The 72,089-nt window shown below is 42.3% G+C and overlaps 1 protein-coding gene across 1 annotated transcript; it reads right to left on the bottom strand.

The window, feature by feature from the left end:
• Positions 1–2,617: 2,617 nt before the first annotated feature.
• Positions 2,618–50,739, bottom strand: LOC126343319 (uncharacterized). Its single transcript, XM_050001929.1, has 7 exons — positions 50,655–50,739; positions 39,490–39,599; positions 37,602–37,638; positions 29,810–29,854; positions 14,321–14,412; positions 5,431–5,581; positions 2,618–2,921 (listed from the first exon to the last, which is right to left on the bottom strand). The coding sequence occupies exons 2-7, from the start codon at positions 39,580–39,582 to the stop codon at positions 2,839–2,841; spliced, it is 501 nt and encodes a 166-aa protein (XP_049857886.1). The 5' UTR covers positions 39,583–39,599; positions 50,655–50,739; the 3' UTR covers positions 2,618–2,838.
• Positions 50,740–72,089: the final 21,350 nt, after the last annotated feature.

Consider the following 72,089-nt stretch of genomic DNA (forward strand, 5'->3'; position numbering starts at 1 on the left):
TTCTAGTCATCAAAAACTGTTGACTGTTTCTTCCAATTCAATACGTTTTCAGGCTTTTACTCAACGTGTTTGTGTTTTATACAGGTAGTTGGTTATTAGTGTGTTTTCTTGCCATGCAAATGTTTGCCATTTCATTACGGGTAGAAATTGTTGTCTTGAAAGGAGAATGTTGTAAAAGTTTGCAAGTCCTACCTTTCGAGGGTGTGTGTTTGCCGTAAGTTAACTGGCAGAAATTTATAAATTTATTTTGGAAATGTTTATGTTATTAACTGTGTGCCCCCCTCCCTCCCCCGTGTGCATGACTCATGCGGTTTGGTTTTTCTATTTTGAGAACTTTTGTAAACAGGACTGTCTTTATATGTTGTAGACAAGTTAGATTCTGCACAATTTAATGGGCATGAGTGAGGCTGTTGTGGGAGGCCGTAGCTTCAGCTGCTGTAACCAACTGGGAAACTTGTGTGCCCAAAAGTGAAGTCATAAATTCAAATTGTATTCATTTATTAATGGAGTGAAATTCACCTGTAATTTAGCTGAGCTTGAAATATTATACAGCGTCGCGTTGTATACGTTAAATGGCTTGTCTGTACTTGCCTTTACCGGCGTTAAATTTTTTTATAATAATTTAATAATTTAAAAGTTCTTTCCTATCGTATATTGTGACTTATTCGTTAAATGATTGTTAGGTTTTTTTCAAATATCGTAAAGTCTTGCACCAAATTTGCATGAAGAGTGTTACTGAAAATTGTGTGTAATTTCACCAGTTATTCCTTGGCACCTACTTCCACTTTACATTTTGTGTATTAATTGTGGTTAATAACCTTTGGTGAGCCAGTAGTAAGTTTACGGTTCACCCTTCGTCATAACAATTCACGTGAGTGGCCAAAACACAAAAGAAGTAGGTTTGAACAGAAATAACCCGTGTCTCATTAAAAGTAAGTGATCAATATATAATACTTAAGAAGAAGGTTAAGTGTCAGTAACAATAAGAGTGTTGAATTGTTAATACGTGCTTCATTATAACGTGAACTGTGTAGCATGTAAGTCTTACAGAGCTTATAATCCCTTCAAAGGTACCTAACGAGGGTAGTCTACAGCAGTCACTACTGTGGAGAGACTCTGGCAGTGGCAGATTTCGCCAGCCGTTAGAGGTTCGCAGAGGGTGTGGTCGAGCGAAAGTGTGGTCCAGGCACTGAAGACGTGTGGTGTGCGAAGAGGAAAATGCGGCGGTAACGATCTTCTAACATACCGAACAGGATTATGAGTGCATAAACAGTCCAACATCCCAAGTGGAACCCTTCATTCGAGCAACAGCAACAACTGATTCATGCTCACAGACACGAAATTGTATGGCCACGTTATTCCACTTTCAACGCACGTGGACGATAAGTCTCGCTAACATTTACAACGCGCTGTGTCAAGCTCGATCATATTCATGTCTTATATTTTGTCCCTAAATTTAAATTCTCAATATCTACAGTGGCGTAAAGACTTTTCGTGGTAGCATTATGTTAGTCACCTATTCAGCATAATGAATCACTCAGTGACTCTAGAACTTCTCAGATCAATACATATCGGACCCATCTGTCATAGAAAAGTTCATAAATCGTTTGCCCTCAAACACTATCAAATGTATAAATTTTTTAACTAAATTCAACACCAACTGTTACGAGAGACTATTCTGTGCTCTAAACGAGCGGCTTTATCGCCGATATTACTACTCTGACCCCAAGTGTCTCGTTATACTACTTTCTCTCTCCTCGTTTGAAGCGAATCCAAATCATTTCTGATGATAATGCATCCACCTCACTGCCTGTCAATACCTAAATGATAATTTAATAAAACGAATCTAGAAACATTAGTTAGTAATAGTCTCATTGGTTGATTACTGATACGTCTTTCGAAATGGTATTTCCATCATACGTTAACGATTAAAACTAGTGTCTAAAATCCTTCAATTTACAGAATTACACCATGGTACAGAAAATGGTAAAATACGGTATAATGAATAGGTGTATTACATAAAACTACCCTATATTTGCCTGCTGCTCTCACTGACACAGTCACATTTTTGCGTATTGTACGCCAATTTTTAATTACGTTAGTCACCTATAACTTTAAATTCAGCAGAATGAATCATTAAGTGATGCTAGAACTTCTCAAATGAACACATATCGGACCCATCTGTCATAGAAAAGTTCATAAATCGTTTGCCCTCAAACACTATCAAATGTATAAAATTATTCAATTAAATTCAACACCAACTGTTAACGACAGAACAGCCGCTCTTACTACGATATTCTCGTCACACGCCCTGACCCAAGTGCGACTCTGATTATTGTTCAACAGATAAATTTACTATCACGCAAAAGCAAAAAATCTTTGAGAAACGAGAATATCTCAATATGTTACTTTAAAATATTACTCTGTAATATAATTCACCACATTCAGATCGTGCATATTAACGTTAGGCCATGTGGAAAGTGGCCATAGGTAAAGTTCGCACAAGGAAAATATCTACCGACACGCGGTAAACTATAAAATTAAATTACGTGTTTCGCAACCATCACATTGTTATCAGATGAAGGAAAGAGAAGGAACAGATAAATATAACATAATATTTGTCTTGAGCGTTTTTTGTTTTCTTTAGGGAAGTTCTCTGTGACAATACAAGAAGATATACACATACACCATAGAATCTTTTGATTCTTGAGGCCCAGCTGTGGACAAGCTGTTAAGCACACACACACGCACAGGCACACTCACACACGAACTACAGAGCTGCCTTGCGCATCAAAAATTTCAGTTAGTCTGCAATTATAAGCCGCAAGATGTCGGTCGTCAGAAGTAGGCAAGCTCTGGGTCCTTGCCTGCTATTAGCCGATAGAAGCTGTACACCACCAGCAGAAAGTAGACGTCCAAACCTGTGTGCATAACATATCGTTGCATCAATGTATACATAATTAACAGCTACTACCATGTTAGTTTAAAAATTTATCCAATTATTAACAATTTTTACATATAAATTCCAAATAATATACGTAGTTTCTCAAAAAATATTTATCTTGTAGAAGTTATGCCTGGTGTCATATGCATCACTTCACCAAAGACATTGGTGAAATTGTTTTTCTTGTACTATGTCCAACTGCCTGGAAGTTGCCACTGCTGACGTTATGGAGTAGTAAGTGACAAGATACTCTGTATTGATTTTAATAGGCGGATTCTTCGCTGTTATTACGTTATTGCAACCTTCTCCTTTTAATATCTTGACGTGTAACCCATGTTCCAAGCCAGAGATTGACAGTCGGGTTCTTCAGAAACGTGTCATAAGATGATAAATAAAATAATTTGGCCACCAAGAAAAGCGCTTTACCATTTGAGGCTCAGTTTTTTAAAGTACACTACTACCCATTAAAATTGCTACACCACGAAAATGACGCGAAATTTAACCGACAGGAAGAAGATATGCAAATGATTAGGTTTTCAGAGCATTCACACAAGGTTAGCGTCGGTGGCGACACCTACAACGTGCTGACAGAGGAAACTTTCCAACCGATTTCTCCTACACAAACAGCAGTTGAGCGGCGTTCTAATGGCTCTGCAACAAGTTTCACCTGTCAGCAATTGTCCTGAATGAATGGAGCATGTCTTCGTTACATTCGCTCGCCATAGTATTGGCAATATTCACTGAATAGGAAGTTTTGATTAGGAGCGATAGGTATGCGTGTTACCTTGTATTTAAGACATTCCCGTATTAATGTTAATTTCCTCAAAATGTGATGACACCGTACTTTGCTCTTTACCATGTAGGTTGCAAACTGATGGTGTGGCTTCAGACAGCAAAACCGATTGTATTTAAATAACAATTGTACCAGCAGTTCGTGAAATTCTTCCTGACATAATATTTGTATGTTTTTTGAATAAAAAATTCAAATGAAAAAGCAATTTATAAATGTCCAGCATGTAGTCACATTTACAAATTAATTTGTGGACTGAATGTACAATGGCTCTTTCCACGTCATTACGATTTATCGTGGAAAATGATCCATGGTACGAGGGTCAGTCAAAAAGTAATGCCTCCTATTTTTGTTTCTACGTTTAATTGTCAGGAAATTTAAATGCAATTACATAGGTTGAAAACCACAACATTGAGGATCATTTTGTCATTTTTCAATGTAATCTCCGCCCATCTCTACAGTTTTGGTCCATCTTTGAACAAGGGCATGTATCCCAGCACGGTAAAAATCACAGCTCTGCTTCCTAAGCCATTGACGCACGGATGTTTTGACGGCCTCCTCCTCTTCAAAATGAATCCCACGATGAGCTTCTTTTAGTGGCCCGAACAGATGGAAGTCTGATGGTGCCAGGTCAGGGCTGTATGGGGGATGAGGCAAAACTTCCCATCCAATTTTAGACAATCTCGTCAGAGGTGTGACGACTGGTGTGTGGTCTTGCATTGTCATGCAAAAGAAGAACATCTGCCATTGATTTTGTTGGGCGAACTCGCTGAAGACGTGCTTTAAGTTTTTTGAGGGTTGTGACGTATTGAACAGAATTTATTGTGCATCCCTGCTCCAAAAAATCAACCAGAATCACACCCTCTGTATCCCAGAAAACTGTTGCCATAACTTTCCCTGCCGATCGCACAGTTTTGACTTTTTTCTTCCTCGGCGAGCTTGTGTGACGCCACTCCATTGACTGCCTCTTTGATTCGGGTTCAAAAAAATGCACCCATGTTTCGTCCCCGGTCACAATTTTTTTCAGAAACTCATCTCCCTCCAAACGGAAGCGCTGCAAGTGTTGGGAGGCTATTGTTTTCCTTGCCTCTTTATTCTGATCGGTTAACATTCTTGGAACCCACCGTGCACAAACTTTTGAGTACCCGAATTGTTTAATAATCGTGATCACACTGCCTTTACTAAGAGAAATATTGCGACACACTTCATCTACAGTCACCCGACGGTCACCACGAATGATGTCATCAACTTGCTGAATGTTGTGTGGAGTCACTGCACTCACCGGCCTGCCGCTCCGCTTTTCGTCAGTCAACGGTGTTTGCCCTTCAGCTTCCTTATAACGACGAACCCATCGTCTAACAGTGCTGACATCCACTGTCACAACACCATACACCTTCTTCAGTCTTTCATGAATGCGTATGGGCGTTTCACCTTCTGCATTCAAGAATTCAATCACACAACGCTGACTCAAACGAACATCGATGTCGGCCATCTTACAAACTTCTGCTGTGCTGCCACCTATTGACACAGAAAGTTACTACTGCAGTGGATTGCAGAAGAAGGTTTGAGGAATGGCGCCAAATTCAAATTTTTCACGTAACTTAATTTTTTTAAGTAGAAAAAAAATGGGAGGCATTACTTTTTGACCGACCCTCGTACATGAAACTAACGGAGTAACTAGCTAACTATGGATTACCTATTTCGACGACGCCGGCGGCGAGCAGGATGGGTGCGCTGCTGTCCTTGGCAGCGGCCCGGAACCCGACGCTGACGGGCACGAGGAAGAGGGTGAGCAGCGACAGGAGGGTCCGCGCCAGCAGCCACCCCCACACCACGTGCGACACCTCCTGCCGATCCACCGCAAATACGCCGCCTTACCGCCGTGCCCACTTGAAGCTCTACGTTACCTTCAGATTGCAGTTTCGCCGGCTGTCCAGTCGGCCCCTCTTTCAAATACGCGCGCCGCCACTTGCGACGGCGCTATCACGAACGATTACGCCACTGCCAATGCGATGCAAGCATGACCTCTTAGGGGCTCCAGAGGTGAGTGTATTTTACTTCAAACAATCATGCACTGATGCCATATTCCGTGTTTGCCATTTGAATGACATTTACAGACTTTCATAGTGCCCAGGTCTCGACATGTTCTGAATAGGTACTGTACTGAAGTGTGACAAATGTGTAAATATTTTGTGTAATGTTTCTACATTCAAATCTACTCTTAGCGACTGACGCTACAAAAATGTTGTTTGTCATCTGAGCTGTTTGATATTAGATGTAGAACAAATTATTATCTTAATTCTCTGTTTACGAACAGCGTCTGTCCCTCGCTACTGTATCCACTACAGAACCACACAGCGTGCAAGGAAGACATAGCACAGATTATGTCTCATTGTGATGTACACTCCAGGAAATTGAAATAAGAACACCGTGAATTCATTGTCCCAGGAAGGGGAAACTTTATTGACACATTCCTGGGGTCAGATACATCACATGATCACACTGACACAACCACAGGCACATAGACACAGGCAACAGAGCATGCACAATGTCGGCACTAGTACAGTGTATATCCACCTTTCGCAGCAATGCAGGCTGCTATTCTCCCATGGAGACTATCGTAGAGATGCTGGATGTAGTGCTGTGGAACGGCTTGCCATGCCATTTCCACCTGGCGCCTCAGTTGGACCAGCGTTCGTGCTGGACGTGCAGACCACGTGAGACGACGCCTCATCCAGTCCCAAACATGCTCAATGGGGGACAGATCGGGAGATCTTGCTGGCCAGGGTAGTTGACTTACACCTTCTAGAGCACGTTGGGTGGCACGGGATACATGCGGACGTGCATTGTCCTGTTGGAACAGCAAGTTCCCTTGCCGGTCTAGGAATGGTAGAACGATGGGTTCGATGACGGTTTGGATGTACCGTGCACTATTCAGTGTCCCCTCGACGATCACCAGAGGTGTACGGCCAGTGCAGGAGATCGCTCCCCACACCATGATGCCGGGTGTTGGCCCTGTGTGCCTCGGTCGTATGCAGTCCTGATTGTGGCGCTCACCTGCACGGCGCCAAACACGCATACGAACATCATTGGCACCAAGGCAGAAGCGACTCTCATCGCTGAAGACGACACATCTCCATTCGTCCCTCCATTCACGCCTGTCGCGACACCACTGGAGGCGGGCTGCACGATGTTGAGGCGTGAGCGGAAGACGGCCTAACGGTGTGCGGGACCGTAGCCCAGCTTCATGGAAACGGTTGCGAATGGTCCTAGCCGATACCCCAGGAGCAACAGTGTCCCTAATTTGCTGGGAAGTGGCGGTGCGGTCCCCTACGGCACTGCGTAGGATCCTACGGTCTTGGCGTGCATCCGTGCGTCGCTGCGGTCCGGTCCCAGGTCGACGGGCACGTGCACCTTCCGCCGACCTCTGGCGACAACATCGATGTACTATGTACACCTCACGCCCCACGTGTTGAGCAATTCGGCGGTACGTCCACCCGGCCTCCCGCATGCCCACTATACGCCCTCGCTCAAAGTCCGTCAACTGCACATACTGTTCACGTCCACGCTGACGCGGCATGCTACCAGTGTTAAAGACTGCGATGGAGCTCCGTATGCCACGGCAAACTGGCTGACACTGACGGCGGCGGTGCACAAATGCTGCGCAGCTAGCGCCATTCGACGGCTAACACCGCGGTTCCTGGTGTGTCCGCTGTGCCGTGCGTGTGATCATTGCTTGTACAGCCCTCTCGCAGTGTCCGGAGCAAGTATGGTGGGTCTGACACACCGGTGTCGATGTGTTCTTTTTTCCATTTCCAGGAGTGTAATTATGGGAGAATTCTTTGCTGACATTTGTCACTATCGAGGAAGCGTCTGCTTCGTCCAAGGCGATTTGCGTTTCTGTAAGTAGGTCAGCAATACTGTACTCATAAGAAATTATTTAAACATAGATTTCGGTACGTCATGAAAGATACATTCTTCTACGTCAACCACAATATGCAAAAAATAGCTCTGAGCACTATGGAACTAAACAGCTTAGGTCATCAGTCCCCTAGAACTTAGAACTACCTTCACCTAACTAACCTAAGGACATCACACACATCCACGCCCGAGGCAGGATTCGAACCTTTGACTGTAGCAGTCCCGCGGTTCAGGACTACAGCGGATAGAACCGCACGGCCACCGCGGTCGGCTCACAATATTCGAATCAGCACATTGTCACTAGATTTTAATTTTCATTTTACGAATTTCCTGTGGTCCGTTGTTATTTCTAATAAAACAGGGTTGACCGTAACATTATTTCTACCAGAAATGACCGAGTTCGTACAAAAATTTAGCACTAAAAATTATGCTTTAAATTAAAGCAGAATCTGAGAATGACTATTAAACGCGAGCGGAAATCTGAAATGAGCGTCTCTTGTGCGTCATCTTGGGATAAATAAAAATACGATGGTTATCATAAATCACTGAATATTACACCCAAAAAGGGCAGTAAATACGCATTTCGGCTTTCCGATGCTGCAGTGTGACTAGTTCTGACTAATCAATGCATATAGTTTGGACACATTCTAACGTAGCTGCTTTAGGTGGCTGTGTTTTGAATTATGGTGACGCAAGATACCGACAAACATCTGGCCTGTTCTGTCTCGGTTACAACACTGTCAACTTTAACAAGCGATTGCACAGTAGCCATTACCAAATTCTTTGTGTTGTAAGTTGCTAATCTTTCCTTATTTTGAAATGAGTAAAGATGCTAATAAGCACAAAGCGCAGGTGCAGACTGCCCGCCGTCCGAGAGGGAGGTGAAACTTCCTCCCTGCCCCTCTCATGTCCATGTGCCGTACTGTCATTTCGTTTCTTTATGCTTGTGGTCGACTGTCGCGTTAAAGAGTTCGTAGTATATCTGTCACATTTAAAGCTCTCTCGCGGTATCCGCATTTCACCAAAGGAAAATGTACTTATTCTTTCCCGACTAGATTAAGCCAACTTGCTTAGTGACGGATCTTATATGACACACGTGTTTTACATTCTATAAAATATCACATAGTTGTACATAAAATTTTCCTAAACACACATATAAATGAATATTACTCACAAAAACTGCATATATATGTTTATATTTATAAAAAGAGCATGATTAAACATTTCTTTTCAAATATGTTAACACATTTAAGAGCCATTGGAATCAAAGGTACGTCAGGACAAAAAATTGTTTGCACCTAGATTTTATATTAGTCTGGAAAAGGCGTTTGACGGCACAATCGCTTCAGTTTCAAATTTTACGCTTACTAAAGAAATGATTTTAAAGATCTGGGGATAAAGATGCGTGAGGTAGGTAACGACAGTACCATTTGTGTATGTAAATGCAGCAAAATAATTGTACCTGTGTTATTTAAATCTTTTTCAAACATATTTAACAGAGGAGAGCCTCCTAGCAAACAGAATGCTGGGCAGAAAAAAATTAAACGTCGGAAAACTCGTCTCTTTATCACATGTTAGCGGTCCTCAAACCGTACCGGCAATTACAGAATGGTCAAATAAAAGTAACCCGGAGAAAAGAGTTCGACGGTCCAAAGAAATACAGTAAAGGAAACGAAATACAGCACTAATACGACTATAGCAGCTGTTGAACGTGACCACCATTTATTTCTTGGCACTTCTGAGCCCGAGTCAGCAAGTTGCTGAAGTCAGATCGAAACTGTAATGCTCGAGTTGCTGCAATCTCATCCGAAAAGTTCTGCTGCAGTTCTGGAAGACTATGAGGGTTGTTGCGATACAACTTTGACTTGCTTTTTCCCCATACAAAGTAATCGCGTACTTGAGAGATCAGGTGACCTGTGTGGTCAGACTGAACTTTGCTAACAACTCTGCCAGGCGTGAAGATTGTGTAAATGTGCTCCAAGGTTCGGCCGGTTGTATGTGCAGTTGCTCCAATCTGTTGGACTAACTGTAGGACTTTTCCTCCTCTGTTAATGTTTCCACAAATGATTTCAAAATGTTAGCAATATAAAACGCCGAAGTTAGTCTGATGAAAGAAGATGGAACCAATAATGCAGCGTGCAGACACTGCACACCAAATTCCAACCTTCTGATCAAGCAATCATGTTTCGCGGAAGTCATGCTGATTTTCCGCTGCCGAGAAACTGTGATTCAGTGAGGTGACATAACCACTCAGGTGAAATAAGTCTTCATCACACATAAAGAACAGATCGATGTCCAAGCCAATCACTGTTAACTCAATGAATAGTCACAAACTGCAAGTGTTGAAGACCATCCGCTAGTTTTAATATAAGAACAACAAACACTCGGTAGGGATGCTTGTGCAGGTCCAGGTGAAGTATTCGTTTGCATGATCTACATATGTCCGGTCTCTTGCTACAGGCAACGAGTTCATTTGGTAGGACTCTCAAGCATTTTTTCGTGAACTGCAGCCACATTTTCTGGAATGCAGGCACGTTTCGGAAGTTTTTAGACTTGTTCAAAACCGATCCTATCTGGCACCATTTTCAAACTAAGCATTGCATGCCAGTCTTTGCTGGCACTTTGACACCATTAAACTTCTCAGCAGTCAAGTAACCACACCGTTTCTACGACTCTGTTGTCACGTAATTTTCCACAACAAATACTCGCTGTCCGCAGTTTAGTACCACCGTCCCCCTTGCGCTGCTCCACTCTCGTTGACACAGCCCGCGCTACGCTCTGAAACGGTGTGAATCACGTGACGCGCATAAACGTGGTGGGCGCGTCAAGGAGTGTTTGTATGTGTATACATTCACATCCAATCGCATCCACTCGTCTGGACCACTTTTATTTTCCCCGCCGTGTACAACTGTAATTAGCCTTTTGGAATTGCGTAAGTACAAAAGAACTTCCGAAATTAAGTTCCACGTGTAGTGCCACAGAGAAAAGTATGTGTTCCTGGTTTCCTACAAACTTAGGAATTAGTTCTTCAGCAGTATAGATAGCAATTTAAATACAGTGTATGAGTGAAATTGAATAGTAACTGGAAACTTAATCCAAAGTACGTGACTCTGTACGATTCCTCCGGACGAACGTTTAAATTACACTCGGATTCACCATGAGATACTGGTGCTATATGGACCAAATTTAGTGATGCTTTAAGATGTAATGAAATGGTGCGAACAATTTTCACGAGGTCACCCAGACTTGTGTGACGCTGATGAGGAAGGAGGGCCGCCGACATCGATTGCAGACGATAGGATCTGCTTCGCAGCAGGCTCGGACTGACTGCCGTGGCCACAGGCAGTGGTCATCCGCGACCGAGATCGTCTACAGCAACGATACTCAAAGTGTACTCCGTGGAGCCCTGGGCCTCCGCAAGGGCTCCGCCAAAATAGTATTACTCTAAAGAAGACAGCACATCAAGTCTTGTCATACACTCAGAAAAACTACTGTTACAAATACAAATAAAAATTATCTTTTCTTTCAGTATAACTGTCGAAAAAAGGCGACAAGCAGCATAATAAATCTACGACAATGCTACGATCACGAGTTAGGAAAAAAAAGAATGCAGCTCGTATGAGTGGTTTCGTGGCGACGCGATATTTGTCACCGCACGTGCACCAGTTGCTGTACGGTCTCTCTGTCATATATATATATATATATATATATATATATATATATATATATATATATATACTCCTGGAAATGGAAAAAAGAACACATTGACACCGGTGTGTCAGACCCACCATACTTGCTCCGGACACTGCGAGAGGGCTGTACAAGCAATGATTACACGCACGGCAAAGCGGACACACCAGGAACCGCGGTGTTGGCCGTCGAATGGCGCTAGCCGCGCAGCATTTGTGCACCGCCGCCGTCAGTGTCAGCCAGTTTGCCGTGGCATACGGAGCTCCATCGCAGTCTTTAACACTGATAGCATACCGCGACAGCGTGGACGTGAACCGTATGTGCGGTTGACGGACTTTGAGCGATGGCGTATAGTGGGCACGCGGGAGGCCGGGTGGACGTACCGCCGAATTGCTCAACACGTGGGGCGTGAGGTCTCCACAGTACATCGATGTTGTCGCCAGTGGTCGGCGGAAGGTGCACGTGCCCGTCGACCTGGGACCGGACCGCAGCGACGCACGGATGCACGCCAAGATCGTAGGATCCTACGCAGTGCCGTAGGGGACCGCTCCGCCACTTCCCAGCAAATTAGGGACACTGTTGCTCCTGGGGTATCGGCGAGGACCATTCGCAACCGTCTCCATGAAGCTGGGCTACGGTCCCGCACACCGTTAGGCCGTCTTCCGCTCACGCCCCAACATCGTGCAGCCCGCCTCCAGTGGCGTCGCGACAGGCGTGAATGGAGTGACGAATGGAGACGTGTCGTCTTCAGCGATGAGAGTCGCTTCTGCCTTGGTGCCAATGATGGTCGTATGCGTGTTTGGCGCCGTGCAGGTGAGCGCCACAATCAGGACTGCATACGACCGAGGCACACAGGGCCAACACCCGGCATCATGGTGTGGGGAGCGATCTCCTACACTGGCCGTACACCTCTGGTGATTGTCGAGGGGACACTGAATAGTGCACGGTACATCCAAACCGTCATCGAACCCATCGTTCTACCATTCCTAGACCGGCAAGGGAACTTGCTGTTCCAACAGGATAATGCACGTCCGCATGTATCCCGTGCCACCCAACGTGCTCTAGAAGGTGCAAGTCAACTACCCTGGCCAGCAAGATCTCCGGATCTGTCCCCCATTGAGCATGTTTGGGACTGGATGAAGCGTCGTCTCACGCGGTCTGTAAGTCCAGCACGAACGCTGGTCCAACTGAGGCGCCAGATGGAAATGGCATGGCAAGCCGTTCCACAGGACTACATCCAGCATCTCTGCGATCGTCTCCATGGGAGAATAGCAGCCTGCATTGCTGCGAAAGGTGGATATACACTGTACTAGTGCCGACATTGTGCATGCTCTGTTGCCTGTGTCTATGTGCCTGTGGTTGTGTCAGTGTGATCATGTGATGTATCTGAACCCAGGAATGTGTGAATAAAGTTTCCCCTTCCTGGGGCAATGAATTCACGGTGTTCTTATTTCAATTTCCAGGAGTATATATATATATATATATATATATATATATATATATATATATATATATATATATATATATATGTGTGTGTGTGTGTGTGTGTGTGTGTGTGTTTATTCCACTACGCTCTTCCCACCTCTTTCTCATCCACAAACATATCGAACTGCCTTGAAGAAGTTAGTCACTTCAATAGCTACGCTACAACGCCCGGGGTCACACAGGCGGTTTCCGCAAGAGCCTGCAAAATTGCAACAGGACATGGAGAACGCTCCACTGAACAGTTTGAAGTAGGGAATCTGGGGCCGCTAAAGCCCGCTTAACACGATATGGAAGTATACTTGTCAGCCGCTTTTTCTAGCATTACTGCTTTTCACCAGATTTAAAACTAACATGCGTACAATTTTGCACATACTGCGCTGTTTATTTACGTGTACATTCTTTATTTTCTGCAAGTGAACAAGGAGAAAGAGCCTGATTACCAGGAAGTCATGACGCTGGTTTCATTTACTTTACTTGTTCATTTGGGGGTTCTGTTGTATCCATGATAGAACGTGTTATGAGTCAACGACGTACCCATTCGTTACACAGTGCTATTCAGAGACGTACAGTAAAATACGATGGAGCAGTACCGTACAGCATTTCCTGGTCGCTGGATTGGAAGGGGAGGCCCTATTACATGGCTTGCGAGGTCACATAACCCGATTCCCCTTGATTATTTCCTATGGGAATATCTAAATTGATAAGGAGATGGAATTAGTTGCCAGAATTGGCACTGCCTGTGATATGATTAGAAACACACAAGCGATATTCATGAGCGTGCGCCAGAATGTTGTTCGACGATATCATGCTTGCATTGAGGTCGATGACTGTCAGTTTCAGCACATTTTGTGAGATACAGTACAAATGGTACGTTCGTTGTGTCAATGATGATATTTGCAGGTAACTAATGTAAATAAAAAAGAGTACAGTAATGTGATTTTATTCCTGTTATCTCCTTAAGATGGCTTCTCCGACCCCTAGTTCCCTGCCTCAAACTGTTCAGTGGAGCACCATCTGTGTCCTATTAAATTTTTGGACGCTCTTATGGAAACACCCTGAATACTCGTAAACCCGCACCGTGCACCTCAGAGTACAGTTCCTGCTCGAATTTCCGACTGCAATGTGCAGTGCAATTAGGCATGGCAAATCCGTTCACTGCTCTCGGACTACACTGCATTCGATCTGCGTGGATTGTTTACTACAGTTGTAAAATTCGATATCTTGCAACAATAGTGTTCTATATAAACGTAGGCTTCTGCGGCCATTGTCACAGTCAGTAAAAGTTTACTGGGTTTGTGACCGCATTGTCAATATGTAAAACTACCGACGTTTCGCTCACTATTGCTAGTGGGCAAATCGCACGCTATTCCTGACAAATTACTGTAACTAAGTGTGACAGACTTAACATAATGTAGGATCGATGAAAAATATGCAAAGTATCTTTCTGCAGTAGCGCATTTGAAAGACGTTTTTTAGCGATATGAACTCACCATAATGCTGCCGAGTACAAGCGCTGCACCGAACAAGACGAGAACGCAGCCGTGGATGACCTCCGCCACCGGTACCAGTTCCAACCCCGTACCTGGTAGTCGGGCACAGAAAGTAACATTGTACTCATACCACTGCCCGAAAAAGCAGTGAACATCATAAAGTGAACACTGCGGAAACAAATTCGCCATTATGTCAGTGTATATAAAGGATATCCAAAAAGAAACAAGCCAGATGCTGTAAAATGAAAACCACTGCAGCGAAAGAAGGTGTGGTCACTGTATGAGCGCTTAGGTCCAAAACTACCCTCTAAAGAGACGGAGGTGCACACCAACATGACGATAGAACGATCAAGCGCATGCGTCGGAGAGCCACTGCACTTTGTCACGCTGAATGCAGTGAAAATGTGAGTGAATTCCTAAGGGACCAAACTGTTGCGGTCATTGGTCCTTAAACTTACTCACAACTAACTTACATTAAGAACAACACACATATCCATGCCCGAGGGAGGACTCGATCCTCCTTCGGCAGTAACCACGCTGTCCGTGACAAGACGCCTCAAACCGAGCGGCCACTCAGCGCGGCAGAATGAAGTGAAATAGGGGCTTCAAAGGAAGAGCAAAGGGGTGTAGAGTAGTCCCTGACATCGAAAGGAGTGTTCGGAGCAAAAATTCATTGGATGTCGTTGGTCGATGACGCACGGTCTGGAACGCCACATCGCATTACCGGCGCCGTAGTTCATCAGGTGAATGGCCTTATTCGAAACTGGGGAGTTACGGTAGCAGCCATTGCCGCAAAGGTCGGACTGAGCGTCGGAAGTATTCACACCATCATTAAGGACAGATTGAAATTTCATAAAATGTTGCACCCAATGGATGCCACACATTCTCCAACCATCATCGGAAGCATTCAGAGAACGAGACTCTCTGGAACATCTGCAGCGTTATGCCAATGAAGGAAGTGTAATGAGTGTTCGGTTGAGACGAGACATGTGGTCATCACTGCTAACCCGAGTCAGGGGAAGCACGCAGCGTCGCTGACACCTTAAACGCACTCTTGCTCTTCTTTTGAAGCATACATTTCAGTGACTTCAGAAAATTACAGGGGCCGGTCGGAGCGTGCGCTTCCTAGCTCTCTCGTCACGTGAGTGTTTGCGCATGTCCCTCCAGCGGGTAACCTTGTGGCCTAAGCGCTCTTACAGGGACCGCACCTCTTACCGCCGATTTTCCTTTTACAGCCCCCGGCTTCTTTCTTTTTGTATGCACATTATTTAATATTTACATCCAAGTAATTCACAAAAACTTTAATCTGCTCCAGTACATGCGGAGTTATTGACAGGTCCCTTCGAAACCATACCCCATGGAAAATAACGTGAAAGATCTGGTTCTAGCCTGCCTGCCTTTGCGTTCAGGCGTATATCGCGTTTCAAGTTATCGTCTTCAATTTAATCTCACTACCACAATGCAATTCAATACCTGTGTGTGAATACTATTGCCTAAGAGCTATGGTGTTAGTGCGTATTACTCGTGGGTGAATGCATTTGCAATGGGGCACCTAACAAATTGTTGGCAAATTGTAGAGAGGAATAACCACACGTTTAACGGTAGGCTAAGATGCTCATAAAAATTTGTCGTTTCGTTTGAGTTCAGCGACATTTTATCTCCCCGCCAAATAGTGATTTTGAGATGATCTTGGTTGATACGCCACAGGATAGTAATATCGAGATGGTAGACACCACAATTACAAAAAATTACGGAAGAAAATCGAAGCGTTTGAGACGTGATCCTATAAAAGAATGATGAAAATTAGGTGGAGTGATATGGTAAGAAAAGAGGAGGTTCTCTATAGAAGTGGCGTGGAAAGGAACACGTGGAAAATATTGATCAGTAGGAGGAACGAGATAATCGGACATTTATTAAGACATCAGAGCTTCTTGAGGAAGCAGTAAAGGTTAAAAACTCCATAAGGAGAAAACAGAGATGGAAATATATGAGACAAATAACTGAAGACGTTGAGTTTGGTTGCTACTCACAGAAGGAAAAAAAATGTTGAAGCTGTGCATCAATAGTCGGGCAGAAAGCTTTTCCTCGACATCCGAAATAACTAGACACCCATACCAGCCACTTCTACAGAGTCGCCTGATTTTTTTTTACTGTATTCTAATGAATCAGTTTGAATAACCAGTCAATATAAGCACCCTGATTAGAAAGCTTAGTTTCAGATGTGCTGTTTACAACAGCGAACAGAGATCAGGGTTAAGAGCAATGCAGATTAGCCACGAACCGTTAACGGTTGGGCAAAGTTAATTGTTTAAGTACATCGAGAATATGTATAATCCAGAATGAAATTTGCACTCTGCTGCGTTGTGTGCGCTGATACGATACTGCCTGGCAGATTAAAACCTTATGCCGGACGGAGGCTCGAACTCGGGTACCGAGTTTGAGTCTCGGTATGACACGCAGTTTTGATCTGCCAATAAGTTTCGTTTTCAATATGAATAATGATCTCAAACAGTGAGCTACCGACATTAAGAAACAAGGTAATGATCTTAAACAACAAACTGTCGACAGGAGACTAAAAATAAAACTGATGGTCTTCAATAGGAACTAAAACGGTAATTTTATCGGCTGAAGGATCAGTTAAAAAAAATAAACAAGAATTTCTAGAAGCATCTGATAAGTCGCGAAAGGAACTCAACACGTCACTGAAGAACAGGAAGAATCACATAACGAAGTTATGATGGAGGGAAACAAGCTCAGATGAGGCACTGAAATCTAAGCAAGACGGAGATCGTATGCACAATAAAACCGTGACCTATCAGGTGGAAGATAAAATCAAAAAGCACAGCATGGAGATATCGGCAGTAAAGAGTAGTAGTTCGCATCATAAACAATCACTCTTTATCGTTGTAGCTGGCGTCCGGCATAATACCCGATCCTGGCCGCGAAACTAGAACATAATGCAACACCAAGCTTGTTAGAAAATACAGGAGATACCTTTGAGTACGGTGAGTGCAACGTCAAATTTCATTGTTGATGAATTAGTGAAGTTCGGTGGCAGGAGGAACAAGATTTCTGGTCAGGCGACTACAGGGTTATCAAATAGGGGTAATGCAGGAGTAGGTTTAGTAATGAATAGGAAAAGAGGAATGCGGGTAAGCTACTACAAACAGCATAGTGAACGCATTATTGTGGCCAAGATAGATACGAAGCCCACACCTACTACAGTACTACAAGTTTATATGCTAACTAGCTCTGCAGATGACGAAGAAATTGAAGAAATGTATGATCAAATAAAAGAAATTATTCAGGTAGTGAAGGGAGATGAAAATTTAATAGTCATGGGTGACTGTAATTCGATAGTAGGAAAAGGGAGTGAAGGAAACGTAGTAGGTGAATATGGACTGGGGCAAAGAAATGAAAGAGGAAGCCGCCTGTTAGAATTTTGCACAGAGCACAACTTAATCATAGGTAACACTTGATTCAAGAATCATAAAAGAAGGCTGTATACATGGAAGAAGCCTGGAGATACCAAAAGGTATCAGATATATTATATAATGGTAAGACAGAGATTTAGGAACCAGGTTTTAAATTGTAAGACATTTCCAGGGGCAAATGTGGACTCTGACTACAATCTATTCGTTATGATCTGTAGATTAAAACTGAAGAAACTGCAAAAATGTGGGACTTTAAGGAGATGCGACATGGATAAACTAAAAGAACCAGAGGTTGTACAGAGTTTCAGGGAGAGCATAAGGGAGCAATTGACAGGAATGGGGGAAAGAAATACACTAGAAGAAGAATGGGTAGCTTTGAGGGATGAAGTAGTGAAGGCAGCAGAGGATCAAGTAGGTAAAAAGACGAGGGCTAGTAGAAAACCTTGGGTAACAGAAGAAATATTGAATTTAATTGATGAAAGGAGAAAATATAAAAATGCAGTAAATGAAGCAGGCAAAAAGGAATACAGACGTCTCAAAAATAAGATAGACAGGGAGTGCAAAATGGCTAAGCAGGGATGGCCAGAGGACAAATGTAAGGATGTAGAGGCTTATCTCACCAGGGGTAAGATAGATACTGCCTACAGCAAAATTAAAGAGACCTTTAGAGATAAGAGAACAACTTATATGAACATCAAGAGCTCAGATGGAAACCCAGTTCTAAGCAAAGAAGGGAAAGCAGAAAGGTGGTAGGAGTATATAGAGGGTCTATACAAGGGCGATGTACTTGAGGACAATATTATGGAAATGGAAAAGGATGTAGATGAAGACGAAATGGGAGATACGATACTGCGTGAAGAGTTTGACAGAGCACTGAAAGATCTGAGTCGAAACAAGGCCCCTGGAGTAGACAACATTCCATTGGAGCTACTGACGGCCTTGGGAGAGCCAGTCCTGACAAAACTCGACCATCTGGTGAGCAAGATGTAAGAGACAGGCGAAATACCGTCAGACATCAAGAAGAATATAATAATTCCAATCCCAAAGAAAGCAGGTGTTGACAGATGTGAAAATTACCGAACTATCAGTTTAATAAGTCACAGCTGCAAAATACTAACGCGAATTCTTTACAGATGAATGGAAAAACTAGTAGAAGCTGACCTCAGGGAAGACCAGTTTGGATTCCGTAGAAATGTTGGATCACGTGAGGCAATACTGACCCTACGATTTATCTTAGAAGCTAGATTAAGGATGGGCAAACCTATGTTTCTAGCGTTATTAGACTTAGAGAAAGCTTTTGACAATGTTGACTGAAATACTCTCTTTCAAATTCTGAAGGTGACAGGGGTAAAATATAGGGAGCGAAAGGCTATTTACAGTTTGCACAGAAACCAGATGGCAGTTATAAGAGCCGAGGGACATGAAAGGGAAGCAGTGGTTGGGAAGGGAGTGAGACAGGGTTGTAGTCTCTCCCCGATGTTATTCAATCTGTATATTAAGCAAGTAGTAAAGGAAACAAAAGAAAAATTTGGAGAAGGTATTAAAATCCATGGAGAAGAAATAAATTTTTGAGGTTCGCCGATGACATCGTAATTCTGTCATACACAGCAAAGGACGTGGAAGAGCAGTTGAACGGAATGGATAGTGTCTTGAAAGGAGGATATAAGATGAACATCAACAAAAGCAAAACGAGGATAATGGAATGTAGTCGAATTAAGTCCGGTGATGCTGAGGGAATTAGATTAGGAAATGAGACACTTAAAGTAGTAAAGGAATTTTGCTATTTGGGGAGCAAAATAACTGATGATGGTCGAAGTAGAGAGGATATAAAATGTAGACTGGCAATGGCAAGGAAAACGTTTCTGAAGAAGAGAAATTTGTTAACATCGAGTATAGATTTAAGTGTCAGGAAGTCGTTTCTGAAAATATTTGTATGGAGTGTAGCCATGTATGGAAGTGAAACATGGACGATAAATAGTTTGGACATGAAGAGAATAGAAGATTTCGAAATGTGGTGCTACAGAAGAATGCTGAAGATTAAATGGGTAGATCACATAACTAATGATGAAGTATTGAATAGGATTGGGGAGAAGAGAAGTTTGTGGCACAACTTGACCAGAAGAAGGGATCGGTTGGTAGGACATGTTCTGAGGCATCAAGGGATCACCAATTTAGTATTGGAGGGCCGCGTAGAGGGTAAAAATCATAGAGGGAGACGAAGAGATGACTACACGAAGCAGATTCAGGAGGATGTGGGTTGCAGTAGGTACTGGGAGATGAAGAAGCTTGCACAGGATAGAGTAGCATGGAGAGCTGCATCAAACCAGTCTTAGGACTGAAGACCACAACAACAACAACTTGTGTTACGTACACACAAGTTTCACAGGTTCACTACACTCAAGGGTTGCATCTGTTGCCTTCGTGTGTCAAGTCAGACATGCGTTCTCAAACTGCTTTCTGAGAAATAAAAATCAAATCTGTCTATGATCAATTTGAAAGAAATCAATACACGTTGGTGATTAGACTAGCTGATAGCATAATTTGACTAAATTTCAGGCTGCCTTTTTGAATGTATTTTGGTCTGTTGAGCAACAGTGGGCAGTCAAGCCAAAATAATTGACGTCGTCACATTGTAGCCGCAGTAACAGTGTTTTTCATGAATTTTTCCATGCGTATCGGCTCCTTGAAGAATATTTTGGTGCGCCCATCACAGACATGGAACTCATAACATTATTTTAGAATGATTACACTGACTCTTCGTGATAGATTAGCCCTCGTAAAATGCAAAAAGATCGATACGTATGTCAATCGAAGTGAAGCACTTGACACCGAAAGAAGGTGGCATGAGAATGATCATAGTGATGTACTAAATCGAGTCAATGATGCATCGTGAAATGAATACAGTGATGAACCGGCTTTCGCTCCAAATCGGCTGACTGATCTCAGCGAAACAAGAAGACAGGACGACCGCAGGCAGCAGTGCGAAAAGCGACAGGGCTATCGTCGCGAATTCCAGAGGAACTACAACCGATTGCCACAGAGCAGAAGAAAAATGACTCGATTCCACTCCGGAATTCGCAGAAAAACTGATTTCACTTTCGGGCGTGATCCCCCTCTGAAACTGTACACACGGACGTGGCGTCACATATAGCAGTATAGACTACGCACAACGGACGTGACATTACGGAAGATTGATTAAGTGAAGATGAGCAATATGCTAAGATCGAATTTAAGCAGATGTTACGGTGAAAGAATTGGGTTGTAGCCTGGAGGCTAGTGCAGTAACAGAAAAATTATTTCAAGTGCTCAAAGCGCAGGGATGTCAGTTTTTCCGTTAAGCGGACTAAGAATTGTAAGCGGATTCTGGAATCGAAGCAAGCCATTCTGAGATCAAGTTCTAATGAAATATAAAATTTTGTGAGAAGATTTTGAACAGTCTATTATTGTTATTTCGTTTTGACCTTCAGAATCGTATTCGATACAGACTGCATGACGGAAAGATGTTGCCGATTAGATGTTGTAGAAGGATGTGCCTACATGAAGAACCAGGAAGAAGAGAGAAAGATTTACATTTAAGTCATTATAGATGAAGATTATGAAGGTGCTACGAGCTTGAGCCTTTGTTTTATTAGCATAAAAGAAGACACGGGAGTTGCGACTCCGCAGTTTCACCGCAAAGATAACGACGTAATGGCGTGGAATGACTTGAATCGTGCTGCCGCATGTATAAATCGAAACAGAATATGTTAACAGAACTTGACGATCATAAAAAGGAAAACTTTAGTGAGGTACTGCACTACTAACAAGATATATTTTCGTCCCTGCCCAGACTAATGAAAAAATGTGTTTACAAATTAAATGCAAAACCTCATAAATTATTTCGTATAAAATCTTTCTGTGTGGCATCAGCTAAGAAGCCTGCCGTTGATCAAGATATTCAGAGAATCCTGATATGGATATCATCAAACGCTGAGAGAGAGAGAGAGAGCCCAGCAGTCTCATTCATACTATACCGAAGTGAAATGGAGTTGTCAGGATTGTATTAGAGGCTAGAGCAATCAGCTGCATCATTCTTCTGCAAAGGGAGCAACCCGAGAATTTCTAGAAGCTATTACAATCACATGATGGTGTAAAATATCTGAGTACTTCGACTTCACAAGCAGTTACTAGCAACTCTTGCTCCACCCAGAAAGTCGAAAACACATTGAGCTTCTGCACAATGATCAGAGTTATCAATTTCAAAGGATCCCATTTTTGAATGTATCATTCATCAGCATTATCACAGCTCTTGATCAGGTATCGGGGCCTAAAACAGTTAAACACATTGCAGACCATTTAAATGTCACTTCAGTTAGTTCATCAAGGTAGGAGGAACATTTACACATCTTATATCGTGTCCTTCGTGCATTTTGGAGACTGGTTGTCACACTAAACTGACGAAGTCTGCGTTTCAAAAGAAGCAAATGGATGTAATTACGCAAAAAGTGATTGAAGCCGACTCACAGAAGACGAAGACAATTGATAGCTTCCCTTTGTCGTCGTGTTGATAACAGATGAAAGCATCCTTCCGCTATGCTGAGCTTTACCTTCGCTTCTTTGCCGGACACGGCCTGTCGCCACTGATGAAATTTCGCAAGAAAGACACAGCGCGGACCTGGAGAGCGCAGCAGCACAAATGCATTTCATATATTCACGAAAATACAAAATGTTAGTAGTGTATTTTGTGTTCGTTTCCAGTGAGTTTAAATATAAAAAGTGCTGTCCAATACAGACAGTTCCTATGCCAGTAGCACACCTAAGGTGTTAAGATTAGTGACCACCTAGCAAGGGGGGGGGGGGTGAGGGGGGGGGAGTTCAGTGGCCTCTGCTTATGCATGGATGGTGCCTGTTTTGGTTCAAATGGCTCTGAGCACTATGGAAATTAACATCTGAGGTCATGAGCCCCTTGAACTTATAACTACTTAAACCTAACTAACCGAACGACATTACACACATCCATGCCCGAGGCAGAATTCGAACCTGTGACCTTAGCGGTAGCGCTGTTCCAGACTGAAGCGCCTAGAACCGCTCGGTCACACCGGTCGGGTGCCTGTTCTGTTTACATATATCGAACGTTGTCAAGGCTTGTCTCATTGGGTTGGCACCACCAGAGGCTGCGATAGACCCATCACTGCTCTGTTTGCTGAACTCGACCCACTAATCAGACTGCTGTCGGTGCAGATAAACCACATGCTGCGATAAACTCACCACCACTCCGTTCACTGAACTCACTGAGCTAGTCAGTCCGGCATCACTGCGGATACGCCACATGCTGCGACAGACTCGCCACTGATCCATTTGATGAACTTGCGCTTCTAGTCAGTCTGCCGGTGGAGATATGCCACCTGCTGTGATAGGCCCACCACCGCTCCATTTGCAATGAGAAAATGTTAATCACACAGAGCTGTGCTGAACTGCCAGTAGTGTCAGTGTCATCACCGATATATCTTCAGATACATGTCACTGATGAAACTTGAGGATTGTTAAGGGTACGAATACGTCGGGACCATTGCATGCCACTTGACAGTTGGGCCCTAACTCGCTACCACACACTCGCCCATACTACTGGGCAAGCATACATGTACCTCGCCCAGTGCTGTTTATGTAGGAGGAACATTTTGACATCTTACATCTTGTCCTCAGAGCATTTGGGAGACTGGTAGTCTAAGTAAACTTAGGGAACCTGTAGTTTGGGTAGAAGAAAGTAAATGTAATCACACAAAAAGTGTTTTAAACCGACTCACAGAAGATGAAGACAATTATATCATGCTGTCGCTGAAACATAGTTTAGGCATGCTGTACGTAAACCATGGACATTCATCCCAGCACTAACTAGTTTCCTGCTACTTCAGTCCTTCTTACCTTCAACAATCCTCGCATTTCATCAGTGACATATCTATGGTGTCATATCAGTGGTGGTTGGGTTGGGGGATTGGGTTGTTTGGGGACGAGACCAAACAATGAGGTCATCGGTCTCATTGGATTAGGGAAGGATGGCGAAAGAAGTCGTCCGTACCCTTTCAAAGATACCATCCCGTCATTTGCCTGAAGCGATTTAGGGAAATCGCGGAAAACCTAAATCAGGATGGCCGGACACGGGATTGAACCGTCGTACTCCCGAATGCGAGTCCAGTGTGCTAACCACTACACCACCCCGCCCGGTCAGTTCAGTGGGAGACACTGAAAACACTAGTAGATTTCAATCATTAACAGCACAGCTCTCTGTGATTAGTATTTTCTCATTACTTCAAGCGAATACTCTGTATAAAGATGTAAGCTGTAAATTACTTTGCATGTTTTTATCATTTTTGTAGTTTCTTATTTGATGATTAGATTAGATTAGATTAGATTAATACTTGTTCCATAGATCATGAATACGACACTTCGTATTGATGTGGAACGTGTCAGGTTTATAAAAGATGTCTGTACAAGAAATTACATTATACAAAATATTGCATGACACTAATGATAAAGTTTTTTTTTTTACTTAGTTTATATCTAAAAATTCAGCCAATGAGTAGAAGGAGTTGTCATCTAGAAATTATTTTAATTTATTTTTAAATGTTGGTTGGCTATCTGTCAGGCTTTTGATGCTGTTTGGTAGGTGCCCAAAGACTTTTGTGGCAGCATAATTTACCCCTTTCTGTGCCAAAGTCAGATTTAACCCTGCATAGTGAAGATCATCCTTTCTCCTGGTGTTATAGGTATGCACACTGCTATTACTTTTGAATTGGGTTGGATTATTATCAACAAATTTCATAAGGGAATATATATACTGTGAGGTTACTGTGAGGATCCCTAGATCCTTAAATAGATGTCTGCAGGATGACCATGGGTGGGCTCCAGCAATTATTCTGATTACACGTTTTTGTGCAATGAATACTTTTCTACTCAACGATGAATTACCCCAGAATATGATGCCATACGAAAGCAGTGAATGAAAGTAGGCATAGTAAGCTAATTTACTGAGATTCTTATCACCAAAATTTGCAATAACCCTAATAGCATACGTAGCTGAACTCAGACGTTTCAGCAGACCATCAATGTGTTGCTTCCAGTTTAACCTCTCATCAATGGACACACCTAAAAATTTTGAAAATTCTACCTTAGCTACAGACTTCTGTTCAAATTCTATATTTATTACTGGAGTTGTGCCATTTACTGTACGGAACTGTATATACTGTGTTTTATCAAAATTTAAAGAGAGTCCGTTTGCTGAGAACCACTTAATAATTTTGTGAAAAACATCATTTACAATTACATCACTTAGTTCTTGGTTTTTGGATGTTATTACTATACTTGTATCATCAGCAAAAAGAACTAACTTTGCATCTTCAACAATGTGGAATGGTAAGTCATTAATGTATATCAAGAACAGTAAAGGACCTAAGACCGAACCCTGTGGGACCCCGTGCTTGATAGCACCCCAGTTTGAGGAATCAGCTGTTGTTTTAACATTACACAAACCACTTATTTCAACTTTCTGCATTCTTCCAGTTAAGTATGAATTAAACCATTTGTGCACTGCCCCACTCAAACCATAATGATTTAGCTTATCTAAAAGAATTCCATGATTTACACAATCAAAGGCCTTTGAGAGATCACAAAAAATACCAATGGGTGATGTCCGGTTATTCAGAGCATTTAATATTTGATCACTGAAAGCATATATAGCATTTTCTGTTGAAAAGCCTTTCTGAAAACCAAACTGACATTTTGTTAGTACTTTATTTTTACAAATATGGGAGGCTACTCTTGAATACATTACTTTCTCAAAAATTTTTGATAGAGCTGTCAGAAGAGAGATTGTGCGGTAGTTGTTGACATCCGACGTATCCCCCCTTTTATGCAATGGTTTTACAATGGCATATTTCAGTCTATCAGGGAAAACACCCTGCTCCAAAGAGCTATTACATACGTGGCTGAGAATCCTACTTATCTGTGGGGAACAAGCTTTAAGTACTTTGCTGGAAATGCCATCAATTCCGTAAGAGCTTTTACTTTTCAGTGAGTTTATTATTTTACTGATTTCAGAGGGAGAGGTTGGTGGAATTACAGTTGCTTCAAACTGCGCAGGTATGGCCTCTTCTATTAATAGCCTTGCCTCTTCTAGTGAAGATCTAGATCCTATTTTCTCCACAACATTTAAAAAATGATTATTCAAAATATTTTCAATTTCTGATTGTTTGTTAGTGCACTTGTCATTCAGTTTTATTGCACTAAAGTCTTCCTGTGCTCTTGGTTGCCCTGTTTCCCTTTCAATAATATTCCAAATTGCTTTAATTTTATTATCAGAGTTACTGATCTCAGACATGATACACATGCTTCTGGACTTTTTAATAACTTTTCTTAGTACCGCACAATAGTTTTTATAATATCGAACAATATCGGGGTCAGTACTCCCTCTTGCTGTTAGATACAGTTCTCTTTTACGGTTGCAAGATATTCTTATTCCTTTAGTTAGCCAAGGTTTTTTATATGTTTCTTGGAATTATGTTTAACTATTTTCTTGGGAAAACAATTTTCAAATACCCTTAAAAATGTATTGTGAAATAAGTTATATTTCAAGTTTGCATCGGGTTCCTTATACACTTCATCCCAGTCTAGCTGCTGTAGGCTTTCCCTAAAGTTTGCAATATTTATATTGTTAATTGAATGCACTGCTTTGAAAGTCTGATTTATTATACTGCATGGAGCTATGTCATGTACTGTAACAAGCTGTGCACTATGATCTGAAAGACCATTCTCAACAAGATAAACATTTATGTCCTTAAACTTATCTTGGTCTATAAAAAAGTTATCTATCAATGTACTGCTGTTCTTTGTTATCCGAGTAGGAAAATCAATGACGGAGCTCAAATTGAAAGAACTGAGTAATACTAAAAGGTCATTCTTCCTATTACACTCTTTCAGGGAATCAACATTGAAATCCCCACAAATGATAATTTGCTTCCCCCTGTCTGACAGATAGCACAACAAAGCATCCAAGTTTTCTAGAAATAGCTGGAAATTCCCTGAGGGGGACCTATACACTGTTACAATTATGAAAGTGCCATCATTTAGTTTAAGTTCAGTGGCACATGCTTCCATATGTTGCTCTACACAAAATTTTTTAGTTTCTAAATTTTTTGCACTGTGGAAGCTTTTGACATATATGGCAACTCCTCCTCTCATCATATTATCTCTACTTACATGTGCAGCTAATTTGTACCCATTGATGCTAACCTTTTGCATATCAGTGACAATGTGATGCTCAGACAGGCATAGTATATCTATTACATTCTTGGTTTCTATATCTTCTAAACAAAGCAGAAGCTCATCAATTTTATTCTTCAATCCCCCAATATTTTGATGAAATATACTAACAGTATTTTTCACTTTACTTTTGTGAGTATCTTGAACTTTTTTAACATCTTTAGTACTTTTATTCTTCAATCCCCCAATATTTTGATGAAATATACTAACATTATTCTTCACTTTACTTTTGTGAGTATCTTGAACTTCTTTAACATCTTTAGTACTTGCCTGGCTGAGTTTCCCACTGGACACTGATCTTACACTAAAAAAGAGTTTCCACCATGAGTTGTAGTTCCTCCCCCCTTTAAAGTTCCTGCTGTCAGCCCAGCCAGTTTACCCTTCCCTTTCCTGTTGAGGTGTAGGCCATGTCTAGTATAGTCCCACCTACAGAGTGAATCAACAGGAACCACACCAATGTGTGACCCTGCACCAGATCCAAGTAGCCGTTCCAACTCCAAATTAACTCTCCTGACAGAAGAGGTCAAATGAGGTCGGTCGTGGCGCTCCAGAACCGACACAAACCCAACACTGGTATGATTCGATGCCGATGTAATCTTTGCCAGGTCACACTTTATGCTTTACCCCGGATCTCTGTCAATACTGTTGCCCGGCCCACCCACAATAACCACGGTGTCTTCCTTAGTAAAACCTTTACATAGTGAACCTAAATCCTCTGTAACCTGCCCAAGTTCAGCACTAGGTTTGAAAAAACTTGTGACCTGGTAATCCAACCCTAATTCATCCTGCAGAAGTTGGCCCACACCCCTAGCATGCGAACTACCTAGCAACAAGACTTTCCTTCTCTTTGCAGACTTCCCTACATTCTTAATCAATTTGCTGCTGAAAGCTTGTTGAGCCCTGTCTACATCTACTTCTGTGAGAGGCTCATCAGTTTCTGACTGAGGCAACAGGTCAAACCTATGTGGTTGCCAGTAGGGGCCCTTCATGGTGCTTGTTCAGTACTCAGTACGCATCCAGCCCTGATGGCAATACCACAGAAACAAAAGACATTAGCTCTGTCTGTTTCTACAGGTACAGTTCATCTACAATTGTGTAGTCTGGGTTTCGTCGAGAGGAGAGTTCAAAAGATGTATAGGCGTGTACGGACTTCTCATTGCACTGTTAGCTTCCAAGGTCGCCAGATTTCACGGACTGTGTTTTTTTTTTGTGGGTGGTTGTGAAAGATTCCATTTGTACACCTGCCCTTGCGACAACTTTTGATGAAATGCTATGGGCCACAACAATAGTGAGTGCAGTAAGTCTAGACATACTCGCAACAGAGATGAGTATCATTATCGTCTGAATGTTTATCGTACGTCAGATGCTCACCTTGAACATACGTAAGAGGTAAATGAAAACTGCGATCCAAGCAGAGCTGCAAATAGTATCCAAATGTTTTATGTGTATGCAAGTGCAATATATACCCCTGCGAGATCGTACAGTTCTTATGAAAATAAAAACTTTTTTGGCTTGTATGAAAGTTGAAATCCACCTCAACTTTCTATCTCCGTTTGTGTAGTAGATATACTGTTATGATTCTATTTTAGTCCCCCTGTATTGTGAGACTTAGTTACTTAGACGGGATGGAAGTTTGCAAAAAAGAGGTTATTAGCTAAACATAAATACGGGTAGAAGAAGGCCAATAGAGTGTGGGCTAAATTAAGTCAGTTGATGCTGAGAAAATTATGTGTAGTTTAGGAAAGGAGATGCACAAAGTAATAGACGGGCTTTGTTATGGGTGTAACAAAATGACTGTCGACAGTCCAACAATACCTTAAGTGTAGACCAGCAATCGTAAAAGAATCATTTCTGAAAAAGACAAATATATTAAAATAGAGTATAAATTTAAATATGGTCTGCAGTAGGGTGTAAATGATTTTTATTTACTCGTGCTTAAATCAAAGTCATACTATAGCATACTACGGACCATGGTTACGTCTAGTAAGTATCTGCAGCCTGTGGATCTCTACAAATTCAAAATTTTAATAAATTTAAGTGTTAGGAGGTGTTTTTCGTAGTGTAACTTTGTTTGGAGTGAAACCTAGATGATAAACAGATTAGACGGTTTGTATAGTAATAGTACGTAATAATGTAGCGAATTTGATGTGTAGATCAAATATCTAATGAAGAGCTATTCAGTCGAAGAGGAGATAAAAGTGCATCATAGTGTAAACTGTCATGGTTGATACGACACACCATGAAGCACCAAAGAATAGTTAACATACTAACGGTTGGGATGTGTGAGGTCATCAAAAATATAGTGAGTGATCAAGGCTTGAATGTACCAGACGGACTGAAATGAGTCTAAGGCGCTGTAGGAATACAGAAAAGAAGAGGCTTGAACAGAGCTGCATCTAACCCGTGTAAGGACGGATGTCTATAACCATAACGTGTCGTTCGTGGTGTTGTGGTCTTCACGAATGTTAGCGTGAACTTCAGATGAGGGTATAGCACCGTGTGTTTTTTTTATTTTGTATGAGCGAAGAACTATAACGGTCGAATTTGTATTTATGACAGGCTGCTCTTTAAATTTAGCACCTACACTACGTTACTGATACATGTTTGCTTCTTATTTTAAGCTAAGCGAAGCACTTAGTTTCAGTATGTGACTGAAATTTCAGAATATGTAGATGCCCTTACGCCTGCCTACAAACAAAAAAAAGAAAAATGTATGTAAGAAACTGATAATAAGCAGTAAGTAGGATTCTACGGTACTTACTTTCTCCAGTGTTGAATTTGTACGTTGTCAGGCACGATTCACATTCTGAAACAAGAGAGAGCAAGCATGACAGGTATTTCGAAACAAAGCACGATATGTGAGTTGCAGAGGAAAAAACTGTGTAGCGTAGTGCGGGTCTACGAGGGAAATAACTCCCATGACGATGTGGGAGCCGCCATCGGTGGAAAAGTGCCTGTTTCACTTGATATTTAACGATACTGATGCACGACCTCACAGTACTAAATTGTATCATCTGATGACGAATCGCCAGGCGATTCGTAACCGGTCATGAATAAACAAAAATTGAAAAAAAAGTCGATTGGTTGCAGTAATTCCTGAAATCTTCAAAAATTCTACTTTCAAAAGGAAGGACTGCCAAGTGGTCAGCCACTTCAGTTAGGAAATATATTCATGAACAAAATAGAAGAAAGAATATTTAGAGGAAAATGTGATCCACCATACTGGTAAAAATACATGGATTACATTACATGTTCGGCAGATGAACCACAGACACTGCTAACAGTGATAGAACAGCTACACACAGACATAAACACTCTACACAGAAACAAGAAGTTGACTTTCGAGAGGGCAAATAAATTTCCTAGATAATTCTAACACAAATGAAAAAATACCTCTTTTATTACAAACTGAAAAAACACCACAACCGACAAAATGCTACACCAAACCACAATCCCAAAGACGAGCATTCATCAGATGCATACTCTTCACATAAACAGTGCCGCTAAACAAACACAATTACAATAGTAAGTTAGATACAATATCTCGAACAGCAATGGATGCAAATAATCTCTTGTCACCAAATTAAGTAAGAAATCCAGTAAGACAAGAAAATCAAACAAATTAAACAAGTAAAGCAAAATACGACGCAAATCCAGGAACCCACAACACTCACCACAATCACACACAGTAACAACAGCGCAATCTCGCAACAAGGACACAACTGAGAAGCTCAACAGCAAAGCTGGTAAACACACACAGAAACTAGCTGACATACAGCACTGATAACATTTTTATGAAACAAGGAATGAAAATAACTTACTTAAGTAATGGTTCAATACTGAAAGGGTTGAAGAAGGAGGATGACAGTGAATAAAGCAAATCTGCCTTTACCTACAGATGTGATCGTCTTTACTTTGGATAGCCCAGTAGAAAATTTGAAGTCTTTGCTACTACATAAACATAAGTCATTATTTAACTTTGTTAGCATAAATCTCGAAAGGTAACTGAACAATTTACTTCAAATTTCTTACATAATACTCTAATGGACCTTCAGACTGATGAAGGCAACGTATTTTTTAATATACACAATGTATAAATGTGTATATAATATACAAAGGGGAATGTCGTTTCGAAATGTCTCCAAATGTTTCTGTTTGCATCAAATTTTTACGTGATGTTCTAGTGACCATTGGGACGTAAACAGCCTATATATTTTAAATTATATAGTACATTAAATGGAAATGCTACCAAAATTCTTCAAAATTTCTTGACAAATTTACTTCAGGTTCTTGTACGATACTACACTCCTGGAAATTGAAATAAGAACACCGTGAATTCATTGTCCCAGGAAGGGGAAACTTTATTGACACATTCCTGGGGTCAGATACATCACATGATCATACTGACAGAACCACATGCACATAGACACAGGCAACAGAGCATGCACAATGTCGGCACTAGTACAGTGTATATCCACCTTTCGCAGTAATGCAGGCTGCTATTCTCCCATGGAGACGATCGTAGAGATGCTGGATGTAGTCCTGTGGAACGGCTTGCCATGCCATTTCCACCTGGCGCCTCAGTTGGACCAGCGTTCGTGCTGGAGATGCAGACCGCGTGAGACGACGCTTCATCCATTCCCAAACATGCTCAATGGGGGACAGATCCGGAGATCTTGCTGGCCAGGGTAGTTGACTTACACCTTCTAGAGCACGTTGGGTGGCACAGGATACATGCGGACGTGCATTGTCCTGTTGGAACAGCAAATTCCCTTGCCGGTCTAGGAATGGTAGAACGATGGGTTCGATGACGGTTTGGATGTACCGTGCACTATTCAGTATCCCCTCGACGATCACCAGAGGTGTACGGCCAGTGTAGGAGATCGCTCCCCACACCATGATGCCGGCTGTTGGCCCTGTGTGCCTCGGTCGTATGCAGTCCTGATTGTGGCGCTCACCTGCACGGCGCCAAACACGCATACGACCATCATTGGCACCAAGGCAGAAGCGACTCTCATCGCTGAAGACGACACGTCTCCATTCGTCCCTCCATTCACGCCTGTCGCGACACCACTGGAGGCGGGCTGCACGATGTTGGGGCGTGAGCGGAAGACGGCCTAACGGTGTGCGGGACCGTAGCCCAGCTTCATGGAGACGGTTGCGAATGGTCCTCGCCGATACCCCAGGATCAACAGTGTCCCTAATTTGCAGGGAAGTGGCGGTGCGGTCCCCTACGGCACTGCGTAGGATCCTAAGGTCTTGGCGTACATCCGTGAGTCGCTGCGGTCCGCTCCCAGGTCGACGGGCACGTGCACCTTCCGCCGATCACTGGCGACAACATCGATGTACTGTGGAGACCTCACGCCTCACGTGTTGAGCAATTCGGCGGTACGTCCACCCGGCCTCCCGCATGCCCACTATACGCCCTCGCTCAAAGTTCGTCAACTGCAAATACGGTTCACGTCCACGCTGTCGCGGCATGCTACCAGTGTTAAAGACTGCGGGAGCTCCGTATGCCACGGCAAACTGGCTGACACTGACGGCGGCGGTGCACAAATGCTGCGCAGCTAGCGCCATTCGACGGCCAACACCGCGGTTCCTGGTGTGTCCGCTGTGGCGTGCGTGTGATCATTGCTTGTACAGCCCTCTCGCAGTGTCCGGAGCAAGTATGGTGGGTCTGACACACCGGTGTCAGTGTGTTCTTTTTTCCATTTCCAGGAGTGTATAAACACTACTACGGAGGCAGGCTACATATTTTTAATATGGGAGGTCTGTTCAAAAAAACCCGGAACTTTGTCCATAAAATTTTTCTGTACTTACTTTTTACTTATTGTGCATGGCCTCCTTCGAAATAGTCTCCTCCACAATTGATATACCGCTCCCAGCGCAGTTTCCACCTCCGGAAGCTGTCTTGGTACGCCTCTTGCCGCATCGCGCGAAGTGCTGCCTGCCAAGTTATTTATCTCGTCTGTCGTTGCAAATCTTCGTGCTTTCAACGGGATTTTCAACTTTGGAAATAAAGGAAAGACCGCGGAGGCCATATGATTCACTTAAGGAACACCTCATTCTCATTTGCACGATCCGAAAGCTCTTCATAGACTGCGAGGCGAAGGTCTTAAAGTCTTGGCTGTTGAGCCGTGGGACGAATTTGGCGGCAACACGATCCGTTCCAAGATTCTGTGTCGGGATATCGTGACATGATCCAGTTTCATTGACGTTCCTGACACGAACGTCGGTAGAGTGCAGTAGCGTCCTGAACGAGTGTCATATTTAACTTCCGTCTGGCCATTTTTGAACAGTGTGAATCATTCGTAACTCCGAGTAGGGGTTCAGCACTCTACACTGTAGGTTTCCTGCATGATTTGATATATCTCCGTAAAGGTTTCCTTCAGTTGTACGAAAATTGTCATGCAGACGCGCTACTTCTTTAACTCTGTGCGGCAAGAAAGGAAGAATGAATTGACTGTTGGTGTTAATAACGATTAACCTCCTTTACCTCCTCTGCATTACTACAGATGGCGTGTCACTGAGCACATTTGTTCTGCGCATGCAGTACACGTGAGGCGCCTAGTTGTTTCCACTGCACTGTGTGGAATACGAAGGTTCTGTTATAGTTCTCTAACCTGCTGTCTTCAAGTTGATGTCCCCAGCGCAGGAAACAGCACGCAGGTCGTAGGTTCTGTATCTTGAAGCTGAAGCTGACTTTTAGCGAGGTTCTGTTCTGAAATAGTGTATCACTTCTTCGGGATGCCACTCACGTATTTTAAAATAGCCACACGAGAAGACTACATGATCTTAATACAACATCTTCTGATACAGAAAAGTACATTATCAAACACAATGTTTACGAAAATGTATCTTTACACTATTTGTGGCACGTGTCTGTGCTTCATGACTACCGGAGTGAATCTTTTAATACTGAATACTGGCAAACACATTCTGCCACAAACATGACTGTACATCTCGACTGCCTAATCCAGAGTGACGAACAGGAACGTAAATAAAAATTGCAAACACGCCATACGACAGATAATATATCTGTTCTTCTCGATTGCCTAATCCAGAGTGACGAACAGCCCGAAACACTTTGCCTACCATACTAGAAAAGGCGTAACCGGAACGCTTCCGAAGTGCTTCGTCTGCAATTTCGTCAGTCTCTTGTTCTTGATTTAAATTGTTTCTAATATTTCTATAATGACTGATTGATAGTCAGCTGTTGAGAGATATTTATATTAAAAAATGAAGTCATTCCAATAAGTAGTTTAACTAATAACAATAAGGTTTTGGTGCCCTTGCTCCAAGCACAGCAGCCAATCACAGAGCAGTAGCATTATGCAGACGATCTCACGGGAAAGGTACCGAATCTAACATCTGTCCCAGGTACCTCACACCGAATTTCCTCATCTATATACTTCTTGCATCTCCACTGCTCTGGGAAGGGCTTCTTGGAGCCTAAAATGATGGCTGACTAAGCCAGAAATATTACATCTACCATCTCGAAATTCACAAACAGTGTAACACAACGTTCCACTCGGTACAGCACTGAAGAATAACAAACTGACGTACAACAATGAAACTACGGGCAGTTATACACTCCTGGAAATGGAAAAAAGAACACATTGACACCTGTGTGTCAGACCCACCATACTTGCTCCGGACACTAAGAGAGGGCTGTACAAGCAATGATCACACGAACGGCACAGCGGACACACCAGGAACCGCGGTGTTGGCCGTCGAATGGCGCTAGCTGCGCAGCATTTGTGCACCGCCGCCGTCAGTGTCGGCCAGTTTGCCGTGGCATACCGATCTCCATCGCAGTCTTTAACACTGGTAGCATGCCGCGACAGCGTGGACGTGAACCGTATGTGCAGTTGACGGACTTTGAGCGAGGGCGTATAGTGGGCATGCGGGAGGCCGGGTGGACGTACCGCCGAATTGCTCAACACGTGGGGCGTGAGGTCTCCACAGTACATCGATGTTGTCGCCAGTGGTCGGCGGAAGGTGCACGTGCCCGTCGACCTGGGACCGGACCGCAGCGACGCACGGATGCACGCCAAGACCGTAGGATCCTACACAGTGCCGTAGGGGACCGCACCGCCACTTCCCAGCAAATTTGGGACACTGTTGCTCCTGGGGTATCGGCGAGGACCATTCGCGACCGTTTCCAAGAAGCTGGGCTACGGTCCCGCACACCGTTAGGCCGTCTTCCGCTCACGCCCCAACATCGTGCAGCCCGCCTCCAATGGTGTCGCGACAGGCGTGAATGGAGGGACGAATGGAGACTTGTCGTCTTCAGCGATGAGAGTCGCTTCTGCCTTGGTGCCAATGATGGTCGTATGCGTGTTTGGCGGCGTGCAGGTGAGAGCCACAATCAGGACTGCATACGACCGAGGCACACATGGCCAACACCCGGCATCACGGTGTGGGGAGCGATCTCCTACACTGGCCGTACATCTCTGGTGATCGTCGAGGGGACACTGAATAGTGCACGGTACATCCAAACCGTCATCGAACCCATCGTTCTACCATTCCTAGACCGGCAAGGGAACTTTCTGTTCCAACAGGACAATGCACGTCCGCATGTATCCCGTGCCACCCAACGTGCTCTAGAAGTTGTAAGTCAACTACCCTGGCCAGCAAGATCTCCGGATCTGTCCCCCATTGAGCATGTTTGGAACTGGATGAAGCGTCGTCTCACGCGGTCTGCACGTCCAGCACGAACGCTGGTCCAACTGAGGCGCCAGGTGGAAATGGCATGGCAAGCCGTTCCTGAGGACTACATCCAGCATCTCTACGATCGTCTCCATGAGAGAATAGCAGCCTGCATTGCTGCGAAAGGTGGATATACACTGTACTAGTGCCGACATTGTACATGCTCTGTTGCCTGTGTCTATGTGCGTGTGGTTCTGTCCGTGTGATCATGTGATGTATCTGACCCCAGGAATGTGTCAATAAAGTTTCCCCTTCCTGGGACAATGAATTCACGGTGTTCTTATTTCAATTTCCAGGAGTGTAGATTAAACACAGTCGTGTGAAGGGATGCCAACTGCATTTTGCTCCAATACACCACTGGCACGAAGTTAAGAATGTTCCGTAATTTTTTGAACAGACCTCGTACATAAGGGTCAGTCGGTAAGATATAGGCTACATATTTTCTGATCTGTCTCATATTTAGATATGTATTAAATACGGAAAGAGGAAACGGTATTAGCAAAAATCTCGAAAAGTTCTTGCAAACTATTACACAATCTGTTTCTCCCATAGAAATTCTTTCTCATTATTCATATTTTGCAACAAAATTGTATACACAGTAACGGGCTATTTTGTTTTGTTCCTCGCCATCAGTTTTGCAGAAAAGAGGGAAGTTGTACTTATGCCTTATTGGCTTGTGATTAGAATGGTATCATGTGATTTGAATTATCTTAATTTTTTATTCTATCCGTTGACAAATTAAAACTATGAAAATACTCTCATTAAAGCTACCATCCTGACAGATACAGCAGCTAGAGAGGTGTCTTTCGTACTACATATACCAATGATCCAAACCGATTTATCCATTCATCTGAAACGACTTCAATTAGCAATGAATGATTCGTTTGCAGTAACGATAATCAAGATAAGGGAGGAGGGGGGGGGGGGGGAATGGAAAAAGAGAGGGAGAAGGTGGAGTTGAACAGAGAGAGGCGGAGGAGGTGAGGCACACCCAGGTGTGACTAGAAGAATTGAACAAAGAGCGGGCAGAGGAGAAGAGCGAGAGAAAGTTCCCATACATATCTGCATTTGCGAAGAATTGCATGATTCACTTGTAAGATATGGAGAACATAAAACACCATGGAGGTATAGCACACCCCATTCAACATTTGCAGGAAACCTCCGGTAAGAAAACTACTACCGATCCACAATAGAAACAAAATTGAAAATAATCAGCTTCAGTAAGAAAAATCATCTCCTTAAAGAAAACTTCAAAATTAATTTGGCAGTCACAAAAAGAACTTCGTAATAAGATACCAAACAAACATCAGCAACTCAACGTCATTTACACTAAAGAACATACTGCAGATAAAGGACAGTGACCTCTGGCGACGAAGAAAACAGTATCAATTAAAAGAACCAATATTCCCTCTTGTTACCACCCGAACAGTGTCATAATGAAATAGCTTCAACGAAGAACAGATATCTCCCACTATATCTAACTTAAGAAAGAGATGTGCAATAGTATATGCATACACAAACATGTTAGTCGAAAAATACACACACACACACACACACACACACACACACATATACACACACACACACACACACACACACACACACACGGGCGCGCGCGCGCGTGGAGGAACAGCAGACTCTTCCACACTCTCAGAAAAAAAAAAAAAATGAATGAGCGGTGTCTGTCCGAAAGAGCAGACATCACGTAGATCCGCAGCTGCGAATGCAAAAACTTTATTAATGTTACACCACGACGTGGACAATGCAACTGCGTATAAGATTCATTGAAGGTATTAATACATTGATACAATACAGAAGAATGAATGAAACCTGAAACTTACGGAGAACTGTCTCGGTGATCGTCGCTAAGCCGTGTACCTGTAAAGTAAATACGTATTGTCATCAAATTAATCGGTTTATAAAATTACATTTGCTTATCATGTATCTGAGATTAATGCTTCACACATGCGTACAGATCTTTTCATCAGCATAACAACAGACTTAAGCGTCTGATTTTTGTTGAGATCTGGAACTGAATGTATACATATTTACCTGCATGTAATGCAGAAAATTTGTTTCGCTGAAACCATCCTGTAAGGTTCAAACGCACACACAATCTAAAAAAGACCTTCTGCTCTTATTATTTTACAGTACTTTCTGGTGTATCAGGGCCAGAACGCAATCTTTAGCGATACGTCACCTAAACCTAATAATCTCAGAATGGCGAGTCAAAAGAGGTGATCGCGGGCAGTGAACATTTCGTCAGATTATACTCTACTATACTGCCGTTCATTCTGTGGACAATACGAGGAGCTAGTAGAGCAAAACTAAGTACAGCATATGAGCCATTGCGTACATGATAAATATTTTTGATTGTGCTCGAGAATAACACGGTATTAAGACAAATACGCATAATGTTTTCAGAAGTTATGACGATCTAATTAGTGACTGTACAAGATCAGACGCAATATAGACCCCAGGAATACGCGGGCGTTTTCCGTTTAAGGACTTCCTTGAAACATGGATACAAATAATAATGTTCGAATGTACTACAGAACAAACATGCAACATTACGCATGAAAGAAAACTGTGAAGTATCTAGTTATAGCGACGTGTGTGTGAGTCTGCTTGAGATTATACGTCTTTTCGCCACATCATTGAAGTAAATTCACAGTAGAGTTCTCCAGAGGCAGCGTGAACACAACAGTCGATTACGATGTGGATCTCGAGCCATCAGCTGTACTAGCGGAGACAGCCAGTACTGCCAACGAGACAACATTGAACAGTATCGTCACTATCCAAATGCTGGAGTAGCTGCGTGTGTTGCTAATTATTCGAAGAGCTTTTTCCTCTCTTATGACCACTTGGCTGAACCTCCGTAACTATTAGAAAGTTTATCACTAAGTTTTTCGTACCACCAGGTCCAGAAATATTGCCTGTATCCCATGAAACAGTCTTTGTAATATAGTGACTTCATCAGATGCACATTTCTTTCATTAACAGTCACTGAAACATGCACCTGAACAGTTTATAACGGATAATGGAAGGAGGACTATCATCGATATTTGTGCAATGAAAGTGCAACAGAATATAAACTGCGAAGCAACACGAAACGATTTTTAAGAAAGAAAAATAGTCTTTTTCTTTTCTTAAACTTTCCCGGCCATTCTTTGTCATCTCGTATAACTGGGTGTATTGCCTGTGGTTCGCGTCTTCCCAAAACGATATTTCGTCGTAGTAACTCGACGTCTTCATCAGGTGTCACATGAAACATGCTCAATGTTGTCGTGTTGGCAGTACTGCCTGTCTCCGCTAGTACGGCTCGAGATCCACGTCGTAATCGATTTTGTGCTCACTCCGCCTCTGGAGAACTCTACTGTGAATTTAGTTCAATGATGTGACTCCGAGTTACGACGAAGAAATATTATGTTGGGAAGATGCGAACCACAGACAGTACTCGCAGTCCTACGAGATGACGAAGATAATTTTATAGTTACCTACAGCTATATCACATTCCAATTCAGAGCAAATCCAACTAGCTACTTTTTGTGCCTAAGCCTGTGTACTCTTTTCACTCCTTTAGTTTCACATCACTGATGTGAGCCCTCCAAGGATTGTTTTTGTTTGTCATGTTCGGTCAAAGGCAAACGAATTTAGGCACACGAACAGGAGAACGTAGTCTTTAACTTTTTTCGTTGTGAATATGAGTCGTAAATAGATTGTACTTACTATACCCAGGAGTCCAATAATGATGCTTCCCTTCTTGAGAGAGCAGCCGCAGCAACACTGATTCAGAATAGGTATCTTCCACATGGCCCACATGGCTGAACTGATTCAATCTGGAAATTATGCAGGTGGATTAGGAGGCACCCTCTGAACATGTCTTATTGTCTGTATTATATTCAACCGAATGATTTAAAACGTTTTATCCCAGTAACAAATGCATTCCCGTCAGATTGGAACCAAATTCAAGAGTAAAGCCGAAAAACATTTTTGTTTCTCCCTATAACTGATTCGTAAACCACTTTTAATTAACTAGCCGCCTTAACAGAATCTTCAGTGACTAAAAAAGCGACACAATATATCGAAGTGAGTGAACTAATTAGACAGAGCGCTCCTACAAAAAAAAAGTGGGCAATAATATCCGTAGACAGTCGCAGATAGAAATACTGACAGTTAAGCGTGTTTTGCTGTTACATCATTGGAATGAATACCAAACCAGTTTAATCGGAAGATTCTTTATCCAAAGGGCACATAAAATGTAATTTAGACATTTTGTGTTTGTTGAGAATCGAAGTATTGTTTATCATCGACACGGGATGTAGAATGAAATATCTTGCGACCAGTCTTTGTCTGAAGCGAGCATTAATTAATTAATTAATTCATTCATTAATCGTCGTTCGATATATCGTGAATACGACATTTCGTAATGATGTGGAACTTGTCACTTTAACATAAGTTTTCTTTACACAAAATAATGAATTAAATATTTTTTCTTTTTTTCTCTTTTTTTACAGTTACCACCTCATATCTAAAAATTCATCTATTGAATAGAAGGAGTTTTCATTCAGAAGTTCTTTTAATTTGCTTTTAAATGTTGGTTGACTATCTTTCAGACTTTGGAAAATGACCAAAGATTTTAGTGCCTGCATAATTCACCCCTTTCTGTGCCAAAGTGAGATTTAATCCAGAATAGTGAAGATCATCCTTTCTTCTATTGTTTCAGCTATGCATTTCGCTGTTATTTTTGAATCTGGATGCGTTATTAATGACAAAATTCATAAGTGGATATATGTGTTCCGAAGTTACTGTGAGTATCCCGAGCTCCTTCCATAAATATGTGCAAGATGATCCAGCTATAATTCTGATTACACTCTTTTGTGCAATGAATAGTTTCTCTCTTAATGACGAATTGTTCCCAAATATGACGCCATATGAAAGCAGTGAATAAAAATAGGCGTAGTAGAGTAATTTACTCATATTTTTGCTAACTTATATGTTTACTAATTGTTTGAGCAGGTCATCGATATGTTTCTTCCAATTCAATTTCTAATCAATGCAGACACCCAGAAATTTTGAATGATCTACCTTAGCAACAGACTTCTGTTCATAGTCTATATTTATCAATGGTGTTATACAATTAACTGTACAGAATTTTATAAACTGTGTTGTCTCAAAATTTAGTGAGAGTCCATTTGCAGAGAGCCACTTAATAATTTTCTGAACGACGTTATTTACAACTTCCTCAGCTGATTCTTGCTTGTTGGATGTGATTACTATAGTTGTATCATCAGCAAAAAGAACTAGCTGTACATCTTCATGAATATAGAGGGGCAAGTCATTAATATATATTAAGAACGATAAGGGACCCAAGACTGAACTCTATGGGACACCATTCTTAAACTGATTTTTGCAGGCTATCTGTACTGTACTTCTGCATTCTTCCAGTTAAATATGAATTAAATCGTTTGTGTTGTCCCACTCATACCGTAATGAGCCGTGGTAAAATTTGCTGTTTTGAAGAGCGCGCCGCAGCGCGTAGTGTGAAGCAGTCGCCCTCCGTTTCTGGCGGTGGCGCCGCTGTGGCAATCGCAGCTTTGGTATCTCCCTCTGGTGGGATAGGGTTAAGGTAGCCTGTTAACGTGCATTTAAGGGACACTACGAGCTCGCTAGAGGGTGACTCTGGTTAGTTGGTCAGCCGGGTCAGTGTGGGGCAGTCAGTGTCTGTCTATCGTCCGGAGTGCTAGTATGTGTTAGGCCGCCAGTCTGCTTGAGTTAGTTCAAGCAATGGCGGTTGGATCGATAGATTGGTCGGTCGCGCACTGGGACACAAGATGACTTGTCCGTCTTGAGCGTCGGCGCATGTGAGGTCGCCACGTCAGTCCAGTGGGCCGCGCCGTTTAGCGAGGCGTAGACGCTTCGGGGCCGACACGAGAGCAACAGGAGAGAACCCACGACGTCGGTCTGGCCGGAGCGAGCTGCGACGCCGTGAGACGGGAGATCGGCGCGCCTTCCTGCGTCCGTTGAAGCGGATGGCAGTGGACGGTTCGGGAGAGAGTTTTGGGCGTGCTGCGCCACGTCTTCGCCAGACATCGCAGTTTATTAAAAGTTAAGTGATTGGTGATATGTTGTTTCATTTACCTGTTAAATTCTACTTGTATTCTTGGTCAGTCTCTCGTCCCCAGCTTGCTCGTCTGTCTCTCGTCCGCATTTGTTAGGCAGTTAGTGTCTATCTGTCTAACGGTTTTCCGTACGTTAATAGCTGCCTCTGTCATGTTTGTCGGATTCGGTCTTAACGAATTTATTGCTATGGTGTAAAGGCCAAATACCCGAAATATGTTTTTATCTTGCCTATCATCTTGAGAGGCGGTATACGTGTAATGTAGAGCATGTTTGTACATTTTACGTAAGACTGCATTTCATGGCTTTTTATTTAAATGTTCATTTTAGTATATAAAGTTGCCACCCTTCCACCGTAAGGGTTTCCTTTTAAAAACAAGTTGCACTTTCGGTAGCAAGTATTTTTTTAAAAAAATGTGAGTGTTTTGTACCATTGCCATCCCTCCAACGGGGTGCATAGTTTATGTGTTTGTGTGAGTTGTTAAAATTTGTAGTTTAAAGTAATCCGGTGTGTTGGAGATGTGCACCAATGTAGTCTTTCAGAGGTTGTGAGCGGTCGTGACTACGTCCGTGTTAAAAGGGAGAGGCAAGCTTCTCATCCCGAAAGCTCCTACTGTCAAAAAAAATTGTTATTTTTGTCTCTGAATAAATTGTCACTTGATATTTAGAGGGTGCTTCCTGATTACAATTTTTAAATCTGTTTTTTTTTTTTAAAGAAAGGGTTTTTAGGGATAAAATTTCCATTTGTTGAAATTTAATTTGTTTTCATCAGTTATCCACTGGCAACTACTTCCACGCTCACATAGTGTAATTAAATGTGTTAATGTTCTTGATGAATCGCTAGTAAATAAAGTAAATTCTCTAAGAAAAGATTTTGAAAGTAAATTCGCGGTTCACACAATACTTAAGCTTATCTAGAAGAAGCTACCTCCACTTATAATTACGCAAGCAAAACTGATGAAAACTATATATTTGAAACAGGAAAGACACTGCGTACATTTCGTAGCACTGAACAACTGATTTTGCTTATTGCTTCCAGAAATTTATCTGTGACGTTGGGGGTATCGTATGGGTTTGCCTATTGACACCGTTTCCTAAATCATAGCAGAATACTAAGATTGTCCTTTTCTGCGTCATATATTTGTAGTTCATTTCAATGGCTGCGTCATTTGCACTATGCAGAATGACTAGTCTTGTTTTGCAACCAGCACAGCCTCGACATGGTACGTAATGACTCGATTGTACAGGAAACATTTGTAACCTTTATGAGTGACATCGGTGCAATAGTCTATGTAAGAAATACTGAGAAAAAGTAACCAGAAAGAAATGAGCAATATATTTTAATCAGGAAAGAGGCTACAGCTTGAACTCTCAGAATTATAGGCAAAAGTAAAGTGCTCATGTCTCTAGGTTCGTAGTCCTATCTCATGTGAGAATATGGGACATTTTTTTAAAAGCTTTGTGTCCTTATTTGCGTACAAATATCAGCAACGGGTGGTCTTCTTTGGGACGGTGTTTTGGATATTTAAGCTCCGCCTGCACTGTAACAAAATTCAAATGGCTCTGAGCACTATGGGACTTAACATCTGAGGTCATCAGTCCCCTAGAACTTAGAACGACTTAAACCTATCTAACCTACGGACATCACACACATTCATGCCCGAGGCAGGATTCGAACCTGCGACCGCAGCGGTCGCGTGGTTCCAGATTGAAGCGTGTATAACCGCTCTGCCACACCGGCCGGCGCACCGTAACAGACAAAGATCTTTAATATTACTGGAAGACTGTATAAATTAGTGTCATATAGTTTGGAATTTGTGCGCTGACTCAACGCTATGTAATAAATCAAAAACAATTTACAGCAGTTTTTCCTCTGGCGTAAAGCTCAAGAAACTCTCGTTGGAGATTACGATGTTGCTACCGTAAAATATTACGAGAACGTGCTGGAAGGTAAGGCCTCCGAATTTCTTAGGCAAAATACTTAAATGTTTTTAAATAAAAGAAACGTTACTGACATTCTATTACATATCTTTATTATTCATAGATGAATAGTTATTTCTCAACAGTCCTGGCGACGAACGCATTTCTCATAACGAGAGAACAGTGTGTTGATGCCGTCACTGTGTAACTTACTTGTCTTACTTGGCGAAGCCACAACTTCTGTTCTGCTAGCACCGCTGCATCGCTACCAAAGTGAAGATGATCTTTAAAGTTTGCAAACAGATGAAAATTGGATGGGGGAAGGTCAGCCCCATGTTGAGGATGTTGCAGCGCTCGTATGCTGACTGGCATTATCAGGATGAAGGAGATAGACCTCTACGTGTGGACAAATTCTTCGAATTCGAAACTCTATTACAGCAAGCTGTTTCTCACTCACCGATACCGTTACGTTACACACCAGCTGGTTACACGCTCCAATTCGGAGACGTCTAGCGGCTGTTATGAAGAACAAATATGTTTGTTTTATTTCAAAAGCTTTAAGAGTTTCCCCATAAGAAATTTGGGGCATTACTTTTCAGCACGCTCTCCTAAAAATAGAATGAAGAGGAAACGAGGAATAAGGAGGTTGATGGTCATATTATGAAAAACCACAGTGTGACACAGGCTACGTTAAATGGGAGTTATACGGTGCACGTAGCACGCGGGTGGTTAATGTTACGCTGCACCCCAACTTCATGAAAGCACGTACGCTTAAGGGCGCCTAGCAAGTTAGCAGAATTTCCAGCCGTACGTGAGGAGTGTCGGGGTAGCGTCGCAGCCGAATGGACGGTTGCGTAACACCCGGTTCTGGCAGCCACAATAAAATGTCAGCACTAAGGAAAATAACGGTGGACAAAGTCTAAGCAAAAGTAGCACATTTTGTAGGTTACCCTCACTCTTATGGCGAGAGTCGACGGATTTCAGATACAGAATTACACTTGCTCATGTTATCTACGTCGAACAACGAAACAATTCAACAGCTAGTGTGTCTTCAGTAACGAAACTTCTAAGCAGAGTCTTGTGGTGAAAATTATAGAAATAAAGACAGCAGAGTTAAGAACTTTATCTGAAGAAGTTAAGATTCCAGTTTCGCTACTGGCGAGTTAAGTGTCATCTTATGACTTAAGTAAATATCTCCGCCATTTTATAAGTGATCAATTAACTAGACTTTCAAGGCATAAAATTATTTGTTTCTTGTTGTTGATTTAATTTTGCTACACTTGGAGCGCTCACAGCTTCTTCAACCACAGCCTCGTAAGTATGTATATGTTACTACTCCACATTGCGTACTTCAAAAATAATATGTCAGACTCATACACCAAGGTGACAGTCATGGGATAGCGATATGCACGTGTACAGATGGCGGCAGTGTGGTGTACAAAAGATATAAAAGGGCAGTGAATTCGCGGAGCTATCATTTGTACTCGAGCGCTTCAAGTGAAAAGGTGTCCTACGACATTATGGTCGCACAATCAAGATTAACAGATCTTGAAAGCTTGATGGTGGTTGGAGCTAGGTGGATTGGACAGCCGGCCGCGGTGGTCGTGCGGTTCTAGCGCTGCAGTCCGGAACCGCGGGACTGCTACGGTCGCAGGTTCGAATCCTGTCTCGGGCATGGATGTGTGTGATGTCCTTAGGTTAGTTAGGTTTAAGTAGTTCTAAGTTCTAGGGGACTGATGACCTAAGATGTTAAGTCCCATAGTGCTCAGAGCCACTTGAACCATTTTTTTGGATTGGGCAATTTGACATTCCATTTCGGAAATCGTTGGTGTTGTTATGGTCTTGAGTTCAGTGACTGGTTTGATGCACTCTCCATGCTACTCTATCCTGTGTAAGCCTCTTCATCTCCAAGTAACTACTGCAACCTACATACTTCTGAATCTGCTTAGTATATTCTTCTCCTGGTCTCCCTCAACGATTTTTACCCTGCACTCTGCCCTCCAATACTAAATCTGTGATCCCTTGACGCCTCAGAACATGTTCTACCAACCGACTCCTCCTCCTAGTCAAGTTGTGCCACAAATTCCTCTTCTCCCCAATTCTGTTCAGAAGCTCCTGATTAGTTACGTGATACTATATCAAATGTCTCATTTCCTAATGTAATTCCCTCGGCAATACCTGATTTAATTTGACTACATTCCATTATCTTCGTTTTGCTTTTGATGATGTTCATCTTACATCCTCCTTTCAAGACACTGTACATTCCATTCAACTGCTCTTGCAGGCCCTTTTCTGTCTCCGACAGAATTACAATGTCATCAGCAAACGTCATAATTTTTATTTCCTCGCCATGGATTTTAATTCCCAGTCAAATTTTTCTTTAGTTTCCTTTACTGCTTGCTCGATACACAGATTGAATAACATCGGGGATAGGCTACAATCTTGTCTCACTCCCTTTCCATCCAATGCCCATTAACTCTTATAACTGCCATCCGGTTTCTGTGTAATTTGTAAATAGCCTTCAGAATTCGAAACAGAGTATTCCAGTCAATTTGTCTAAAGCTTTTTCTAAGTCTACAAATGCTACATACGTAGGCTGAGAGAATTCAATATTCCGAGATTCACAGTGTGACGTGTGCCGAGAATACCAAATTTCTGGCTTTACCTCTCACCACGGACAATGCAGTGGCCGACTTCCTTCACTTAACGACCGTGAGCAGTATAGTTTGCGTAAAGTTGTCAGGGAACAGACAACCAGCACTGCGTAAAATAAACACAGGAATCAATGTGGGACGTACAATGGACGTATTCATTAGGACAGTGCGGCGAAATGTGGTGTTAATGAGCTATGGCAGAAAAACGCCGAGAAAAGTGCCATTGCCAAACACGAGGAGATCGCCTGCAGCGACTCTCCTGGACTCGTGACCGCGTCTGTAGGAAAAACGTGACCCGTTCAGAAGAGCTCCGATTACAGTTTGTAAGAGCTGACGGTAGTGTTCGAGCGTGGCGTAGACCCCCCGAAGGCATTGACCCAAGTTGTCAACAAGGAACTACTCAAGCTGGTGATGGCTCCATAATGGTGTGGGTTGCGTTTACATGGAATGTACTGGGTCCTCTGATCCGGCTGTTTGGCTACTTGGAGACGATTTGCAGCTATTTCATAGACGTCGACGGAAGTTTTCTGGATGACAATGCGCTTTGTTACCAGCTCACAACTGTTCGCTACTGGACTGAAGAACATTGTGAACAGTTCGAGGGAATCATTTGGCCACACACGTTGCCCGACATCAGACATAATCGAGAGGTCAACTCGTGCACAAATTCATGCCCGCCAACACTCACAATTATGGGTGACTATAAAGACAGCGTGGCTCAATATTTCTGTAGCGGACTTACGACGACTTGCGGGGTCCTTGCCACGTCGGGTTGTTGCAATCTGCCGGTATAAAGGAGGTCTGACACCATATTAGGGGGGGATCCCATGACATTTATCACCTCAGTGTATACCTTACTCTTAAATCACGCACTGAAACTATTTGATTCCATTCACTTAGGAAAATTTTCTTCCTCTCTATCCTTTCTATATTTCGAGTCTGATAAATATCTTCCAAACTATAATTATATTCTGATTTCTGAAATTCTCCATTTCTGTATCCTTTTTTCTTCATCCGCTTGCATAATTTTCCCCCCAGACTACTTGTTCCATAGTCGGTAATTTGGACACCAGCCGTAAGGTTTCTGACGTGTTACAGCTGCTGAATATGCCTGCATTCGACATCTCCGTGGTGCTGTCTAGATATCGCAAGACCCCATATTTTCTTTGCTGTGCTGACGTACTTCGACACAGAAGGTGTCCGACTGTTGTAATTAGCAAAACGCTATCCATATCTCAGAACCACTTAAAACAAGCGATCATTGATTACTATGAGACTGACAAGCAACCGGCGCTACACAAATCTTACAAATTCACGGTGAAACCTTCAGCAGTACTTTATTTAGCACAATTCACAACTTCTTTCGGTCAACGACCATTGTTAAGCATAGATAGCATAAACAGCAAGGAAGTTATACCATAATCTGAACGAAAGTAATTTGCTCTTTTAAGCTCACCATCGCACGTAAAAAAAATTTCACAGTAAGTGTGTCCGATATTTTTCTCAAGAAGCTGTGACGAAAATAATCTGGAAGTTCTAACGAAAATAATCCTAAACAGTTATCATAATGAAAACTTTTTACTTACTATGGTTGGCTCAAAAGAGCAAGTTACTTATTTTCAATCTATGGTGTAACTTTCCTGCCTTTTATGCCAGCTGCTTGACAATGGTCATTGACGGATACTAGTAGCGAATTGCGCGAAATAAAAGACAGCTGAAGGTTTCACCTTGAATTTGTAACAATTATTTGGCGGATGAATATTTCCACCTGCAATCATACATAGGGACTGCAAAGCTCATGAGTAGTTTTGAAGCACAATATGAGGACGGACTCGTATATGTCAGCCAGACCCAATTCGACTCGACGCCCTGTCGTGTTAGAACCGTTGGTGTTGCAAAAGGCCGGCCGAAGTGAGGGTGCGGTTCTAGGCGCTGCAGTCTGGAACCGCAAGACCGCTACGGTCGCAGGTTCGAATCCTGCCTCGGGTATGGATGTGTGTGATGTCCTTAGGTTAGTTAGATTTAACTAGTTCTAAGTTCTAGGGGACTAATGACCTCAAAATTTGAGTCCCATAGTGCTCAGAGCCATTTTAACCATTTTATTGTTGCCAAAGGTGGCAGCTGTGAGTACTTAATTTCGTATCTGTAAACGCCAAAATCACCTAAAAATTTATTCACGCTTTCTTTCTACAGTACTGTACACACGCAATAAGTTAAAATCTGCTATTTGTTAACCTCCCTGAGGTTGCAGTTTTAATGACTAGTAGTGTACTTACATTTCACTAATCCGCTCAGATACCGAAAAGCGTTCGAAATTCGGAAGGCGAGCATGACACGAATCGAATTAGCCTCGCGTATTAACGGTAATAGCTGGCGAGCCAGCCAGTCTGGATGTGGTATACAGGCGAATTCCTAATCGGTCTAGGTGAATACCTCAATGACACGTCCCGCTTCAGATACCCTCTATGCAAACATTTAGAAAACGTTCTTACACTTGAACGTGAGATTTGCACTGGTCGCAAACAGGCGGGTTACACAGGTTCTGTCGCGGGGAAGGGTTGGTGTGGGGGCGGTGATGGATGGGGGGGGGGGGGGGCAGTTCTGACGTCAGGGCATATGGCCATCAAATGAAATATTTCTGAATCTCATGTCGACGCCACAGAGAAACGGAAAAAAGACAGAGAAGCTGATGAGGAAGAAGGACGTTAGTCTACGAGGCTAAACAATACCGTTAGATCAAGCCACTGTGAACATTCATCTCCTGAATGAATGGATGGGGTGTCGAACAGAGAGCGCTTTGCCGCATTGGTTTCTAATCAGTGATCCGCCTTGACGCTGCAGGCGGTAATTAAAGCCTCTGCCAACCGAGAGGGCGTTCGCCTCCTGAGGTTGGGTACGCGAGAAGTAGCTCTTGATAACCTCTGACATTAAGCTCCAACTGAGGCGAGCTGCATGGCGTCATCTACTACAAGTAAAGTACGTCTCTCTACGCTCTGGAGCTGCAGAGTTGAGTTTCCTCGGAAACCGTTCGCATGGGTTTTGAACTAGTTTTGTCACTTTGACGGAATGATTTCCTGTCGATTTTCGGTTCTACTGTAACTACGCCTATCCCTGAGAACGTGTTTGGAAATAGAGAAAAAAACATATCATAATTGTGTACTGTGGAACAAGTGTTCTAAGAGACTAACTCTTCATGTATGTGCCGGTTGGTTTGCTGCCAATGTCAATATGACTAAAATAGTTTAGGGCATTAGGAATCAGGATTAACTGTATCGTGTATGGTAAACTCAGTCACACAGTGATCCGTGGCTTGTGGAGAACAGATGTATAAAATGACGCAGCCGTATGTCCGAAAGGATTTTGTTCAAAATCAATATTGTCAACAAATTAAAACTATTTGTTCTCGGAGGTATATTTAACATTTTTACAATTTGTCAAGGGGGAATGCACACAACATTTTCTTACAGGAAAACGTTTCTTTCCTCGAACAGCGTATAACAAGTAAGCAATAAAAACAAGTAGAGCACACATTCATGAGCAGGGAGTAGTTCTATGACGTTCTCTCGAAAGATATAACACTCTAGTTGTATTTTCTGCTATATGCTGTAGTGTATCAGTGTAAATGCACCGTAACTCCAAGGTAAAACTTCGGTACGCAAAAGGTTATTATACAAAAATAACGGAATAGCGCCGGATGCGTTTTCTCGTTGTATGCTTTAGATTCATGTTCATGAACTTGCTAAACGTTTCTGTCCTTAATGAGAAACCCAAAAACTGGCAGTCAGGCAGAGAGTATTTTAATGTTTTTAATTGCAAAGAGTTCGCCACTGTCCTTTTTAAAGCAAGGGTGATGTCTACAATGTAAATAATACAGACAGTGGAGACTCGAAATGATTATTTGTATATGGAAACAAAATCTGTCGTGCAATTTCAGCCATTAGATTTTTCGATGGTTGATGTTTCTGAGTAAAGCTTATCCCGTTTCCCTACTGATACCGTGTACACATGTGGATCGGCTATTAGTCTAATAACATCACTTGTCCTTGGCGGTTGCCTGAGTGGAATGAGCATCTCACATTTTACGCTTAATCAGGATGTAAGAATGTATTCTCGCCCTTAGTGCCTATATAAAAGAAAATACCCGGTATACGTCAGCACTGTATCAGCTTACTTCAAACACAGAACGCAGTTGGTACTGACCTTAGCGGCGATCCGGCTGTGCTCGCTCCAGATTGTCACTGCCTCCTGGTTATCTGTCGTCGTAGACGCGGCAGCCATTGCTAGGGTGCCGACCGTTGCACTGTGACGTCAGCTCTGCCCCTCCAGAAGCATTGGCTGTTTTTCCAAGGGTCATATTTGTCCTCTCTAAGGAAATTTGTCTTGGAGAGGAAGTAGTGTCCTTCGTTCTGCATGGCAGTACGTTATGGATTATCGGAAACTGAAGAGATATCACCAGTACTGAAAGAAGCGAAGGACGGAATAATAAAAAGGAAAATGAGAACCTAGTGATATAAATAAGTGCTCGACAGTAGCGCCGAATAGTGTATTGATTGATGCTTACTGGCAACTCTCATTCCAATATCTTGTTTGGAAAGGGTTTTGTGGCACATATGGTGCGTTGAACTATTTCCACGTGAGTTATGAGTGCTTTTTATGGGTAACTGCTTCATGGACACTGGTGGAGTGAGGTTATCTAAGGGGTAGAGCCGGCCGTTGTGTCCGAAAGGTTCTAGGCGCTTCAGTCTGGAACCGCGCGACCGCTACGGTCGCAGGTTCGAATGCTGCCTCGGGCATGGATGTGTGTGATGTCCTTAGGTTAGTCAGGTTTAAGTAGTTCTAAGGTCTAGGGGACTGTTGACCTCAGATGTTAACTCCCATAGTACTCAGAGCCATTTGAACCATTTTGAAGAGGTAGATGTTGAAGATGACGCAACTGAGAGAGTGTCAGTTCTTCGTTCGACGTGAAGTAAGATCATGTGATGTAATTGTAAGATATTTTAACCGACTGCGTTCCCGTGCCTCCAGCACTGCACGTGGTTATAGTAAGCACTTACGCATGTTTCACGTAAGGTGAGATGTCTTTTGGGATTTTTCTGTTTCACTTCTATTCAGTTAGGTTTTGTTACGTCCATTTTAAATCGTTTGGGCAAAAAATGGTGCTGTTCACAGCCTAGTTGATTGTTCACAAACTGTTTGCAGCCAGATTGCGTTATTAGTTTGATTCAAGGTATACTCGGACTTACTTTCTCATGTAACCCATTTTTAAAAATTAGCAGAAATCTTACTAGGCTGTCAAAATATTTGCAACTTGCAAGTACGATTGTACAACGGCTACACTATTTTTAAAACACCATTCAAAAACCAAGATCGTATAAATCTTTTTTCATTAAAGACGCCCAGTTACAACCATTATAGCTGTCATCTCCAGGTCATTAACATAGTTTCGTTGAAAACTGATTATTTTACGCTGAACCTCACGTACAAGATATCAAATGGATAAAACTCTGCCAATTATAAATGTTTTGTCATAGCTAAAATATTTAAAAACATAATGCAACTTATCTAATTTTCTCATTTTCAGAGTACTGAAGGACGATCTGTTTTAATTGTTAAAAACCATTCCAAAGCCAAGATCATATAAAAAAATTCTGTATTTAAAATTGCCGGTTTCAACAGTCATAGCTGTCATTTTCAGATCTTTAACATCGTTTTGTTGTAAAACATGTTCATTTTACGGTGAACCTCATGCACAAGATGTCAAGTGGATAATTACTATTTTATGTAAATATATTGGCTATGGCCTTGTCGCAGTGGATACACTGGTTCCCGTGAGGTCACCGAAGTTAAGCACTGTCGGGTGTGGCCTGCACTTGGATGGGCTGTCATTCGGGCCGTCATGCGTTGTTGCCATTTTTCGGGGTGTGCTCAGCCTCGTGATGCCAATTGAGAAGCTACTCGACCGAATAGTAGCGGCTCCGGTCAAAGTAAATCATCATAATGGCCGGGAGAATAGTGTGCTGACCACAAGCCCCTCCTATCTGCATCATATCCATTCTGAGGGTGACACGGCGGTCGGATGGTCCCGACGGGCCACTTTTGGCCTGAAGACGGAATGCTTATTATAAACGTATGGAAACTAGTGCCGGACCGGGAATCCGGATTTCCGCTTTCATCGAGTGGTCATATTAACCGCTCTTTTTTTCTTGGTTTGAGGAAGCAGAGCAATGAGCCTCAGGCCAGTGGAGACAGGGTGGGCTGGGGCTGAAATCCGATTCCTGGTCACGATGCATACCCTCCTTCCTCCCAAAAACACCCCTTGCAATAATTTTTTGTTTGATTTTTTATTTTTCACATTATTGTATTTATTTTTTGTGTGTGGAGCAGGAAGGTGGCTTAAATAAAACATCATTATTCGTATAATGGTCCCCTTCCAGGGGCAAAGACAGTAACAAAAAATAAAAAATCAAAATTAAAGCTTAAATACAAAGCAGAGGCCACCCTTTCGGCTAAACCAATATTAGACACTACACCCTCAGTTATTACTGATCGACAAATCATTAGTGCCACAATTAGGGGCGGGCACGTCTTCACGAATAAAGCGTTCGTGAGGTTATGCCACTTGTTCCTGTCAGTTTCGCATAACTGACACGCACATAAGATTAATTTCTGACACTAGGCACACTCCAGCTGTGGGGGGTGTCCAGTAAGACAGTAATCAGATAATTAGCAAACTATTGGTGGTAGCGTGGGTGACGTTGTAGACAAATGAGTCGTTCCAGTCGGAAGCTACAGAGATCGAGGTTGCAAATAGTTCGCCACTGTAGTTATTAAAGCAAGGGTGATGTCTACAATATATATAATAGAGACCCTTCATACATATCACTGTATTTGTAAGTAGGCTGTTTAGGTTTTTATATTGGTAACGCCACGTAGCACTCTGGATGAAAATCACTGACTGTGCTGTGTGTTCTGTCTGTGGCTGGTTTGCATTGTTGGAATATTTGCTATTGTAGTGTTGGGCATTTGGATGTGAACAGTGCGTAGTTGGAGGTGAGCCGCCAGCAGTGGTGGATGTGGAGGAGAGATGGCAGAATTTTGAGAGCGGACGATCTGGCCGTGTGTCCGCCAGAAAAAGGAAATTTGTAAGACTGGTTCCGTAGTTAGAATCTTTTATTTAGCTGGCAGCATTGGCGCTCGCTGTATTGCAGTAGTTCGAGTAACGAAGATTTTTGTGTGGTAAGAGATTCATGAAAGGTATAGGTTACTGTTAATCAGGGCCATTCTTTTGAAGGGATTATTGTAAGTCAGATTGCGTTGCGCTAGAAAATATATTGTGTCTCAGTTTACTGTTGATCAGAATAAGTAAAGTGAGAAATGTCTGAGAACGTTTAGTTTTGCTCAGCTGTTTGAAAATCAAATAATGCAAGAGGTTTACCAGCACAGTCATTCATAAATTGTCAAAAGGGGACGTTTCATATGTCCACCCTTAGCCGAGGATACTTCACTCGAATATTCTGATTTTTTCTTGTAGTTTGTGTAATTAGTGTAGCTATTGTTTATTGCTTGCGCGTAATTGTAGAGAGAATTTCCTTTGAAGTTATAGTTTCTCATTGGTGTACTGTAAAACAGTTGTGGCATGCTTGTAGATTTCCATCAAGTATTTCGCAGCTGCGTTTGCAATTAACTAGATGTTTTTTTCGGTGCTATGTTAATGTGTTTTCTTATTTTACTCTTCAAATTGTGCTTTTCTGTGTTATCGTGTGAAATATTGTGACAATTATGGCGTGTGAAAAACGTAATACTAGGCTCCAAAGTAAATTGAGAAATGACAGTGAAGATGAGAGTAGTGTGTTAGCGCCACCGTGTAATGAACTAACTAATGTTCAACATTGTAATTTGGTAATTGTATATAGGGGAATGGATCAGGCAATAAATAATCGTGTAGACAGTGAAACAGTTAATGTACATGGTAGTACTGTCGATCGATCGGTCGGCAACAGCTCACCTCAGGAACCCGAAATGACAGGACACAATCTTGAAAATACCGTAGATTCAGGGTTGCGGCCTCTCCTTTTTCTCAGTTCAGTCAAGACAAATTTTCTGCTTTTCAAAATTCGAATGTTGCCAGTGCAAATGCACTGCCGAAAAGCATAGACGAACAGATTCCAGACACTAAAACATTATTATTGCAACTAATGCAACAAATCAAACAAAATAAAAAATAAATGGAACGAAATTAGAGACAAACACAGCAACAAATGAAAAAAAAATCTGAAACAAATGAAAGAAACACTTCAACAAACACGTGAAAATTTAACTACGTAACATCGAATCGAAATACCAAAAACTCTGTTATGACGTAAAAATACAAACTTGTGAGCTTTTTCAACCTGTTTTCTCGCGTCATGAAAATTCATTACAGAATCATGAAGCAGCCATAAAAGAGCTGAAAACAATTGTGCATGAAAATCACGACACCTTGCAAGCTAAAACTGACTCAGTTGCATCTACCGAAGCGGTTACGCAACTCGCAAAAACTCAGGAAAACTTATAGGACACAGTAGATACGCTTTCAACACAAATGGACACTCTGCTCCTTGGTTCACAAAAACACACTGAGTAAATCAGTTCATTATCGGAGAAAGTAGCCGAACTTTCGGATCAGTTCAGTAACTTATCTACAAATGTAGACGATGATCTGAATGACACAAGACCCGTAAGTTTCACTGACACAGAAGAGTATGAACAAATTAAGAAATTTAAAAAAATCAAATTAATACGCAACGCAAAAGAGAAATCCGGAAAGTGCAGTATCAGTTGGCACAATTAATACAAGAATTACATATTTCAGAGGAGATTCGCGCTCCAATACAGGAAGAGGCGCATAGAAATACTGAACAGCCACAACTCAGGGCACTTCGGAAATTATGAAAGAAATTGGCAAGGTATACCGAATTTTGAAATGGAATTGCCGAAACGACGAAACAGTGACCGATATGCGACTCGACGACATGATGATTTTGACTATCAGCTGTTCATTACTACACGTAAATTCAAAACATTTAAGAATTCCGACAACGACATTCATCCAGAAGCATGGCTTCATCAATTCTCTCATTGTTTTCCTCCCAACTGGTCATTAGAGCACAGACTAGAATTTATGTGTGGCTCCTTACAGCATGAACCAGCTGTAAGAATGGCATCGGTCATTCACGATTGTCAAAGTGAAGGAGAATTTTATCATGTCTTCCTCTAAGCATATTGATCTCAAGCTACTCAATATCGCATAAAACATAGCATCATAATGATGAAACATTTAGAACATACTGAATTTTCGTCGTGTCAAATATTTTGAAGACATGTTGCACAAGAATCAGTATCTGTCAAACCCATACATCCCCTCAGAACTCATTCGCATTTGCTTAATCAAATTGCCTAAACATTTACGCCATATTAGTTTGGCAGGACGTTCCAAAGACGACATCGAAGCTTTTCAGAGACTGTTAGAAGAATTGGAAATTGACACTGACAATCTCGGGATGCGAAAACAGGAGGAACACAACAATTACAGGTCACATCCGTCACAATTCCACGATGACAGAAATAATAACTGGACACGACAAGGCTATTCTTACAACGCAAATCATGACCAAAACAGACACCACCTATATGACAACCGTTGGCAGAGTAATAATAATTACAGGGAAAGATTACCTCTCCGCAGTAATGACTACAACAGAGACAATCAGAGAAACAGACAATATGTGAACCAAAATAATTATTATCAAGGGAGACAGAATAACTTCAGACGCAACAGTACACCGCGTAGTTACGATTCCGGGAGAAATTCTCCACTACATGACCGTCAAAAAAGAAACTATGGAAACTACCGACATGACGACAGATAATATAATCATAACGATAGACCTGAATTTCATCATAACTGGCGGGATTCAAACAGGGCAGGGCCATATCGGCAAGGTAAATTTATAGAAGTTAGGTCTCCTAATCCCAATGACGATGCGCGCCAACAAAGAGAAAGTAGGCAATGACTCACACCGCTGGCAGCCACAAAACGTACTTATGAAGCTGACGATGTAGCTGTTGTGGGTAGTAATTACGAAAATCGGAAGACATTAGGGACATCTTACTCCAGGAACACGACGTAAAACATAACATTGCATACTCCGTAATTCACATTACAGTAAATGATGTAAAATGTACGGCAGTACTTGACTCTGGCAGTCCCATTTCAGTAATTAGTGAAACAACCTTAAGCAAATGTAACAAATCGAACGATTGCCCCACACTTCCGTTACGTAAAATTAAATTACAAGGTGCAATCTTTGGTAAAAGCGTAGATGTATGCCAACAAACCAACTTGGAATTCTTTTGTCAAAGCCACATTTCCTCATGAACTTCCTTATCGTTCCATAATTGTCAATAGAAATTATATTGGGATTAGACTTTTTGAGCGAATACGAAGCAATCTTAAACTTTCACGATGCTGAAATAAGTTTAGCGAAAGAAGGTAAGTCAATAGCTTCCAAATTTGAAGATTGGCTCTCAAACCATGACGAGGAAATTAATCGGCTTTACCTCCTGTTAGACAACAGTTCGGAATTTTCGACGGAACGTGACACTAACAATAACTCCTTAAGTATTGAGAGGGATGATATCGACTGCGTATTTGATACTAATGAGTTAAATCAGAATAAAATTCAAACAATTGAGAATTGTAATGACACTGATAGGCAGGACCTTTTTGAGATTTTACAAGCACATTCCACAGTTTTTACTCACAAAACAGGAACAATCAAGAAATTTCAATACCAATTTTGTGTTCGTGAGCATACTAAATTTTGTGTTAGACCATACGTAATTCTGGCACATCATAGGGACTGTGTTAGAACAGAAATACTATCTGTGCTTGACGAGGGCATTATTGAGCCTGCAGTAAGCTCATACAACAATCCATTACATGTTGTTGAGAAAAAAATGGATCGATCAGGCTAGTCTTAGATTCGAGACAAATCAATACTGTCATCATTCCTGAAACAGACAGACCGCAAACTTTGGATGAACTTGTTCAAAATTTTAATTATGTAAAAGTGTTGTCTTCTATTGATCTCAGACCCAGCTCTTATCAGATCGAATTTCTTCCAGAAACAGGAAAAAACACAGCTTTTCTTTGTTTCAGCGTTTATTATCAATTTCGGAAACTTCCATTTGGTTTTAACATTTCTTCCGCAGCATTCATTAGTGGGCTAAATTCCATATTACTTGAGTTCTCAAAAAGTCACATCACCTTATATGTGGACGATATTCTAATAGCAGAAGCCTCATGGGAACAACATAATCGCATTCTCAACAGTGTGTTACGTATTTTTGCAGTATCTGTAATTACAGTTAACTTGGAAAATTCTGAATTCGGTAGGTCAAAAGTGAAATTTTTCGGACATATTATTTCTGCTGAAGGCATTCAGCCGGATCCTGAAAAGTTAGAAACAATCAGAGCCATTCCAGTTCCATCCACAAAAAAAAAAACAAGTCCGCAGTTTTCTAGGTCTCGTAAATTCTTACTGTCGTTTTCTGAATATGCAAATTCTAGTTACACCAAAACTTTATTCTCTCACTGGAAAAATACTATTTTTAACTGGGACAAACAGGCACAGTTGGAATTCAATTCTTTGAAAGAAGCACTACTTAGCGCGCCAATACTAGCTCATCCAAATCTGTGACAAGATTTCTGCCATAGCACGGATTGATCTTGGTGCCCGTTTATTTCAAGAAGCCATAGAAAATGACACAACTGTTCAGAAAACCATTGATTTTGCTAGCAGAGAACTAATAAAACCGGAAAAAATTCCGCTACTGAATTAGAAACTTAAGCTATCGTTTGGGAATTTAACAAATTCTTTCTTTCTGGTAAGCACGTAAAAGTATACAGTGATCATCGTGTATTACAATTTCTTATGCCGTCAAAATTAAATCATGACAGGTTAAAACGTTGGGAATTGTTTCTGCAAGAATTACAGTTCAAAATAGTCTACATTCCCGGCAAGGAGAACATTGTTGCCGACGCACTGTCACGCGCACCGGCTGGGCAAAAAGTAACACAGAAGGCAACCTCGAGAAAAATTTCAATATTCTTCACATCCAGAAAGTCGCCCTTGAAAACTTCATCACCACATCTTTAAAGGATATTGCTCATGAACAAGATAAAGATCCGATTTGGAAAGACATCAAAAGTAAATGGGATGAAAAGACACACACAGAGATTCGGCATTATTATCTGGTTAGAAACAACATACTCCTCAAATGCTGCACTGTTGGTGGCAAGCTATGGGTACTTTGCATTCCTGACTATTTTGTTAATAAGCTCATCTGGTACATCCGTTTCAGCTACGCACATTTTGGTCCAAGAAAATGTTATCCTATCTACGGACGACTTGTTATTTTACAATATGGAAAAGAGAATTCGAAGAGTCTTGTCTATTTGTCAAAAAGCTAGACCATCTACAATCTCATATCGTGCTCCGTTGTTTCCTAAAATTCCTTCTAAATTAAAAGAATTTGCTTCTGGTGATCACTTGGAACCCCTTGGCGGAACATTGAATGGATCTTCGTACGTTCTAGTCGCTGTTGAACTTACTTCAAAATTTGTTTCTTTCACACCGTTACGTACAGCCACTGGACGGTCTGTATCCAACGCCTTTGTTAAAAATTTATCACGTGAAGTTGGACACGTTAGTAAAGTCATTTCAAATAACGGACCGCAATTCGGATCTGCTGTTTGGTCACACATGCTTCGGAATCATAAAATGAAAACTGTTTTTATTTCATTGTGCTCTCCACATTGTAACCCGTCTGAAATGATTATGAAAGAAATTAATAAGCTTTGCAGACTTTATTGTCACAGAAAGTATCAGTATTGGGACAGATATTTACACTTATTTCAAAATGTGCTGAATGAAATGCCTCATGACTCCACTTCTTTACCACCCATTGTTGTACTAAAGAATGAAGAACCACCGAACAGAATCAGAGAGCTTGTACCTTTTCCGAATACACGTGAACTTCGACACAAAAACATAATTGATTTGGCTATTAAAAATATAAAATGTGCAGCAGACAAAAGGAGAAAACTACACGGTAAAGCAAATGCAAAGAAATTATATATTGGTCAGAAAGTTCTCATAAAAGCTCATTCATTGTCACATAAGAAGCAACACTTGAGTCACAAATTCTTTCTAGTTTACAATGGACCTTACAGAATCCGACGAATACCACACGATAATTGCGTTGAAGTTGAAACTCTGAGTACTAGGAAGAGTAAAGGATTGCAACATATTTCACATGTAAAACCGTTTATTGAGAGATAATCTCATTTTTAACTTAATCTTTGCTATAAAATTTGTCACTTCACGTTACTAGTACGCTTTGTCAAGCGGCTTCTGATGACTGCACCATACTGAGCAGTTCAATCCATCTGGCATATGCACCAAAACACCAGATCGTCGACATACATGTGGCGGACAAAGGTATAGTTTTTGAACATAAGTCCCTGTAACCGGCATTGTAGTCTGTGTAAAAATGGCTCCATGGCAATGGCATGTATAAGTACCGTCAGGGATCAACCTTGCTCCACAGAGTCGGAAAGAGTGCTTCACTGATTGTAATCTATGGAGCCATGTCATTCAGATGGTGCTTGAATGCGTTTATGAAGTGGGAGAAGGCCAGCTACTGCAGTACGTTCTCAAGATAGTCATGACATACCCTACCGAAAGTCGAAGTCCACTGACGCTAAGGCCATACACAAACGACATGCCTCCGCCAGTGCGATGCCATTGTGGTAATCAATGAGTGCTGTTTACATGTTGCTGTAACTGCCGAGACATGCCTGGTAGGAGACGAATTGGCGCAGCCAGAATTCTCGAAAACATCCTGAAATCGCCAGCAGTCACCTTGGGGACCAATATAAGAATGCTGTCAACAAAGGCAGGTGGCATCTACATTGCAAGGTTCAACAACTCTTGGCACATCATAAACTACCATGGTATCATAACATCGTGGAACATACGATAAAACTCTATCAGCAGACCATCTAGGCCCAGCGATTCGTTGGTCGTCCACGTCGGCGACGTCCTCCATTGTTATGGAGACCATGATAGTCGCCACTGTATCTCCAACGAGGGTCTGAGGCAGCAAGTGGTGGATTTCATCTGTCTGAGTAATATCATGGTCTTCTGTGGAGTAGAACCACCTGAATGATCAACGAATGTGCTGGCGATATCCATTTGGGCCAACTGCCCTTTCCAGCACGAGGACCAAAACTTTCGACATCTGCGACCTTCTTAGATAATGCAGCGTATGACCCTGAGTCGGTCTTGAGTATGTGCATACACAAGGGCGCCTTGAGAATGGCGTCATGCAAACAAAGTGGTTTTTCTTTGAATTCAGTTGGCGAATTTCAGTCTGACGTCCCGGTGATGTTTGCTGTAACATAAAATGATGTTCCATGGTGCGACATTGCCGATACATAGCCTCTCGACTGCAATGCATCATCACATGCCGCAGTGCATGCTTAATGCAATCCAACCACCACTGGATCATGGAAGAAAACGCCAGACGCCGCCTCTCACAGTTCCTCCGTATCTCCACTATCCTCTGCCGACATTCTGGATCCCAAAGGATTGCAACATTTATTTTCACGATCTCTTGCTCCGCCAGAACCCTCTGTCATGGAACGAAGGTGGTGCAGAGGTAGGCATTATAACTGGAAGAGGCTGTAGTCTAGGGGTAGCCTCTTTGATAAGTAATTGAAACGTTCTCGGTCCCAGATTCGAAATTCTCCATTGCTTAAATTTTGATTAATAATCAGGATTGGCGGCCGAAAGCTTCCGGCATAAGAAGTCACCCTCATTCTGACAACGACTTTGTCAAAGAGGGCGGAGAAGCAGACAAAGTTTCAGGACAAACTCTTGTCGTTAGGGTGGGAAACTGCCCCTAAAGGTGGAAGAATCAGCAATGATTAACGGCACGAGAATGCAGAAGGCAATGGAACACATTGCATTAGGGGTATCCACAGGACTTGTGGCCTGAAATTGGAAAATGTCATGATGATATCTCCATTTACAAAATAAAATCGGAGTAGTCCCGTATTGGGATCGCCGGAAAGGGACTGTCAAGGGGAAGGTAACCATAAGAGAAAGACTGCATTACCAACGAATTCTACATACCAATTTTGCGAGTCGGGGAGTGGAATGTCAGATGGTTGACGTATTAGGAAGCTAGAAAATCTGAAAAGGGAAATGCAATGGCTCAATCTAGATATAGCACGAGTCAGTGAAGTAAAATGGAAAGAAGAGAGGAATTCTGGTCAGATGAGTAAAGGTTAATTTCAACAGCGACAAAAAATGGTACAACGGGAGCGGGATTCGTTATGAGTAGAAAGATAGTAAGATGGGGCAGAGAGTGTGTTACTGTGAACAGTTTTGTGATACGGTTGTTCTTATAGAAATCGAGAGCAAAGAGGCAACGGTAGATCAGATATACGTGCTGGGGTCGCAAGATGAAGATGAAGATATAGAGAAAGCGTATGAGGATACTAAAATGTAAAGGGAGATGAAAATCTAATAGTCATTGGGGCTGGAATGCAATTGTATGGGAAGCAGTAAAGGAAAAGGTTACCGAAGAATATGGAATTGGAGAAGGAATGAGAGAGGAGAAAGACTAACAGAGTTCTGTGATAAATTTCAGCAAGTAATAGGGAATACTTTGCTGAAGAATTACAAGAGCAGGGGATATGTATGGCCGGATGGTATGGGAAGATTTCAGTTAGATCACATCGTGGTCAGACGGAGATTTTAAAATAAGATAAGCCGGCCGGTGTGGCCGAGCAGTTCTAAGCGTTTCAGTCTGGAACCGTGCGACCGCTACAGTCGCTGGTTCGAATCCTGCCTCGGGTATGGATGTGTGTGATGTCCTTAGGTTAGTTAGGTTTCGCTTTGAGCACTATGGGACTTAACTGCTGTGGTCATGAGTCCCCTAGAACTTAGAACTAGTTAAACCTAACTAACCTAAGGACATCACACACATCCATGCCCGAGGCAGGATTCGAACCTGCGACCGTAGCAGTCGCGCGGTTTCGGACTGAGCGCCTAGAACCGCTAGATCACCGCGGCCGGCTTAGTTAGGTTTAAGTAGTTCTAAGCTCTAGGGGACTGATGACCTCAGATGTTAAGTCCCATAGTTCTTAGATCCATTTGAATCATTAAAATCAGATACTGGAATGCAAGACTTACCCAGGGCAGATAGAGACTAAGATTACAATGTTGTAGTGACAAAGAGTAGTCTGAAGTTCAAGAGATTAGTCAGGAAGAATCAATACGCAAAGAAGTGGGATACTTAAGTACTAAGGTATGACGAAATACGATTGAAGTTCTCTAAGGATATAGATAGAGCAATGAGGAAAAGCACAGTAGACAGTACAGTTGGAAAGGACACCTCAGAAACGGGCAGTCAGGAAAGTTGGAGAGAAAAACATATGTACAAAGAAAGTAACTGCGAAAAAACTATGGGTAACAGAAGAAACACTTCAGCTGATCGGTGGGAAGACTACAATGAAGGCCTCTATGAGGGGGAAGATCTGTCCGATGTGATAGAAGAAGAAACAGGAGACGTTTCAGAGTAGTAAGGGGATTCAGTACTAGAATCGGAATTTAAAAGAGCTTTGGAGCATTTAAGATCAAATAAGGCAGAAGGGTGAGCCGTGCATGGCTCGTGTCCGTGCCATTTATTGTTTGTCATCTTCATTTACGGTACTGCCGCCTCGTTTTCTTATTCCATTTACTGGCATCACTAACTTCCTACCTTACGTGCCCACGAGCGGCAGCAGCAGCGCGTTTTGATAAGCACACTGTCGTAACGTCTTCGGAGCGACCGATAGTATTTCCAGTCGCCATGTGTCTGACTACTTAGTTCGGGACGGACTAGCGGTGCAGTCGGGACGAAGCAGCAGTGAAGTTGGGGGATGGAGCGCTGGTGAGGCGCCGACAGCCTGTGCTCGCCGACCGCTGGCGTCACATATGAACTGTCAGATGGAGGGAGAATGGAGAAGGACGACCGTTGGTTGGTCGTTCGGTTGGCCGTCTCATCAGCCAACGTATACTTGGTCCTTTCGTCGTTTCTGGGCCTGAGCAGTTGGTCAGTTGGTGTGGAGCAGCGAGGAAATCTCCGCAGCACGTAGTTTGGCAGGGACGACTGGCGGTGTCTACGCACAGCTGACAAATGCGAGAATTATCACACAGTCAGCTTAACAGCTCATGCATCCGTGTTGCTTACAAGAATAATATACAAAGGAATGGAAGAGAAAACTACTTTAGATGAGCAGTTTGGCTTCAGGAAAGGTAAAGGAACCAGAGAGGCAATTCTGACGTTGCGGTTGATAATGGAAGCAAGACTACAGAAAAATAGTCGACCTGGACAAAGCGTTCGACAATGTAAAATGGTGCAAGATGTTCGAAATTCTCCGAAATGTAGGGGTAACCTATAGTGAGAAGCGTAGTATAGAATACGTACAAGAGTTAAGATGGAATAATATGAGTTGACGATTAAAAACGTTCTCGGATTGAAGAGGGTGTAGTACAGGGAAATAGTATTTCGTCCCTACTGTTCAATCTATACATTGAAGAAGCAGTGATGAAGATTGTCAGTGTTACGGTTTGCTGATGACATTTCTATCCCGAGTGAAAGGAACGGAGAATTATATGCCAAAATGAATTTTTCACTTTGCAGCGGAGTGTGCGCTGATGTGAAACTTCCTGCCAATTAAAATTGTGTGCCCAACTGAGACTCGAGCTCGGGTCCTTTGCCTTTCGTGGGCAAGTGCTACACCATCTGAGCTACCCAAGCACGACTCACAGCTTTAATTCAGCCAGTACTCGGCTGCAGAGTGAAAATTTCATTTTGGAAACGTCTCCCACGCTATGGCTAATCCATGTCTCTACAGTATCCTTTCTTCCAGGGGTGCTAGTTGTGTAAGGTCTGCCGAAGAGCTGTGAAGTTTGGATGATAGGTGATGAGGTACTACCGGAATTAAAGTGAGGACTGGTCATGAGTCGTGCTTGGGTAGCTTAGGTGGTAGAGCACTTGCTCGCGAAAGGCAGAGGTCTCGATTTCGAGTCTCGGTTTGGGCACACATTTAATCTGCCAGGAAGTTTCAAGAATTACATGATCTGCTGAGTGGAGTGAACAGTCTAATGAGTGCGGAATATGGATTGAGAATAAATCGAAGAAAGACGAATGTAATGAGAAGCAGCTGAAGTGAGAATAGCGAGAAACTTAACTTCAGGATTGATGGTCACGAAACCGACGAAGTTAAGGAATTTTAGTTCTTAGGCAGCAAGGTAACCAGTGATGGTTGGAGCAAGAAGGATACTGAAAGCAGACAATCACAGACAAATAGGGCATTCCTGGCCAAGAAACTTCTGCTAGTATGAAACCTTAATTTGAGGAAGAAATTTCTGAAAATGTACATTTGGAACACAGCATTGTAAGGTAGTGAAACGTGGACTGTGAGAAAACCGGAGCAGAAGAGAATCGAAGCATTTGAGATTAGGTGCTACAGAAGAATGCTGAAAATTAGGTGGATTGATAAGGTAAGAAATGAAGAGGTTCTGCGCATAATCGGAGAGGAAAGGAATGCATGGAAAGTACTGAAAAGGAGAAGGGACAGGATGGTATGACACCCATTAAAACATGAGTGAATGACTTTTATGACAGTAGACGGAGTTGTGTAGGGCAAAAACTGTAGAGGAGGACGGAGATTTCACTATATCCAGCAAATAATTGAGGACGTAAGTTGCAAGGGTTACTGTGAGATGAAGAGGTTGGCACATGAGAGGAATTCGTTGCGGGCCACATCAAACTAGTCAGAATGTCATTGAAGATTCAAAGAAAAAAAAATGTCGTCCACCACACGTCGGCGTCAAATGTCATTGCTGTAAGTCCCTGGGAGACACAGACCCCGTCAATGCGACTCGCTTAATGTCCGATGACATATGTGTATTCCTGTCAGTAGCGTGAATACTCTGCCAGGTGTCAATGACGTGCTAAAGTGTGATATTTGACGCTGCGATGGCAGGAAACAATTGAAGTCGCTCCCTAGGATGATATGATAGTAGTAGGAAAATAAGGGTGCGACCTCTTCCACATAAAACCTTAATTGGTTATTCGTATCAAAGGCGGTACACATTCACAATCCTCTTGCCCTATATGTGATACAAAGTCCTCGTGCTGACGGGAGGTAGACCACAGAATGGACCACAATACCTTCTTCCCAAGAATGGCCATGTCGCAGCCAGGCACAGGGAGGCGTTACCGTCAACAAAAGGTCCCCTCCTGTGTTCATCAGCATTGAGCTGTCATGATGTGAAGCAATTGCAACCTCTTTAGCTTCTGCTGTAGACGTACGTGCTCGTCATCGTCGGCCCATGCAGACTTGTGCTGCGATCATCCCTCGGAGTTAACGGGTTGGCTGATTGTTGCAGCACGTCTGAGCTGGGCCAGATACTATATCCATCTGCTGTCGATTATCGAAAAGGAAGTCACTGTCAGAGATCTCCTTCTAATCCGCTGCTGGTCGAATCCCATAAGGAGAACCAATGATCATATCATCCTGCTAGGGATGGTCGCCACTGTTGAGATCTTTGCCTTCTTAAGGCATCATCCTCCAGGTATCGACTGGAGCCAGTGGACGTTTCTTCCATCGCTTTGGAGCCCCTTGTTTTGCAAACGAGTGTCGGTATCCAACAACTAGTAGGGGTCGTTGCCCCCCCCCCCCCTCCACCCAATGACACTGGTTCTTACCACCAAGTCTGCAGTGGACAACTTCTCCTACGGGGCTGTTCCCCCTGTGCATTGCAAGAACGATGCCATAGAGTGGGGGGGGGGGGGGGCACTGGAGAGTGTCTGTTTATAGTGCCCTGCCGCCATGTCGAAGGCTGCTGAGGCTCGACCGAAGCACGACGCTTCAATCGACAGTCAGATGATCAGATGGAACCTGGTGCACTCCATTCAGATCTGGGTACATGTGCTAATTTTTTCGCCATATGGCTTATCAAACTGCCGTAGGGTCTCAAGGCTGTGATCGCCATGTTCGAAGTTGCCATCTCAAAAGGCAACTTCGAAAACACGGACTGTTTTCTGGCCGAGACCTGCACCAGTTTGAGAGTGTCAGTGTGTCCATCTGAATGTCTGAATCGAAGATCGCTTGTCTTATCCACTACTTTCACGTAGACCACGCTACTCACGATGGAGGGTTGAATCCCTGTTACTTCATGATGATCTCATGAAAATTAGTCAATTTCCAATTCTTTTCGTCTCACTAACTTGGTCCTAAAACCGAACTTCAGTGTCGAATGTCGAGTTATGTGAAAATTTCATGGTGCTTCAAAGAGAGTGAGCTGCATTGAGTATCATCCGACCAAGTATCACCCGTTGTATTGGTAGTTCCACAGAATGCTTCCGCTATAGTGGCTGGACCTGCAGTAGATGACCCTTGTTCTGAGGAGCAGGAAGCTGTGCCTATAAAACCCTTCGCATACCTCGACAGAAACAGTGTATACAACCTGACCTTGCGATGGTACGTAAGAAATCCAAGAAAAAGCTTGTGATAATGGGGTTCTGTTCCCAGATGTCTTACTCATCTGTTGAGTCCGCAATGCACCTTGACGTTCAGCTGTCTACCTAAGTCTGCTCAATACCTTCCGTACACCCCTGTATAGCTGTGATCAATGATCTAAGCTAACACGTTCCTTTCTTTAAATGTTAATCGTGTGGAATCAGAATTGCGATCGGCTTAGCTGTGTCAGTTTATTTATGATTCATATGCGGACATTGTCTTCTTAGAGGAGGTTTTATATAGTAATTTCTCCTTACCTGGTTTTCGTATGATCTTTCATGTAGCATCCGAATACTGTACAGGGACCGCCTTAGTCTTTCGTGAAGGTTTTCCTATTGGTGATATGGAAATGTTGGATTCTGGCAGGGGCATAGGTTGTCAGCTTCTTAATCGTACCTTGGTCCTTTTATATGACCCTTCTCGCACTGGTCCCGCAGTTGATCGTTCAGGTTTTTATAAAGAGAATATTGTTTATCTGTTGCGTAAGAGTCCTCCGGGTATTTTGTTGGGTGGTGGCTTTACTGTGTATGCGTCCTCCTGATCAGTCTCCAAATTTTAATTAATCTCGTGAATTACATGAACTGGTCCGCTGCTTACGCCTGAAAGACGTCTGGATGTGTAAATACCCGAAGTAAGTTAAATTTACCACCCCACTGCGACTTCTAGTAGCAGATTAGATAGCGTTTACTTATGAGACTACCGGAGCGATAGTATTCTCAATGTTGTAGTCATCCCAGATTCCTTTACGGATAACTGTGCTGCGACCAAACCTCTCAATTTTGAACTGCAACCAGTCAAATTGTTGTTGTCAAATGTTAAACATCGCTCACCTTGCTAACCCCTCTCTCGATGACGTGACGGAATAGTGTGGGAGCGTACTCTACGGTCCACTGGGAAATACTCTTCCACCCTTGACTGGTGGACACTGCTAGCTAGCTAGGCTCAAGCAAATTCTGATACTTTTGTGTGCTGCCAAAGGGCGAGACTTTCGGAGAACTCACGAATATTCCTACTCCATCCTACGCTGCTTCGGATCACGCCCGTCGGAGAGTTGTGGATGTTAGGCGAGTAAAGGCAAAACTATTGACCTTGAAGAGAATACAAATGGAAGGTTTGATAATCCGATCTAAACCGCGTTCATTGGTGACGGAAGAACTGACTTCCTTACGTGATTTGCTACGGTATCAGACCCGTCTCCGGCGCGCTTGTATTCATTCTATCTTGACAAATTATGGACGTATCGTGATGGCGCAAGCTGATATAGTGCATATCTTACACCAGTACTATGTAGACATCAACGACATCCATGAGTCCACTGATAGCTTTTACGACCCACTTATCAGCGTTTTGGATACGACAATTACGTCTCAACCTAATGCAACGCGCTTAGCTGCCTTTTATCCTGAGGATTTACTTATTGTGGGATCGCCTTCTCAGATGTCCGCGGGTCTAGATGGCCTTCAGAAGGAATTTTACGTGCGCTTTTGGCCGTTGTTGGATGCTACCTTTCCCTCCCTTTTGAAAGAAGTGTTACAGACCAGAGTAGTGCCGACCTCGTTCAAAGTGGGAAAAATTGATTTAATCCCGAAACTCAGTGGACCGGCTGCCCCTGATTTCTTTCGCCCACTTACTTTGTTAAACTTTGATTATAAGACTGTGGCGAGGGTAGTTAATAGTAGGATGTCGGCTCTGATGGAGACGATTGTTGCAAAACATCAAAGCTGCCTACCTGGTCGTAACATTCTTACCCCAATAGTCGAGTGTCGTGATACGGTTTCCGTTGCTGTTGAAACGTGCGTCCCTTGTGGCCTTGCTTTTCTAGACTTCGATAAGGCATTTGATAGCGTTAATCACGACTTTCTTCTTTGAATTCTGGAGGCAGTTGGTTTCACTTTTGACACATGGCGAATGCTCTCAAATCTGTTTACGGCTATTTCGGCTTCGGTCGTTGTTAATGGCCAATTGACGCTCCCATTGAATATCTGTAGAGGAGTGCCTCAAGGAAGCCCGATGTCAATGACTTGGTTTGTGTTGTTCCTGGAGCCCCTACTTCGGATGCTAGCTGACAGGTTGGACGCTTTCCTGCGGGACCATAGCTGTTCATGCAAACGCTAATGAGTTATGGTTCTTCTTCGCAATCCTGCTGAGATACATCTACTAAATGCTGTAATCGATGATTCTTGTCGGAGTTCAAGTGCAAAACTTAAGGGGAGACGGTGGCAGAATAATGAAAAATTTACAAATTAGTTTTATTTGCTTATTTGATAGTAAATATAATTGAGATTATTATCCCAAATTTTTTCCTTGAAATTCGAACTACAAATGGCATAAAAAAATTAAAACCCTAAGCAGTGTAATGCGCGAAGCCCGCTTTTCAGTGTACCAAATGGAGCAAAAATTTTATTGCAGATTTGGACTCTGAACCTAGAAAATATAGTTTTATTAGGCTGTGATTTTTTGTATACATAACAGCAGTGTTGTAAAGAAGGCTGTAGAGCCATTTTCTGGTTCAATCAGTGTGGTATAGAAGGCTGTAGAGTGTTGTAAGCAAGTTTTGTGTTGTTCAGTGGAATTCGAGTGCTTCTTCATTTATTGTGCCATTCTTCGTGAGAGGTTGAATCTGTTGATCCCTTTTTACAATGCCTAGGCCTGATAAAGTATTTAAAAATATAGTAAGTTCCATATTTCCAATATAAAGCGAAAAACTGACATTGAGGTTAGGGTCGGGCCTGCAAATTCAAACATTAGCTTGCATTCAAGTGCATCTAAAATAAAACTTGGGACAGGGATTGTGTCAGAAGAAACAAATCATGACAGAAATACAGGTTTAAGAATTGTGGATCTGGAAATGTTGGCAGAAGCACTTAGAAAAGCCTGCAAGTGCTGTATTTGTGGAGGAAATGTGGATTTGGTTGATGATGGAAAGAGAGAATGTTTGGTTTGCACATTGCACACTTTGTGTCAAAATTGTGATGCTGACAGACCATTCAAGACATCAAAGATCAGTAATGGAATTTATGAAGCCAATATGAGATTTGCTTATGGACTAAGATGTATGATTGGAAGAGATGGTGGAAACCTTTTATGTGGTATTATGAATATGCCTGGTCCTCCCCTAAAGTTTTCTACAATGAATACTGCTCTCCTCAATGTAGTTGCAGAATTAAGTGAAGAGAGCATGAAAATGGCAGTCCTTGGGGCAATTCAAGAAAATTGTGAAGCAACTAATAGCAACGATATAGCAGTTTCCTGTGACAGTTCCTGGATGAAGAGGAGGCATACTTCTCTGCATGGAGTTTCAACAATCATTAGTGTCGACACTGGAAAAGCATTAGACTTAGAGGTGATGTCTAAATATTGTTCTGCATGTTCCTTCCACAAGAAATATATTGATGCAGGTAAAAAAACAAAATGGCAAGAAGCCCATAAAGCTGTTTGTAGCAGACATTATGCAGGCTCCAGTGGTGGGATGTAAGCTGCAGGTATGAAATTCATTTTCCATAGATCTTCGCAAAAGTATGGAGTAAGATACGTACAGTATTTAGGAGGTGGAGACTCTAGTGCTTTCAAGCATGTAGTTGAAAGTCAACCTTATGGAAACGATTGCACTATTGAGAAACTGGAGTGCTTAGGCCATATTCAGAAGAGGATGGGTGGACGAATCCGAAGACTAGTTTCAGACAACAAAGGCAAGCTACTAGAGGATGGGAAGCCACTGAGAGGTAAAAACAGACTAACAAAGAAGAGAATTGACAGCCTACAAGTCTATTATGGTGCTGCAATTAGAAGTAACCTCACAAGCTTGGACAGTATGAGGAAAGCAGTATGTGCTATTTGGTTTCATTACTCGTTGACAGACATTACACCTCAACATGGCCTCTGTTGCAATGAAATTTGGGACACCTATTCGTTTACTTTGAACCAATATTTAAGTGGAACAAAATTTTAATCGAGAAATTATGAGTTTTGTGGTTGATAATATATTGAAAAGTTTGCTTTTAAAAAATGTTCGAATCCAAAATATCACAGAAAATAACAGCATTAATTTACCAAAAAGTTACTGCACTTAATTGTACACCTATTAGTGTAGATTATTTTACCATTAAAAAAATTGGCAAATTTGCCTCGAAATTATAAAAAAATGTACCTTAAAATAATAATGCAATAAAAAATTCAAAATTATCTAACAGCATTAGATTGTTATTAAAAATTCAGATTTAAAAAAAAAATCATATTAGATCTCTATACATAAATGTGCAAAATTTCAATGAGATTGAACAAAAATTGGCAAAGATACGGATTTAGAAAAATATCAGTACAAGACTGCCACTGTGTCCCCTTAATGAAGGTAAATGCAAGCTTATTCCCATACGAGGTTTTGATGACTCCGTTGTTCCATGGGCTACTGCGGTGGATCGGCATACGTCTCCCGGTATCTTCATCGATCGTTGTCCACACAAAATGGCGGCGCTCAAATGGAAGTCTGTTGCGGAAAAACTTCAGGCGCGATACTAGGGCATGAAAGGCGTTCTCTTACTCTGCTCCAGTCTAATACTGGATACATATGTCTTACGCATTTATTTCTCTGTGACCGTCCTGCTGGTCTCGAACCCCCTATTGATGTTGGTCGCATAAATTATAAGTTAAAACACATTCGTGACTTCTATCTTGCAGTGAGCTACACTACTGGCCATTGAAATTGGTACACCATGAAGATGACGTGCTACAGACGCGAAATTTAACCGACAGGAAGAAGATGCTGTGATATGGAAATGATTAGCTTTTCAGAGCATTCACACAAGGTTGGCTCCGGTGGCGTCACCTACAACGTGCTGACATGAGGAAAGTTTCCAACCAATTTGTGGGTGCACAAACAGTAGTTGACCGGCGTTGCTTGGTGAAACGTTGTTGTGACGCCTCGTGTAAGGAGGAGAAATGCGTACCATCAC

The sequence above is a fragment of the Schistocerca gregaria genome, chromosome 1 (genome assembly GCF_023897955.1).
Source record: "Schistocerca gregaria isolate iqSchGreg1 chromosome 1, iqSchGreg1.2, whole genome shotgun sequence".
NCBI lineage: Eukaryota > Metazoa > Arthropoda > Insecta > Orthoptera > Acrididae > Schistocerca > Schistocerca gregaria.

Coding starts and splice junctions, on each gene's coding strand:
- LOC126343319 (XM_050001929.1), bottom strand. CDS start 39,582: ATGTGGGCCATGTGGAAGATACCTATTCTGAATCAGTGTTGCTGCGGC. Junction 29,855..37,601: donor GATCACCGAGACAGTTCTCC/GTAAGTTTCAGG, acceptor CTCTTGTTTCAG/AATGTGAATCGTGCCTGACA. Junction 5,582..14,320: donor TTGTACTCGGCAGCATTATG/GTGAGTTCATAT, acceptor GTGGATCGGCAG/GAGGTGTCGCACGTGGTGTG.